We start from the raw sequence: 70,893 nt of genomic DNA, 5'->3' as shown, positions 1-70,893 counted from the left end.
GGGGGGTGTCGGGGGTCAGGGAGCTATTTCTGGACTCCACGCAGGTGACGGAGACAGACTCATCCATCTTGACCAGGCGAGGCATCCCACAGCTGCCGCACAAATCCTGACATCAGCGCAAACGCTGCAGCCTTGGCTATTACAAGGAACCCTTTGGGGACTCCCTACACCCAGGCTTAAAAGTAAGCCAGGAAAATACACCAGTGAAGGCTGGTGGCAAGTGGAGAGCCAGTGTGTTGTACTGGCTAGAGTGCTGGACTGGGAGTCAGGAGATCCGGGTTCGAGTCCCCACTCAGGCATAGAAGCTCACTGGGTGATTTTGGGCCAGTCACAGACTCTCAGCCCAACCTACCTCACAGGGTTGTTGTTGTGAGGATAAAATGGAGAGGAGGAGGGTTATGTACGCCACCTTGGGTTTCTTGGAGGAAAAAAGGCAGGATATAAATGTAATAATAAATAAATATGACAGTGGGCTGGTGAATCTGCTCCAGGTTTTAGTCAAAACCGGTCAGAATTCTAAGGGCGCTATCCAAGGTGTGAAGCAGTTAGTGGGGCGGTGAATCCGCTTCGGGTTTCAGTCAGAACGCTAAAGGAGCTATCCAAGGAATGTACAGGTTTCGCAAAATGCGTTCCGCCTGTATTTCCTGGATTGTCAGGTGCCTTTCGTTCCACCCTCCCTCCACTCATTGGTAGAACTGGACTTTTGCCAATTTCCCAAATTTGTGCAAATTCGCATTGCAACACACACACACACACCCCGATGTGCACATCCTCAGAAAATGCATGCTTTCATTGCCTTTGGGCCAATGTCCATTTTCAGGTGGTGTTTTCTTTTCTTTTTTAATATATTTTTCTATGGCTGAATTTGCATAAAATTCCAGAAAGTTAAAAAAAAACCCAAAATGGTCCACAAGTCCATGGCATCTGTGTGACTCCGTAAAGGCCAGCCTGCTGTGGGATTCCTGCATTGAGCAGGGGGTTGGACTCGATGGCCTTGTAGGTCCCTTCCAACTCTGCTATTCTATGATTCTATGATTCATCGAAATCCGAACTCATCTGATTCTGTTGCGGATTTGTCCACTATCCCTCGCCGTACCCCTGAGCTCCATCTCTTCCCAGTAGAAGTGGGAACTGCTGTGGTGGGTAGCAGGATACAAAATCAGGCTTGGGAGACTGCCATCGCCTGAGCAGCAGGGAAGTTACAAAGAGACCCCTGTGCTGTTCTCGGCGAGCATGGGCTGTTTCTCACGGGTTAAAATGACCACATCCTGAATGTGATCACAATGTGATCACAGAATGCGAGCAAGTACACCAGGGGTGGGGGACTCTGGGCCCAGGGGCCGAAACTGGCTCTCTTGGGCTCCTAAACTGGGTGCCCCAGATAGCCCCTCCCCTTCCCTTGACCCCGCCCCTTTCCTGAACCATTGATCATTTCTTGGTTTCTCAGCTTTTGCACTGGTTTTCCTCCCATTCTCAAACCTTGAAAGGCCTCTCCTAAGCTTCGTTGGTGTTGGTAAGAGCTTTTAAGCTACAAGGTAGTTTTTGTAGTTTTGTGTGTTTTGGCCACACCCCCGTTTGCCTTTGGCTCCACCTACCGCCGGAATGCAGCCATGGAGATCTTCTCCAAAACAGAATTTGGCCCCCAGGCTGGAAGAGGAACTTGCTGGCCTGCTCTGACGATTGCCAATCCGACTATGCAGGCACAAAAACAACGCATCAGCTCAGAATTTTTTTGTTTTTGTTTTTCATTACGAGTGGAAGAATAACGTTGCCTGACTCATAATAAAAAGGAGTATTATGAGCACTGCAGATTCATCTTGGGAGCCTGTTATGTGCAAACGTCCTCTGCGTTCCGGCAGTGTTTTCATTCCCATATTGCAGAGAATATGGCCAGCCTAAGGCCACCTAATTAGTCTGTGGCTAACAGGGAGATTTCAACCTGGGATTTCCCAGCTCACACTCTGGCGGACTCGGGAATGCTGGAAACAGGATGTCACCATCTTCCACCTGTCTTCCTGTAATGTGTCTGCCCCTTGACATTGTCACACCATCTATTTTCCTGCCCCTGCTAGCTACACATCACTGGCTGACACTTGGGGCATCCTTTTCCAACCTGGTGCCCTCTGGATAGACTACAACTCCCATCATTCCTAGGCAGCATGGCCATGCTTTAGTCCAACACATCTGGAGAACACCAGCTTGGGGAAGGATGACATAGAAGCAGGGGTGGTGAAATGGATAGCCGCCTGTCCCAACCTGGCGCTATCCAGGTGTGGCCATGGGGTGGGGATGATGGGGGTTGCAGTCCAACGTATCTGGAGGGGGCAGGTTTGGGCAGACTGGTGCAAAGTGTGGTCAGGGATAGGATGAAGCATCCTCAAACCTTCTCTCTACAGGTGTGTCGTTTTTGCTTTAGCCTGTGCACTACACCAGCCTCTGGGTGCACATTACGAAGATGGGAGGATGCTTCAGACGAAGTCAGTCCGTCGGTCCATCTAATGCAACGTCGTCGTGCCTGCCAGCTGACAGGTTTCAGGCAGGGCTCTTTCCCAGCCTTACATGGAGATCCCAGAGACTGAACCTGGGGTTTGTTGCACGCCAGCCAACCAGCCATGGGCTCTCTCCCTCTGAGTCGCTGGAGGCTGGTGGCACCAATGTCAGTGACACGTTGAATCCGCTCCGGGTTTCAGTCAGAACCAGTCAGGATCCGCACCTTGAATAGCTCTTTTAGAGTCCTGACTAGTTCTGACTGAAACCTGTAGCAGATTCACCACTCCACTGACATCAGAGCCACCAGCCACCACTGTTCTGAGTGTCTTCCCTTCCCTAAATGGATGCAGGCTCATCCCAGCCCACGTCACCCTCTCCCTTCTGCAAAACCGATTTTGACTCACCCTTTTCCCCTGGCATCAGTGCCAAAGGCGCTTGCACACCCACCTGCTCACATTCGCACACCAGCCTCCAACGGCACACCTGTCGGTATCCATCGTTGCCCTCACCTAGCCTGGCTGTTGGTCCTGCTTTACAGGGGACAGTCCTGTATTTGAAGGCCTGTCAGGGCACAGACCTCTACCTGAAGCTGCCCTCGGTTTGAAGAACCGCCCAGTCCAAGTCCCGTTTACAATAAAGAACCCTTACAAGGGGGAGCAGCATTAGCAACTAGGCCCAGAAGTTGCCCATTTACAGTTGGCTACAGAATAGCCCGCTTAGCCAGCATGTAGGTCAGCTGGTCACGGTCTTTCTCACTATGATGTGATGTACTGCATTTCTATTTCTCTTGTAGTCATGATTGCTAAATGTGCATAGCTATTATTAGACTATTCAAATCTCATGCAAATCCATGTCCTCTTTTGTCCTCCTTTTTACGATGTGTAAGTAGCCACCCTAGCCATGAAGCAGTCTCCGTGCCCACAACAAACACACATCTATTATCGGCACAAGCAAACCACAGCCCTCTTGCGCACGCCCCACTCATTTCAATTTAGCTTTGGCAACGGCGGCAGGGAGGGGGGGCGCCATTTGGATTTTCAGGCAGCAAAAAGTCCCGGGCTGCTGTCTTCTCCTTGAAGTATTGTATTATTATTTTATTTCGCACTAAGATAAATGTAGCTGCTTCCCCCTGGAGGAAGTGGTCACAAGAACTGTGCTATAAACCTGAAAGTATTGATGATAACTGCAGAACACATTTTGGTCTCTCACTATACTGGCCAAGACCACAAGCAGGAAACTCACACTAGTAATAAGCTAATAATACACGTCGCTATAAAGAGAGTGTGAGCGAAAGAGGAACTGCAAAGCCAGCTTCTGGCGTGTGTGTGTGTTGTGTGTGTGTGTGTTTAACCCTAGTTTCTATAAAGATAACCAAGGGGGGAGTTCTAAAACTTAGCACTAAGAGGGATATTTAGCAACAATCGAGCATTCAACTCTGAAATTTAGTGTCTCGGTTACACCTTTTCCTTCCTCCAAGGCAAACTGCATTATCCCCACAGATTTGGTCTTGGAAAGCTGGACAGAATTTATCTGACAGCGGCTTCGTATGTGGACCTTGCCTCCCTCTGGCGGCAAGGAACTCGAATAACCTGGTTGCAATGGAAGGCAACTTGGCAAAAAATAGGGTGAATATCAATATTGTGAATGTCAACAAAACACAACAGAAAATACATCATGAAAACAGAAGAAAAACAAACACCATACATTACGTATATAAGAAGGCCTCCCACACTAGAGGCCTCCCACACTAGAGGCCTTCAAGAGGCAGCTGGACAACCATCTGTCAGGGATGCTTTAGGGTGGATTCCTGCATTGAGCAGGGGGTTGGACTCGATGGCCTTGTGGGTCCCTTCCAACTCTGCTATTCTATGATTCTATGATTCTATGAAGATTATCGTCATGTTCCATCATATGTACCTTTAAAAAAAAAGACGGGGGAGAGTTATACAAAGGTTTCAAGAAAAGCAAACCAGATATCCGTATATTTATCCACTTGCAAGTTGTGTCTATATAACACCCGTTCAAATGTTGATAATATTATTAGGTCCTTGATCCACTGCATTATGGGAGGTGTGGATTTGTCCTTCCACAGACAACCTGAGCTTTCGAGTGTGAGCAATGAAAAAAACATTTCTCCATGTCAGGAAAGCCAGCCATTGTGGGTTGGTGAGTGCCATTACTGGTTATTGGTTAGTGCCATTACGGTTATTCTCTTTTCTACCTCCCTTCCCAGCAACCCTCCACCCCACCATTTCCAGACACGTTGGTTGTTGTTGTTGTTTTGAATATTTATGATTTTTTTTTTCATTTAGCAGGAGGTCAAGAGCCACTGGTGGGTGGTGACTCTGATGTCAGTGGGGCAATGAAACTGCTCCGGGTTTCGGTCAGAACCAGTCAGAACTCCGAAGGAGCTACCCATGGTAGCACAATTTGTGAACCGAAATGCACACATTTAACAAGCTTGTGATACAGTTCAATTTGTTTTTGGCAACTGAGAAGGGTCTCTCCTTCTGATCTTGAGGTGTGGGCATGGGTTTACCCCCTAGATCAGTTAAGTCGTTGATGGTTCATTTGAGGGCACAGTTCAACAGCCTGGTTGTGCAAATTAGCAAAACGCACGCTTTTTGCCAAAACTAATTTTACATTTAAAAATGCGCACCTGCCTGTTTCCATTAATGGGAGGGAGACGTGTACTTTTCAAAAATGTGCAGGAAAACCATGTAGATTTAGGAAAAAATATTCATGGAAATACAGACACATTTTGGTGCGAGGGAAAAAGAAAAGCTTTTGCCATCCGTTGCATACCACTGTTGAAATGAGCTTCGAGCTGAAATTCAGAACCTGCTTACATTTTGCTAATTTGCATAGTGTTAGTGTGACCATATTTTGGAACCCAAAAAGGAGGGCGACATGGCTCAAGGAGGCGAGTCCAGCCCAACCTGCTCAGCCCCCAAGGCGGGCCCATCTTGATATGACCGGCCCCAAGGGGGCGTGGCTTTCGTCACATGTCTGATTCTACAGCTCACAATTATTACCCAGCATTTCCGGGGAGGGGTGACCAACTGTCCGGATTCCCCCAGACAGGTGAGGAAAACGGGGTGGGGGCAAAACCGGGATCCGGGGGGAAGCCTATTCATTCATAAAATGTCCGGAAAATTTGCGGCCTCCAAGCCCTTCCTGCACGGCCATCCAGGCCTTCTCTTGGCCTGTGCAATGTTGCCGGCCAAGAAAAGGACCCATCCTCCAATCTGGCTGGCTCTTTTGAAATTTATTGCACCACCAGGCCCTTGAACTGTGCCCTCAAATGAACCATCAATGATTTAACTAATCTAGCAAGGGGGTAAACCCATGTAGTAAAAATTGTGGAACACAAACCAATTAAATCCAATAAAAAGGCATCCGGATGCAGTTTTCAAAGAAAGGTTTATATTCCACTTCAGGTACTAAGGAAATCCTTTGCGCAAAGGGTCCTCCCTCCAGACCAGATGATGAGAGAGAGGCCCCGAACGGATGTTAACTTAGAGTTTTATACAAGGCAAGAATATTACACAAATATAATTAGCTACTAGCCCAAATCGTCACAGTTGATGTCACTTCCAGAATTCTTGACATGCTCAGATGGGGAGAAACCCTGTTGACCTTGCATATACTCATTACCGCATGATTCCCTTAGCAATGCATCCTGGGATATACCTGCCACATATCCCATTGTCTGGAGAAGGTTTCCGCTTCAGCCCCCTCCAGCCAATCCCAAACCATTTTCCCTCTCCCATTTCCCACTGAACCATGAGGAGGAGGAGGAGGAGGAGGAGGAGGAGAAGGAGAAGGAGAAGGAGAAGGAGAAGGAGAAGGAGAAGGGGGAAGGTTCCAGGACAAATTTCCTGTCCCCAAAACATGGCGCCCAACCAGGTTTCATTACTGACTATGTGAGCGTTCCTCCTTTACATGAGAGTAGGTGGACTTACTCTACTAGGTAAATGGGGTTTTCATCTCTACCTGGGAGTAAAGGGTCTACTCTACTCATCTAAATCACTTAGAAATCACCCAAAAGATGGTGTTTCGGGGCGGAGAAGTGGAGGATCTTGGACAGAAGAAGAGGAGGGGACAATGGACGAAGGGAATCATAGGAAATTAGTTAAATTTCCATAACACCCATGCCCACACTTCAAGATCAGAAGGAAAGACCCTTCTCACTTGGCCACCCAGGAGAGCCATGAGGTAGGTGACCACACGTGAGAGGACTTTCTCTGCAATGGCCACACACCTTTAGCACAAGCTGCCATCAGAGGTCCACCATGCTGCATCACTGCAGGCTTTTAAGAAATCCTTGAACACATATTATGTGACCTTGGCCTTCTCTGGATTTGGTTGCTGTAGTTGCTGCTGCCGGTTTAATTGTTGGCTTTTATTGTCGTTTTTATTGTGGCTTTATTGTGTTCATGTTATTACTGTTTTAGATATTTTAACTGTTTCTATGTATTTTACAGCTTTAAGCTGCCTTGGGAGGGCTTCTGCCCCCCTGAAAGGTTGCCAAGAAGTATTTTAAATAAACTAAAAATAAATAAATAATAAGCACGATCCTTAAATTTTGTCCAGTGCAGAATTTTAGCAGCAGCAGCAGTTGAAGTTTCCCTACGTTCTTCAGGGGCCAACCCCACATAGACCCTGTCATAGTTATCCAACGTGGGACCCAATCCACCAGGGAAATTCTTCTGCAAGGGCCCCATTGAAATGAAGAGGAGCAGTGCAAACCCCTCTTTCTTTTGGGCTCCAGGAGAATGGTCTGAATCGACTCTCATCAGAGAAAGTAGAATTTTGTGAGCCTTGATGAGAAATCTTAACCAAAGGCTGTCACAGCTGTTGTAGTTGTGACCATCCGGCACTGGAGGGGAGCAAGGAGCCTGCCTGCCTTTCCTCAAAAGCCTTCTCCTTCCCTGCAGTCTGCTAAGGACCCCTACTGTTCATGTTGAGACTTTTCGGAGAGCTTTCACTTTCAAACTGAACAGATATTGTAAACAGTGCAAAAGAAACCACCTGCATTCCTGGAAATGCAGTCACCAGGACAGGGAATTCCACCCAGTGGTCAGAAATTCATGTCTGAAGCAAGAAATCCAAATGCCAAAACCTCGTGGGGAATAAAATAAAACAGTAACCTACAGTAATCGATGCTATGCAGCCCTTTTCTCCAAAATCTGGTGCTGCAGCTGTTCCCATTTCCCAGGAACGATTCATACGGTCTGGTTTCTGTTGTCATTATTGTTATTATTGCTATTGTCATTGTGATTGTTGTTGTTGTTGTGACCATCTGAGGGACCACCTTTTTGTGTTTTGAACTCTGTAACTCTGGGTTGTTAACCAATGGTTTGTCATTGGGTTAATTCTGGGCTGTTGAAACAGATTTAAAAGCAGCGGACAAGCCCATTGTTAACACAGTGCCATAAAAGCAAATGCTTTAGGGCTCTTATAAAAGCCAATGTCCATAAGTATCTCCCTGAAGAGGATATTCCACAGATAAGGGGGCCACCAACGAGAAGGCCCAATCCCTGGTACGCAGCAACCCAGCCACTTTCACCAATAGACCAAGAGAAAGTCCTTCAATGCCAATATTAAGGCTCAGGCAAGTAACGCCTTCCCCAAACTGGCGTTTTGGACTTCAATTCCTACCCTCCCCAGACAGTGTGGTTTATGAGCAGGAATGCTGGGAGTTGTAGTCCAAAACATCTGGCTGGCACCAGGTTGGAGAAGGCTGGTCCTTCAGATAGCCTAGTCCCAGGATCAGTGGAGGCTGATGGCGAATGGGGTGGTGAATGTGCTCTGGGTTTTAGTCAGTCCCAGTCAGAACCAATGAGCCTGCAGTCTAGGCTGGGGGCTAGTGCTGTAGTGGTACAGGTGCAGGTACAGGTGCTCATCATGACCATCCCCATAGCCATGATGTCAACGAGAGGTCCAAAGTGCAGGCCGGTGCTGATCCGTATCTAACAGTTATATTTCCACCAGGAGCAGGTCTTTGTCCCAGGCATTTAGCAATGTGTAATTAGCCTGGGTTTGTTTTTGTATGTTCTTGTGGTTTAAAATTGTATGTTTTGGTTATTTAAAAATGTTGCATATTGGTTTTTAAGTGTTTTTCTCCTATGTAAACCACCCAGGGAGCCTCGGCTATGGGACGGTATACAAATGTAAATAATAATAATAATAATAATAATAATAATAATAATAATAATGCTCAATTGTCCATTCCAGGCCAGGCCACTCCAAAATCCTTGGCCAGTGCAACAGGGATAGCTCACTATTCCATACTGTTACTGAGAAAATTCATTTTCTCCCCATACTCCACAGCCTGGATGGCTCCTTTAGAGCAGCGGCCCCCAACCTTTTTGGCACCAGGGACCGGTTTCGTGGAAGACAATTTTTCCACGGACCGGGGGTCCCCCCCCCATGCCCACCCCACTCCAGCGTCCTGTCTTCGCTTCAGCTGGGTGGGCGCCCAGCCGAAGTGAAGCCAGGACACTGGGGCAGGTGGGCGGCTTCAGAACGGCGCGCCCGGCAGTTGCTCTCCCATAGCAGCTTCCGGCTGGGCACGCCTTCCGAAGCCTCCCACCCCCACCCCAGCATCCTGGCTTCACTTCGGCTGGGCAGGCGAGATGGCGCCTAGCGCCCAGGTATGCTGGGGAGGGGGTGTAAAAGCAGCCCACCTGCGCGACCTGGTTCCTAACAGGCCACGGACCGGTACTGGTCCGTGGTCCGGGGGATGGGGACCCCTGCTTTAGAGTTCTGGCTGGTTCTGACTGAAACCCGGAGCTGACTTACCACCCCACTGACATCGGATCCACCAGCCTCCACTGCCTGAGCCTGAGTAGGCACTCGTATAAGAGGAGCAGAATAGGTGTCATGCGATCAGAACGCCTCGCCCCGACAAACGAACTCGCTGCGGCATTCTGCACCAGTTGAAGCTCCCAGACCATCTTTAAGGGCAGCCCCACGTAGAGCACATTGCAGTAATCCAGCCTGGATGTAACCAAGGCATGTGTCACCAGGGCGAGACCTACCTTCTTTCGATAAGACCACAGTTGGCAAGCCAGATGAAGCTGGTATAATGCACTCTGGGCCACAGATGGCACCTGTGCCTCCCAGTGGGGTATTGGGAAAGTGGACCCAGGACTTGCAGGGAAGCACGGCCGGCTTTTTCATTAGCAAGACGCTGAAATTATCTGCCAGCCCTTTCCAAACCCCCTGTTCTCTAGTGGAGACGGGTGGCTCCAATGTCAGTGGGGCGGTGAATCCACTCCGGGTTTCAGCCAGAGCCAGTCAGAACTCTAAAGGAGCTCCTTTATTGTTCTGGCCAGTTCTGGCTGAAACCCGGAGCGGATTCACCGCCCTACTGACATCGGAGCCACAGGCCTCCATTTCTGTTCCCTCTGAACCATCCCCACAGTAGCTTGGGGGAGAAAATGGATTTTCTCAGCAACCTCATTACCATCTGGAAAAACATGAGGCTAAATGGTAGGTCATACCTGAGAATATTTTTGAAAACCTATTTCCCTTTATCTGTGTTCTTATTTTCCAAATCTCGAGAGATTGGCCATGTTAGAACGGGACGGAGCCGGCATTCTTCTGAGTTGGTTGTTGCTCACTCAGGCCCTTCTCTAGGACACAGAGAGGGTGCCCCGTTTGCAGAGAAAGCAAGTCCTGCCATCCAAAATAAACATGGGAAGAGGGTGCTGGGGGGGGGGGGTCACACGCATGAGCCCTGCCTAGGGTGGCCCCTTGTGTATCACCAGAAAAGAGGACACACATCCCAAAAAAAGGGGGACAAAGGATGAGAACAATTTGCATGACACTTGTCTATACTAATTTATAGATGCAAACTTAGAAATATTTTTTGTAATTCATCCAGAAATACAGTTCATCTCACCCTAGGGTTGAAGACTGACCAGATAACCTGCCGGTTCCATCTACTGCCCAGGTGCTGTGGAAGGGGAGCTTCAAGGCCCTTTCACGCTTCCTTCTGGTGATTCTTTATCTGTTGGAAGGGGGATCATAGAATCATAGAACAGGAGGGTTGGAAGGGGCCTACAAGACCATCGAGTCCAACCCCCTGCTCAATGCAGGAATACACCCTAAAGCATCCCTGACAGATGGTTGTCCAACTGCCTCTTGAATGCCTCTAGTGTGGGAGAGCCCACAACCTCACCAGGCAACTGATTCCATTGTCATACTGCTCTAACAGTCAGGAAATTTTTCCTGATGTCCATCTGGAATCTGGCTTCCTTTAACTTGAGCCCGTTATTCCGTGTCCTGCACTCTGGGAGGGTCGAGAAGAGATCCTGGCCCTCCTCTGTGTGACAACCTTTCCAGTATTTGAAGAGTGCCATCATGTCTCACCTCAGTCTTCTGTTCTCCAGGCTAAACATGCCCAGTTCTTTCAGTTTCTCTTCATAGGGCTTTGTTTCTGATCATCCTGGTTGCCCTCCTCTGAACACACTCCAGCTTGTCTGCATCCTACCTGAAAAGTGGTGGGCAGCCCTTCATACAGAAGACCCCTTCCAATAGAGAAGGGTCCTCTAGCAAACCTCCAGATGGAGGACTGTTTGATGTAAGAGAGGACACCGGCCACCTTTCCCCCACCCCCAACATATCCATCATTACTGGAAGGAGCTTCAGACTTTGGCATGTACCGTGAACTGAACTGAATCAGGATGTGAATCCCAGATTTCCTGCCAACGTCTCAATCCAATACCCAAAACAGCACACAACGACACCCTATCCTTTTGCCATGCTCCTTCATTGCAGTGAGTCTTGCCCAGTGGATTGACCTACTTTTAAAAAACAAATATTATCGGGAAGAAGGAGTTGCCATTGAGTTGTGGATCCAAACAAATGCAGAGTGCCATTTCCTTTGCAACTGAGTAACCCCCGTCAGACTCCATGGCTGTGGGCCTGCGGGGAAATATGGTTTGCATCAGCCTTTCGCCGTGTGGCTGCCTGCAGATATCTGGGACTGCGATGCCCATCTGGAGGGCACCAGGCTGGAGAAGGCTGGCGGAAATGGTACGTGAGGTTACAGTTTGATCCTGAAAACCAGCAAATGTACATTGAAAGCAAATTGCAGCAATGGCAGGCGGGGAAAAAAGACAGGAGAGGTGAGGAGAAGCCTTGAAAGAATAGAATAGAATAGTCACAATTAGACTACTGCAATGGACTCTGTATGGGGCTGCCCTTGTGTGTGGTTCATGTTCACATAACATCTGTGTTAAAAGAACTGCACCAGCTGCCTATTAGCTACTGAGAACACGTACAAGGTTGTGTTATTATCCTATAAAGCCCTAAACAACTTGGGACCAGCTTGCCCAGCAGACAGCCTTCCCTTATATACACCCAGATGACATTTACAATCTCCAGACAAGGTCTAGTTGTCCATTCCATAAATGAATGGAATGTCACCATGAAGAACCTTGATGACGGGCCTTCTCTGTAGGGGCACCTACCGTCTGGAAAACCCTCCTGCATGCGGTTTGGGAGATGGAAAATGTAGTATCCTTTAAATGCCTCCCAAAAACATATCTTTCCACACAGCCTTTCCTTGGGCTGTAAGTGCTGCTGGGTTTTATTTCAGTTTTACGTGGTACTTTTCAACTTTTACAAGTTTTATATAGTGTCTTGTCAGGTTGTATCTCATGGTTTTAATTGGGAACTGCCCAGGGAGCCTCAGTTACTGGGTAGTATAAAAATAGAATAAATAAATAGAATAGTAATTGCAATAGCAATTGCCATTGTAATTGAAATTAACATGGAATAGACTAGAATTGCAATTTAATTGAGCTGAATTGAAATAGAACCGTATCAAAGGCAGGCAGGGTGGAAAGACCAGAGAGGCGAGGAGGAGGAGGAGGAGGAGGAGGAGGACTTGGCCGTGATGCGTTGTTAACTTAGGCAGGCAGCCAGGATCCAGCAATATTTCTGCAGGGGGTGCAGCCACTGGCTCATATTACACATAATATAAATATAACTAAACGTATTGGAAATCCCCGAACACACACACAAAAAGCTGTGTCTTGTGACAATTAAAAAAATCAAACAATGCGCGCGCACGCACACACACACACACACACACACACCGGGCCGGTGATTAATGTTTAACCAGGCAGCGGTATAAAAAGTGCTTCCTCTGCTTGGCCTGGCAACACAGGGGCTGCTCAGCTGCCCGAGAGAGAGAGAGAGACACGGAATTCTTTGGCCTGGTTTAAGGAAGGGCAGAGCAGGAGCCGACCAGCAGCCCCCTGGCAAGCGATGGGTGCCTGCCTTTGCCCCTCGGATGGTAAGAAGGCTGGGAGGTTTCAGGAAGATTTCTGGCTGAAAATGCCAATGCACGTGAGGGCGGTTGTGGGGGGGCGGGCGGAGGCAGCCGGCTTGACAGCCAAGGCCAGGTGCGGCAAGGTGCAGCCAGGCTTCGGGCTGGTATCATGGAAGGGGACTGAAGGGCTGCTTCTGTTTCCCAGGAGGGCTGCTGAGCCACAAAACCTCTGCTGAAAGGCCTTGTCTGAGGGCTCGGGTTGTGTGCCAGGAAAGAGCCCTGGAACGGGTCGCTTGGTTTCCAGGGAGCAGCGCTAAAGTGAAATGTGAACAAGTGTATCTCTGAGCATGCCCAGAGTGCCTTTCCCTCAGCACTGGTGAACTGCAGCAGTGCACAATTAACATTTGGAATTAACCGCCACACTCACAGAATGTAAGGCAAGACTGGGCAGATTTAAAGGAGGAGCGGGGAGAGAAGGTCTATCGAGGAATACTAGCCAATGATAGTTAAAGTGGAGCCTCTGTGTTTGAAGGTAGTCTACCACTGAATTCCAGATGTTGGCCGGGGGGGGCGCAACACCAGGGGGAGGTCGGTTGCCTTCATACCCTCCATGTTGAGCTCCCCAGAGGCGTTGGCATTGAATGCTGGGCTGCGTGGAACTTGGCTTGTCCCTACAAGGTGATTTCTGTGTTTGTACACACCAGGATTAGGCAATCGGTGGCCTGTTGTTGTTGGGACTCCAGCTCCCAGCATCCTTGGCTATTGCCCATGCTGGCTGGCGCAAAAGGGCATTGGAGCACAAGGGCAGCTTAAGCCCACCCACCGACCCCATGTACAGAGGATAAGATAGATTCACAGTCCATCCAAGGCTATGAAGCATGCTAGCTAAATAGAGCAGCCTTCCCCAGGCAGCATGACCAAGAGCTGGGGATGATGGGAAATGAAGTCCCAACACATCTGGAGGGCAACAGATTAGGGAAGGCTGAAACAGAGCCTCTCCAGACACCAGATGTTGGCAACAGCTGCCTGGCCACTGCTAGCCTCCGTTGATCTGGCGGGCGTCAGTGCTCTTTAGCCCAGAGGTGGGAACCGTGGTGTGGACCTCCAGCGGCTGGCAGGCTGCAGCCAGGGCCGGCCCTCTCATGACACAGGTGGAGGCACGCCACTCCCGGCTCCTCTCGCACCGTGGCATTTGCGGCAGCAAGAGAGCGACTGGCGGGGCTCTGTGGAGCAGCCCCCCACCCCGGCCCTCTGTTTCCCACACATCACGTCCCTCAGCCCCTTGACTTTGTGCTGCTGCCACAGCTGGAAGAAACAGTCATGGGGCAATGGCCGACTGAGCTCTCACAAGAGCCCCACAGATGGCAGGACGGAGGGGGGGTGTATTCTCACCTCAAGTGGCGCGAGACCTTGGCCAGGGCCTGACTCCAACTCCCATTAGCCCCAGCCCATACAGTGAAGGATAGTGGGAGATGCAGTCCAACAACAACTGGAGGGCCACGTGGTCCCCACCCACGACTTATCGTGCGTTGCAACGATGACGTGTGGGTGTGTTAAGAGGTTGCGGTGTATTGCCGGAACCCTTGCTGTGATTCAAAAATTTCCAGGCAGCCTTTTCTATTCAGTAAAGGACAGGGCCGCCCGGCACCCGTCCACTCCTCCACTGATCTCTTCTCTTTGAATGGCCGACAAAGCTTTGTTTATTTTCTACGTGAAACTCTTTGGGTCTGGCATAACACAGAAGGTAGGTCTGGCAGATCTCTGGCTGATGTGCACTAGATTGCAGCAAGGATTTCAGAATCTCAGCCATTTAACTATCAAGCTCCACTGTCTGCATCTCCACAGAGTAGAGCCCCATGGAAGCTTATCGCCTGAGCAAGGAACAGGAACACATGAAGTAGGCAGGGGAGGCTGGTGGCTCCAAGGTCAGTGGGGCAGTGAATCCGCTCCGGGTTTCAGTCAGGACCATTCAGAGCTGTAGAGGAGCCATCCAAGGTAACTTTAAAGGATGCCCGCTTTGTGTTTCAGTCAGAACCAGACAGAACTCTAATGGAGCTGTCCAAAGAGCCTCACTGCCCCACCGACATCGGAGCCAGCAGCCTCCACGGCATTTAACAACCACAGCAAAAAATGACTCCCTTCATTTGCCGTAAATTATACTTCTAAAAGGAAGAAAACTCGGGGTTACCAGTAGTGGATTTTTGTCCGAAAGGACTGTAAGATCCATTCTGCTCTGCTACTGAAAACAAATCCCTGGGCTCAGGATTCTTTAATTTGAAGAGTGTGCTTTTGGTACAAGGCTCTGGTTGCTGAATTTTGGGGTCCCAGAATGATAATGATTTTTAAAAAGCTCAAAGTCCATCCTACAAGCCTGAAGTCTGCCTCCCCCTGTGGTGAACATAAGTGTAGCATGGGGGGTCTGGAAACAAAGCCCTATGAGGAGAGATTGAAAGAACTGGGCAAGTTGAGCCTGGAGAAGAGAAGATTGAGGGGAGACATGAGAGCACTCTTCCAAGACTTAAAAGGTTGTCACACAGAGGAGGGCCAGGATCTCTCCTCGATCCTCCCAGAGTGCAGGACATGGAATAATGGGCTCAAGTTACGGGAAACTAGAATTCGGCTGGATGTCAGGAAAAACTTCCTGATTGTTAGAGCAGTACGGCAATGGAACCAGTTACCTAAGGAGGTGGTGGGCTCTCCCACACTAGAGGCATTCAAGATGAGCTAAACAGCCCTCTGTCAGGTATGCTTTAAGGTGGATTCCTACACTGAACAGGGGGTTGGGCTAGATGGCCTTATAAGCCCCTTCCAACTCTCCTGTTCTATCATTCTATGATTCTATAGTCCTACCCAACCTGATGCCTGAGAGATGTGTTTGACTGCAACCCCCACCTCTCCCAACAGCCATGATGGCATTTGCAGCCCAACGCATCTGTCAGTCACCTGGTCGGGGAAGGTTGGGAGCAGCTAAGAGCAGGCGGCTCTGTTTTAGCCCAGAAGTCTCTGGATGGGACCTTCCCTCCAGCATGAGGTGGTCTTCCGTCGCCACTTGACCTCCAAGCAATCCCACTGGCCTTCCTTGTCAGGCTGGATCCATGTGACGCACATGGAATGAACATGAAAAGGAAAGCCAGATCCATACTAGGCGCTGCTTCGCTGCGTCTTTCCCACGTCTTTCCTGAATGACTGAAAAGTGTGAGAGAGAGCAGATAAGGACCCTGGCAGAGGGAAGGCAACCCCCAGTGGAGGCTGGAGGCTCTGATATCTGTGGAGAAGTGAATCCGTTCCAGGTTTCAGTCAGAACTCTAAAGGATAGCTCCTGTGGCGTTCTGGCTGAAACCTGGAGCAGATTTACCACCCCACTGACATGAGAACCACCAACCTCCACTGAGGACCACTTGCGTTCCTTCATGGGCAAGAGAAAGACATGCATCAGACCCGGGCGGGGGCGGGGGGCGGGGTTGTCATGTTTCCCTACCATCGCTTTGCCTCCTGCTCCTGTCCCACAGCAAGCAACAATCACGTGGCCCATTCAGTGGGTGTTTTTATCACACTGTTTCTCCTGCACAGAGCAGGAAATGGTGGCAAGTTTCATCACAGCCAAAAGAATCGGATTTTCTGGGTCTTATTTTTGTGTGTGTGATGGAAAAACAAGCAGAAGGAGCTGGTTGGCATCGTGAAAAGGGCCCGTGAAAATCCATGAGGGGCCAGTAAGGAGGGTGCAATAAACCCCTTGCCTGATGATGCTCAAAGAACTGAGCTCAGTTTCAGAAGAAGAAGAAGAAGAAGAAGGGCTTCCGAGGCTCTTCCATTTCCCACCCCATCATTTCAGCTGGAAGAGGGAAGTTCCCTTCAGCTCTCTCCGACCCTTGCTGTCCCCCTTCCCCAGGGAAATTCCAGGGTGTCCTGTTTCCAGCTCTGTGCCGCTAAGGCCTCCATCTGCTCCAATTGTGCCTTCTTCACCGGGACAGTTCCTCTGCCTAGCAAATCGCTCTTCCTGCTTTGGCCTTCGGGGAATATGCATGTGTGTATTGCTGCTAGAGTAGGGTGACCAACTGTCAGGATTTCCCTGGATTTGTCCTGGTTTTTGTTCTTTCCATGGTGTCAGGGGGGATTTTCTATAATTTTCAATAATGTCCTGGAATGACACACCTTCCTCTTTAAGGCTGCCATTAGCATGGCAGGAGGGAGTGACATGCTTTCTTGAGGCACATCATTCCCCCACCCCGAGCTCCAATTGAGGTCTTAAAGGGGAAAGTGGGTCATTCGTGGACGTTATAGAAAAGGCCCCAATTGGAGTGGATGGTGGTGGTGCAGAATGAAATCCTTTCCCCTCCACTCCAATTGGGTTCTTTAAGGTGGCGGGGGAATAACGTACTTTCTGCAGGACTCAGAAAGCTGCTTCCCCACACACACACTAGGTGTCCTCTTTTTTGGTTTCCCAAATATGGTCACCCTATGCTAGAGGTTCTGGGATCAACTTTGTTTTTTGACCAAAACCCCCAAGATCCACCAACTAGAGCCTGATGCAAAAGACGCAACACTTGAAGCCCAGGAATTCTGAGCGCAGGAATTTGTTTGGGAGTAGCAGAAGAGAACACAGCTTGTAATTTTGCATTGCTGCTGTTTTTATCTGGTTGAACTTTTATATTGTATTTTATGGTATGGTTTTATACTGTTGTTTTATACTTTGAATGCTTTTAATTTCTGTGAACCACCCAGAGAGCTTCAGCTATTGGGCGGTATAGAAATGTAATAAATAAATAAATAAATAAATAAATAAATAATAAATGAATACAGGCCAGACCACGTGTGGCTTTTCCCCAAACTTTATTCATTTCAGCAACATAGTTTAGGGGAGTGGAGGGGAGTGGATATAATTTTGTTGCTGCCACTGTTCAGCAATTGGGAGTCAGGAATTCCTGTTGATTGAATGCAAAAACACCCAAATATCTACCAGTAAATCCAGATCTGCTTTCTGCCCACCCCAACTCTAGAATATAATTCTCTGCACTGTGGTGGATGGATGCAGCTCGTCCCTAGCAGGCACACAGCATTAAATTTGCTTTATGCTAGATTGGACTATTTAATTCTCCATCTAGCCTGGAATTGTCTCCAGAAACCTTCTGTAAGCTGTTGGTATGGAACCTCTATTCTTCCTAGCCAGTATGGCCAATGGTTAGGAATGATGGGCACTGCAGTCCAAGACATCTGGAGCCCCCCAGGTTTGGGGAAAACTGGTCTACGGTGACTGCAAGTGTAAAGCAGGTGCTCTGCCACTGGGCTGTGACCCCTCCTCCTCTAACCACAAAGGCACGTTGGAATTCATAGCCTGCCGTTGCAAACCCTGGCAGCAGCTGCTGAGTTATCTTTTGCAGCGTCGATAACATATTGGCCGCATTGATAAGCCAGACTTTTTTAGGACCTACTATAAGAATAAACAGCTACTGCAATAAAGTAACTGTCGACTCTTTAAATGACAATAAAATAACCGTCAACTCTTTAAATAACAATAAAATAACCGTCAACTCCTTAAATTACTTCCAGGGTGTGGGAGTGGGTTGGTGGAATGAAACAAAGACCCAAGTTTGCATGTAACAGCAGCAAGTTATGAACTGATTAATTAACCCACGTTTTGCAAGGGCCATGTGCCACCACCACCACTTTGAATACCCCAATTGAAGGTTATTTTGTGGCATGCGAACCCAGACTTTGGTTAATCGTGGGTTAAACAAACCATAGTTAGCCTGTCTTCAGGCCAATCAGAAGGTGCATATTCAAAATGACAGTGGTACATAACCCAGTAAATTGTGGGTTAATTAGCCCACAATTTGCCACTGTTACAAATGGACCCAAAGGCTGTCTTCTTTGGCCAAATAGTGCATAGCACATTGTGAAGCATTCTTTAGCTCTCTTTATTTCATCTTGACATCTCAGTCCCTGAAGGGGCTGTGGACAATTGGACTGGATCCTGCTTTCCCAGCCAGGAGATACCGGAGAGAGGAAAGCAAGAACCCCAAGCACAGGCACAGGAGGTTCTGAAGTCAGTGGAGCAGTGAATGTGCTCTAGATCTCAGCCAGAACTCTGAAGGAACTCTCCAAACTGCGATCTCCTTTAGAGTTCTGACTGGTTCTGGATGAAACCCAGAGCGGACATCGGAGCCACCAGCCTGTGCTGTCCACAGCTCTTTCTTCTTCAGTCTACACAAATAACGACTGGGAGAAAGATGTTCCTGAACTCTGCAGCAGCTTCAGATTACAAGGGGAAGCTGCCCGTGCTTCTCTGCACACGGAAAGCTAGATCCGGGGAGGAGGATTCCAGCCTCTTTCTGACATGCTAGTTTCCTCTGTGGGGCATTTCCCCTGCCCCGCCTCTCTAGTGTCGCCGGACTGAGTCTTAAAGAGGGGAATGCGAGAGATTGGAGGAGAGCAAGCATTTATTTGCTTTTGTTTTCCTTTTCTTCAATGGTTTTAATTGAAACGAAAGTGGAAGCCACGCCACGTGAGGGCCCTCCACATCCACGCCTGGCTCCAACTCAAATATTGATTGCAGCCAAGAGCAAACTTGGTTTTGCAACTCCTTGGAGCGAATCTCCTTCCAGAGTTAATTCAGTGTTTATTGGGTTGGTGTTCATTATTTACAATCCCACCCAAGGCTCTTTTCCCATGCATATTAACTCCCCCTTATCTATTTGGAATTATTAACTGAAATAAAGCTCCCAAGGAATCTTGCCAACCGGTGAGGAAATCTTTGCCACCGGCAGAGGCAACGCAACGCTTCTGGCTTGTGCAGGTGCAAGGCCTTTGGCTGGCCCCAGCAGCCGCGGCAGCCTGGTCGTGGGACGGTGCTAAATGCCCCAAGATCCCACACCAGGGCAGGATCTACACTACTGCTTATAACTGTTTATTATGGTTATGACAACTGTTCAGGCCCAGGACACATTCCATATACCATTTTCATAACGTTTTTAAAGTGTTATATCCTGCTTGGTGTAGATCGGGCCAAAGTCTTAGAGTGACTCTGGGATTGCGCCCAGTGAGGTCCACGGCATCTCCTGCAGTCCCAGAACACGTCCTCCTGGACCCGGAGGCTGCATGGTAGAGCCCCTGCTTTGGATGCAGAAAGTGCCGGGTCTGACACTCAGCATCTCCAGGTGAGGCAGGAAAAACTCCTGCCTGAAAACTGGAGAGCTGCTGCCAGTCAGTGTTGACAATACTGGGCTAGGTGGACCAAGGGTCTTCCTATGTTCCTGTGACCACAAATGGCTTCACGGGCATCCCTGAAACAATTGGCTCACCTCTAAATGGACCACTTGGGTGGCTTGTACAGCCCTCTGGACAGTCATGGGGGATTGGGGAAGCTGCCTTATGCTGAAAGGGGCCTACAAGGCCATCGAGTCCAACCCCCTGCTCAATGCAGGAATCCACTTTAAAGCATTCCTGACAGAGGGCTGTCCAGCTGCCTCTTGAAGGCCTCTAGTGTGGGAGAGCCCACCACCTCCCTACGGAACTGGTTCCATTGTTGTACTGCTCTAAGAGGAAGTTTTCTTGGTGTCCAGCTGGAATCTGGCTTCCTGTAACTTGAGCCCCTTATTCCGTGTCCTGCATTCTGGCATGATCAAAAGAGATCTTGGCCTTCCTCTGTGTGACAAACTTTCAAGCCTCCCCTCAGTCTTCTCAAGGATAAATATGCCCACAGTCTCTCCTCATAGGGCTTTGTTTCCAGACCCCTGATCATCCTGGTTGCCTTCCTCTGAACCCCCTCCAGCTTGTCTGCGTCCTTCTTGAAGTGTGGTGCCCAGAACTGGATGCAATACTCAAGATGAGGCCTAACCAGGGCCGAATCCACTGGCTTCCAGTCTGTTTCCGGGCACAATTCAAAGTGCTGGTTTTGACCTATAAAGCTCTATATGGTTCGGGTCCAGGTTATTTGAAAGAACGTATTCTCCCCTATGAGCCTGCCCGTACTTTGAGATCTTCTGGAGAGGCCCTTCTTTTAGTCCCACCTTCTTCACAGGCACGCTTGGTGGGAACATGGGAGAGGGCCTTCTCGTTGGCTGCTCCGGTGCTCTGGAACTCTCTTCCTGGGGAAGCTAGGCTGGCTCCCTCCTTGATGGGCTTTCGGAAGCAGGCTAAAACTTTCTTGTTCAAGCAGGCCTTTGGAGAGTAATCCAGCCCTCCATCTATGTTAATGTTTTATAATTTTGTTGTGTATTTTTTTTTAATTGTTTATGGTTTTGTTTCCCTCCCCCCCCCCCATGTATATTTTAAACTTTGTAAGGCCGCCTTGAGGCCCAGCATTGGGCAAAAGGCGGGATACAAATAAATATAATAATAATAATAATAATAACCAGTACCTCATGCAATTTGGAAGCTGCAACATTCGTCTATCTAGCCCAGCATTGCAGGCCCAGAGCCAGAAACTGTATGCAGAGGGAACTTAAGCCTGGGGTCTACAACATGAGCACCTGCATTTGCTGCTCCCCAGCCTCCCTGCACCTCCTGGTTTCAGTTTTATTTCATCATCATCATCATCATCATCATCATCATCATCATCATTAATTTTACATGGTCCACTGCCAGGCTGCAAAGGGAAGTCCTGCCCTCCAGCACAATCCTTATTTGAGTTCTTAGATGTTAGAAATTGAATGTAAATGTCACAAACCGTCTATAAGGAAACGGGAGCCAGATCTACAATGGGAGAACCCCCGAAGAAGTTTGGCCTCTTTTTTAAAAAAATGTTTTAAAAGGGATTCCCGTTCACAGTTGGTGAGTTGGGACACACTGGAAATTGCTACAGAGTAGCCATGAAAGGAAGCCCTGGACATCAAGGCCGGTGCTACCATAGAGACCACTCAGGCGGCCGCCTAGAGCGCCAAGCTAAGAGGGGTGCTGGGCGCAGTGCAGCACTCACGCGCTTTGGCTGTGAGCCGGCCCGAGGATTCAACTGGGCCTGGGCAGGTGAGATGGTGCCCAGCGCCCATCCAGCCGAAGCAAAGCCAGGGACGCTAGGGTGGGGGCGGCAGCTCCACGTTCGGACTTCGTGGAGCCGCCCCCCCACCCCAGCGTCCCTGGCTTCGCTTTGGCTGGACGGGCGTGAGGCACGGTCTCGCCCGCCGAAGCGAAGCCAGGGACGCTGGGGTGGGGGGTGGGCGGCTCCACGTTTGGACTTCCGGAACGTGAATGGGGTGCATGGGGTCCTTGAGTGAATGCATGTGTCCATGTGTGTGTTTGTTTGGAGCGAGTGATGCTGAGTGTGTGTGTGTGCACACGTGTGTGAGCTGGGGATGATTTGGAGGTGATATTCCTATTAAATAATGCATTTTAGACCCATAGACGTTCCTTTCCAATTTGTTTGCTATAATTGGCATGACGTATTTCTTGCACTTTAAAATAAATTTAACGGTTTCAAGTTTTGTGCTTCTTATTTTTTCCAGGAAACATCTGTTCTTAAAAATCAAAGTTGGCATTTTTTGGGTGGTGGTGGTGGGGAAAGTAGTTCACCTTGCCTAGGGCACAAAATAGTCTGGCACCGGCTCTGCTGGACATGAGCAGATATGTACAAATTGGATGAAAAAATGCTAATTTTGCTATAAACTAGTAATTTGGGGTGTGGAGTGGGAATGGTAGTTGAAGTTCTAGCAGAAATATTAAGCATACAATTACTGTGAGATCTATTGCTATGCTTACGTTGTACAATATGGAATCCCTGAAATATTGTATGAATTGGCACTAAATTGATTAGATGGCTTTACCTGGTAGTAAACCCCATTGAACTCAATGGCATTTACTTCTGAGGCGTAGGACTGGCGCTGCAAATTTCCATGAGAGTGAGCTTTGCTGGATCGTGGAATGTACTGTTACATCAAAACAAGAAGGGTTATAAAAATTATGGGAGGATTTGTTTTTTGGCTTGCTGACAGTTTCCTAAATATTTTAGGTTAAATGCAGAACATTAACCTGAGAGGTATGGAGTCCAATCGTAGCAGATATAACGACTCCGTTTTTTGCAACTGATATACTTTGGCACAGTTGAATTTAGTGTAACAAATCTGAAATATTTATGTTCTTATACCCTGTACATAAAACTGCAATACGTACAAGGAAGTTTTTCTTTCTGTCTTTTGTAAACGGTATGTCTAGTTGTTTTGACCACTCCATCGGAAAGTGCAAACACCCAGATAAAAATGGAAAAGATAAGCACCTCGTTTGGTGCGTATCACTGTCGATTCTCATGGTCCAGCTACTTTCATTTTTGTATTCAGGGGGAGTCGTCTAGGGCGTGATCCATGCAAAGTAAACCAAATCAATAGGGTGACCATATGAAAAGGAGGACTCTAGTAGAGTGACCAGATACAAAAAGGGGCAGGGCTCCTGCAGCTTTAACTGTTGTGATGAAGAGGGCCTTTCAGGAGGTGCTGCATGCATACAAGTGACACCTGCAGAAATTCCCTTTTCTCTACAACTGTAAAAGATACAGGAGCCCTGTCCTCCTTTCCTGCCCACCCTACATTAGTAGTCTCACAACGCTGAGTGCTGCTAACAGCTACATCTAGTGGTGGTGATCCCATATTTTGTGGGTTCCTGAGCAACAGGGGTTGGTTCCTCCCCAACAGAACAAGCAAGGACCGTGTACCATTAGATATAGACTTCAGCATCCTGAGAATCACAGCTTTCTATCTCCTTCTTTAAAAGGAAGTTTCCAGCCCTTTTAATTGTAGGCATGAACAACACTTTTCTGAATCGATATGAAGGAAGCGACTCGAGGGGCTTTTGTGAGGAGGGGGTTGCACGCTGAGCTCCACCTTCTTCTCCTTCACCATTTATATTATTCATGGTGGGTCTTGTTTCTCCCTCAGGCCCAGATGACGCTAGCGAACCACCCTACGGGCCCCTGTTCTTCCACCCTTACATCAAAGGGTCCCAGATCATTCTGGACGAGTCTCACTGCATCGCCAGCAGAGTGGCCACTTTCCATGATGGCATCGTCTTCTCCAACCGGCCCATTGAGCCCTATGAGAAGGTGACCATGAAAATCTTAAAGGAAGAAGGCAACTGGCACGGTGGCTTGCGGGTGGGCTTCACCTGGGAGGACCCTTCCCTCATTGACCCCAGCGAGCTGCCTCCGTATGCTTGCCCAAACCTGATCATACGAGGGAAGAGTCGTGCTGGGGTCTTACCGGACGAGTACGGAGCAGAAGGCACCGTCGTCAGCTTCTGGGTGGACAGCCAAGGCTGCGTTTTCTGCAGCATCAACCAGGAGTCGGAAGGTTCCTTGCTTTTAGATGGTGTCTCAGTCACATCGCCACTCTGGGCCATTGTGGACATCTATGGAAGGACCAAAGCAGTCCAGCTCCTGGGTAAGCAACTGACGCATCAAACTGGCCTATTTGCTGGTGCAACGTGAGGCTTTGGGGGGTGGGGGGATTCCTGGCCAGCTTTTTTCAGAATGTGGATAGGGAGACCTTTTTCTTCCTCTCTCATAATACTAGAATCCAATGGGGTCAACCCAGGAAGCTGATCGATGGGAGATTCAGGACAAATAAAAGGAAATACTTCTTCACACAGCACATACTTCAACTATGGAATTCACTTCCACAAATGTAGTGATGGCCACCAATTTGGATGGCTTTAAAAGGGTGTGGGTGGATAAATTCCTGGAGGAGAAGGCTATCAATGGCTACTAGTCCTGATGGCTCTGTGCTACCTCCAGTATCTGGGCAGTATGATTTGTGCACCAGCTGCTGGGGAACTTGGGCGGGAGGGTGCTGCTGCACCATGTCCTGCTTGTGGGTCCCTAGTTGACAGCTGGTTGGCCACTGTGTGAACAGAGTGCTGGACTAGATGGAGCCTCAGTCGCATCCAGCAGGGCTCTTCTTATGTTCTTCTGGTCAGGGGTCTGTCTGCCCTGGGAGACCAACCCAACTCAGAGAAGCTGTTCAGAGCTGGATCCTGCCTCTGTCATAGTAGGCTCAAGGGGCTGCCCCAGCTCCCTCCCTCAACACAGCTTCTGCTCAGCGCCAGGCCATCTAGATGGAGGGTCAAGTTCATACATTACATTTTTCAAGGGGTCATCTCAAAATCTGAAGCAGAGGTATGGAATCTTTGGGGGCCTGTAGGTACATTTGGCAATTTGAGAAACTGTCCTGGGCACCACCACAAAATGGCTGCCCTGGGAGGCGTGGCTAGTCACAAAGGACAAGGAGCCTGCCCAAAGACTGAGTGCAAGGCAGAGACCTCTGACAGCAGTTGCTTTTTTTCTTTCTCGCCACCTTTTTCTTGACGGTGGGGTGCATTGCAGAGGAAGGCATATTTTTTCTGCTGTCCACCATCATCATTTCCTAAGTATGTCTCTGAGACCCACGTGTGGCCCTGAGGCATTCATTTTCTCCCTCTTCCCTCCCCATACACTTTTCCTTGTGCGTCATGTCTTTTTTTAGAATGTAAGCCTGAGGGTAGGGACTGTCTTCTTTATTGATACATTGTAAGCCGCTCTGAGAGCCTTTTGGCTGAGGTGCGGGATAAAAATACTCTAAATAAATAAATAAATAAACTAGAGGCCCTCACTTTGCTTTGAAGCAATCCCAGCTGCTGATAAGAACATTTCTTAATTTTAAAAAGAAACTCTGGGAGAAGTAGGGCACCACGGTGGGCACCAAGAAAGGGGGGCACCATGGTGCCCATGGGCGCCATGTTGCCTACCCCTGACCTAAAGCATGGATGCAGCAAGTCCAGGCTTGCCAATGGGAGGGATCGCACAGTTCTGTTCATCAGGGAGCTAAATGGTCTACCGCTCCGTCGTGAGTGTACAACTACTGGCACATTGGGGGTTGCTGGTGTTCAACGGGCAAAATGGCCCTTTCAGGCTATTAAGATTGTTGAGATGTGGTATCCTGAACTCTCGCTTGTCCCCACTCCAGATCCCACGAGCCTCTCCACAAATGCTGACAAGCTCCACCTGCTGATGTGGACACTAGATTTGCGGAGCGGTAAGTACCTACAGTACAGTTGCCATTCACTTCTATAGGGAAGAGTAAAGCCCTAGAAGATGTTGCTGTACGGAGTGCAAACCAAAACTCCCCGCCACCCCTGACACTGGCGCGAGTGTGCGTGTGTGTGCATGCGAGTGTATCTGCAAAGCACAGGTGTGGGTGCATCTTCTATGTGCAGAGCACACCATTGCAACATCCTTGTATATCTTTGCAAAATACAAGGGGCTCATCTACACCAAGCAGATATTCCGTTATGAAAGCGGTATATAAAAGGCAGGAGCCACACGACGGCTTTATAGCGGTATAGAAGTGCACTGACACCTGTTAGGGCCCATTGACACCGACCATAGACTGCTTTCGTACCACTTTCATAGTGCTATGTCCTGCTTGGTGGAGATGTGTCAATGGGCCCCAACAGTTGTCAGTGCACTTCAGTGCCACTATAAAGCAGTTGTGTGGCTCCTGCCTTTTATATACCGCTTTCATACCCCTTTCACAGTGGAATATCCTGCTTGGTGTAGATGAGCCCAAGCTCTCCTTCCAGCTCCCTGCACCATCAATCGTCTTTCTTTCTTTCTTTCTTTCTTTCTTTCTTTCTTTCTTTCATTTTTATACTGCCCCATAGCCAAAGCTCTCTGGGCAGTTCGCAACATTTAAAAATTATGACTGCCATTTTGCTAGTCCTTAAGCAATAGTATATATTGTGGCTGCTTTACAAACATCGGAATATGCCTTATAGTGAATCAGACCCTGGGTCCATCTAGTATTGTCAACACGGACTGGCAGCAGCCCCCCAGGGCATCAGGCAGGACTTTTTCCCAGCCCCACCTGGAGTTGCCGGAGATTGAACACTCTGGAACGCTCTTCCAGAACATTTGAGAACTACAAGTTCAACCGCAGCTTTTAAAGCTCAGCTAAAAACTTTTCTTTTTCCTAAAGCTTTTAAAACTTGATTTTGTTCTGACTTTATACTGTTAGTTTTACTCTACCCAGTGCCTGTTTACCCTACCCCGTGCCTCTTTGCATTCTCTTTATTATGGTTTTATTAGAATGTAAGCCTATGCGGCAGGGTCCTGCTATTTACTGTTTTACTCTGTACAGCACCATGTACATTGATGGTGCTATATAAATAAATAAATAAATAAATAAATAATAATAATAATAATTGAACCTGGGACCTCTACCGCTGAGCTCCAGCTTGTCTCGTGCTCCACCAGTAGCACTGAGCATGTGCTCTAGCACTGAGCTACGAACCCCGAGCACTGTGCATGGGCTTGTCCCCACGATGTTACAGAACCTGGCAGCTGATGAGAGACGGGAAGAGGCTTAATAGTCCTTCACGGCTGGGAATAGTGGAAGGAGCAAAGGTAGCGTAGAAGTTGTGTTGATTTCGGAGGTGGCTTGCGGTTTTTCTAAATAGACAGCCATCACCAAGGCTCCATGATTGTCTCCCGCTATTATTATTATTATTATTATTATTATTATTATTATTATTATTATTTATTGCATTTTTATACCGCCCAACAGCCAAAGCTCCTTGGGCGGTTCACAAAAAACATTACAAAAGAGCAGCGTTAGCTGCGAGGGATTGGAGTTGCAATCCAAAACATCTGGAGAGCACTGGATTGGGGAAGGTTGCTCTAAAGCAATGGTTCCCAAACTTTTTCAGGTAACCACCCCCTTGGTCCCACAAACTCATGCCCAGTGCCCCCTGCGTACGGCCCCTTTAAATGGGAAGCACCTGCCTCAGGCTTGCCGAGGGAGGGAGGGAAAAGAGAGCGAACGCCTCTGTTTTGCAGCCGGCGTGGCAGGGCACACCAAGCAGGGTATGGCTCTTCATTAGCGTTTTGGTGCTTTTGAAACGTCTCAATTCACCGTTAAAAGGACTCTTCTTAAACAGTATTAATACATGTGGGGATTCTTCCCCTATATGGCTTGGGACCAAACTACCTTCTCCCATAAAAATGTCCCTGGGTTTTAAGACCTTCTGGAGAGGCGCTTCTCGGAAAATACCACCTCGAGTGCCCTCCTGCCACCTCTTTGCCTCTTAGCGCCACCCTGCTGCCCCTTTGCCTCTTAACGCCCCCTTATGCAATCTCACCGCCCCCAAGGGGGCAGTACCGCCCACTTTGGGAACCACTGCTTTAAAGTCTACCCTTAGAACTTCCAGTCAGATGGAGAATTGGGGTTGAGCTCACCCACAATGGAGGCTGATGGCTCTGATGTCAGTGGGGTGGTGAATCCGCTCCGGGTTTCAGCCAGAACCAATCAGAGTCTAAAGGAGCTATCCAGAACCTTGGATAGCTCCTCTAGACTCTGGTTCTGGCTGAAACCCGGAGCGGATTCACTGCCCCACTGACATCGAAGCCCCCAGGCTCCACTCCCCACCTATCCTCTCTTTTGTATCACTATTCCTGAGCCCTGGCCTACGAAGGAGTCATGAGATGGTGATGGAGAAGTCTTTGGTCTGATGTCGCTTATTTCTGCACCTTTCATGCGTAATATTTCTGCCCCTCCAGAGTCCCCCTGCCAGCATTTGCAGAACCTGCCTGAGGAACGCACCGGTGACGACTGTGCTATATGCTTTGGCTACAAGGCCAACACGATGATGCTTCCGTGCTCTCATGCCAGCTTCTGCTCCTGCTGCTCCTTGAAGATACTCAAGACCAGCGGCAGATGCCCGTTGTGTCGGCAGAAGGTGAAGAGACTCCTTCACATCTCGGTTTTGGCTGAGAGAGAGAGCCCGGACGTCTGGTTGGAAGATGGAAAACATATCCAGCTCCCTCGGTGACAAAGCGCAGCCCCTCCTGATGCTCTGGAAAGGAGCTGATCTTGACAGGAACACGCAGCAACCAGAAAGCTGGAGGAAGCAGAGCGGACTTCAAGGCGATGCAAGCTACAAAGGGCTCTGCGTGTACTGAGAGTGAACGAAACGGGCTGGTTGCGAGAGATCTCCTAGGGCCAGCCTCCCAGGAAATCAGCCTCCAGGAAATGAGAGCGGGGAGAAGCATGTAAAACTCTCCACTTCATAAAAAGAGACTTTTTCAAAGCAGAGCATCAGGGTGGTGGAGCTAGAAGGGCAACTTCTAGAAGAGCCACTTGAGAGCCAGTGTGGTGCAGTGGTTAGGGTGTTGCACTGGGACTCGGGAGATCTGGGTTCTAGTCCCACTCGGCCATGAAGCTCACTGGGTGACTTCAGGCCAGTGACTGATTCTTAACCTAATCCACCTCACAGGGTTGCTGTTGTGAGGATAAAATGGAGGAGGATCAGGTAGACTGCCTTGGGCTCCAGGGAAGGCAGGAGGGATATAAACGTGACAAATAAAAAAAACATCAATATTCAATATTAGGACTGAAACAAGGTAGGGGAAGCAAGGCTTGGCTTATTTGTGAAGTTGTCCTTCGAGAGAGTCACCGTCCAAATAGGCAGGGCAGAACAGAGGTAGCCTTTCCTTTGGGGTGGGGTGGGGTGGGGTGGGTGGGAGAACAGCCCTGTAAATAAATACATTTATTAAGGGAAAGAACAATTGAAACCCAGGAGGGGGGAAATCAGGAGGGGAGGGGGCAATAGGAATAAGCATAAGAAATGACTTTAGCAGGAGAACAACAAAACCTCGGAATTCTCCTAAGCCTCGGACCCAAAGGCACAAGAAACCTGCGGTCCTTCCTGCTATTCTGTGGAACGGGAAATCCCCTTGCAGGAAGAGTCCCGAAACCCAGCCGTCCAAGTCAGGAGACAGGCAGATGATTTCCTGTCATTTGCTGGGATGAGATCATAGAATCATAGAATAGCAGAGTTGGAAGGGGCCTACAAGGCCATCGAGTCCAACCCCCTGCTCAATGCAGGAATCCACCCTAAAGCATCCCTGACAGATGGTTGTCCAGCTGCCTCTTGAAGGCCTCTAGTGTGGGAGGGCCCACAACTTCCCTAGGTCACTGATTCCATTGTCGTACTGCTCTAACAGTCAGGAAGATCAGTCAAACGAGTTCAATCTCAGCAGGGGTTGAGGTTTAACGCACCATGTTGAGAATAAAGAGTCTTATGTCACCTTAAGATAGATAGATAGATAGATAGATAGATAGATAGATAGATAGATAGATAGATAGATATTGTATATAGTGGTGTAAGGCTTATTACTCAAGATCTACCAGACCGATTTTGCTCGTTTTTGTTTTAAGCTGAAGCTTAAGCAGTGTAGAAATGCGGAAAATTTCAAAGGAGTTCAAAGCTTGAGCTTTAATAGCAATTAATTTTCTCCGCATCAAATGGGCAGGGCATCCCCTCTGCCAGTGGACAACCCTGCTGAGCCAATCAATGTGGCACAAAGGCGGTCCCTGGCCGTAGCTGCATGGTTAGTCTGCCACCATCAGCGGAGAGGGGGAAGGAGACAGAGAGGGGGCAATTGGGGGGTGTGAGGGAGAGGAGGGGCCGGGCCACATGCACATTTTAGAGGGGAGGATTCACTATGCATGAGACACATTTGCATTTTTGCATTATTCAAGAGCCCCTTCTGTGGTGAAGGGATTGAGGGGCAGAAAAGTGTGGAAGGAGCAGTGCCACTCAGTGCCCGTGGCGACATTGGCTTTATGTTAGTATGTGGATAGAAAGATAGGTAGACAGATGGAGATAGAGTTATGTGGCACAAACTTTTGTGGCCTGCAGTCTAGTTTATCAGCTGTGAAACGTTATCTTGTTGAGTGGGATGGAATTCAACAAAGAGGTCAGGAGGAAACGAAATGCAGGAGTGATCACTTTATTACCGTAACGGTGCCCGTTCACAAAACCCTGACTGGGTAATAACTCAGCCATCCTTGCATCCGTGGGCTGTTTAACTGATTGGCCTTGTTTGAGAGCGGAAAATCCTGGATGAACTGTAGTTCAGCTATTTTGTGCTGAAATCGGTTTTTGTTCCATCATGGCCGGCGACAGCGTGTCCGCGGAGGCTGAAATATTTCCCCACTGGGCTTTTGAATATTGCCAGTGGCACAAGACTATTCCTTGCTTTTGCTGCAACAGGCTACCTCAGCGAAAATGACCACAGCAACAATGGCTGTGCCTATAGGCTGCCAACTCTTTTTTCTGGGCCTGCTTTTGTGCTTTTAACAGCAGTATGACTGCAGGTGAAGTTTCATTTACTAACTTGAAAAGAAATAATGGGTGAGACTTTAACTGCTGAATTTCTGCGTCAGTGTGCTCTTAAATGTGGAAGCCCAGGACCAGCAAAAACACTGACAATCCTACATTCCCTGTAATGTTCTTAATCTTATTTTAATTGCTTTTTTTGTATCATATTGATGAAACTTGCCTTTAGTAAACAGGAAATCAATGTATTCAGTTACAATGAATCATTTATTTTTTTAATTCTTAATTTTAGCTGTTACTATTTAGCTGATTCTGGTGGTCTCTGTTGTTTTGTTGTAGTGTACATTAAAATAAAATATTTAAAAACCACAAAATCTCCTACCCAAGTTTATTGTGTGATCCAGACTTTTAGTATAATGGGGAAACTGTTGGGGACAGGGAGAACAGTCCTCTATCCTCTCTCTGCAAAATTCATTTTAAGCACTTCTATTATCCCATGCACACACAACCTTTTTTTTTCTGAAGTAGAAAGCCTCCAATGTTTCATCTATCCCTTCTGGGAAAGGGCCATAGACTCATACAATTGTAGAGTTGGAAGGGGCCTATAAGGCCATCGAGTCCAACCCCCTGCTGATTGCAGGAAGCCACCTTAAAGCATCCCTGACAGATGGTTGTCCAGCTACCTCTTGAATGTCTCTAGCATGGGAGAGCACACAACCTCCCTAGGTTATTGATTCCATTGTCATACTGCTCTAACAGTCAGGAAGTTTTTCCTGATGTCCAGCCGGAATCTGGCTTCCTGTCACTTGAGCCCATTATTCTGTGTCCTGCACTCTGGGAGGATCGAGAAGAGATCCTGGCCCTCCTCTGTGTGACAACCTTTCAAGTATTTGAAGAGTGCCATCATGTCTCCCCTCAATCTTCTCTTCTCCAGGCTAAACATGCCCACATTGCCCAGTTCTTTCAGTCTCTCTTCATAGGGCTTTGTTTCCACACCCTGATCATCCTTGATGCCCTCCTCTGAACGCCCTCCAGCTTGTCTGCATCCTTCTTGAAGTGTGGTACCCAGAACTGGATGCAATACTCAAGATAAGGCCTAACCAATGCCAAATAGAGGGGAACTAGTATCTTGCACGATTTAGAAGCTATGCCACTATTAATGCAGCCCATTCGCTTTTTTTTAAAGCCACATCACACTGTCCATGACTGGAAAAGGACTGGCGTGATGTGGTCTCGTTGGCCAGCCCCTGTTAGTAAACATACTGCCCTGTTTTGTACCAGTTGAAGTTTCCGGACCGTTTTCAAAGGCAGCCCCACGTATAACGCATTGCAGTAATCCAAACGAGAGGTTATCAGAGCATGGATCACTGTAGCTAGGCTATCTCTGTCCAGATAAGGGCGCAGTTGGTATATCAGCCTAAGCTGATAAAAGGTTCTCTTTGCCACTGAGTTCACCTGTGCCTCAAGTGACAGTTCTGGATCCAAGAGCACCCCCAAACTACGGACCCAATCCTTTAGGGAGAGTGCAACCCCGTCCAGGAGAGGGCAAACATCACCTTGCTGGACAGATGAACCACCCGCTAACAGTACCTCCGGCTTGTCTGGAGTTTCAGTTTATTAGCCCTCATCCAGTCCATTACCGTGCCCAGGCACTGGTTCAGAACAGCCACTGCCTCACCTGGGTTTGATGAAAAGGAAAGGTAGAGAAATATGCTTTCCCTAACTGACCAGTTTTATTATTTATTTATAATATTTATATACCGCTCCATAACTAAAATATTAATTTTATTGGTATAATTTGAATTGAAAGATTTCAGTTCTGTATTTTGATTTTGTCCTTTTTTATTGTTCAACACTCAGGAATTTTATTAAATATTGAGTGGCATCTAAATCTTGCAAACAAAATAAAATAAAAAAGAGGAAGCTAATATTGTTAAAATACTTATATAAAACTAAGCAGAGTAAAAGATGAAAAAACAAGGCCCAAACGAAAGCAATCAGGCCTCATTACTAATGGTAGCCCGTTCATCACAATGGTGGCAGCAGCACGTCTGAAAATCTTTCAGTAGAGCCTTCCCGGACCTGGAGCTACAGGTCCCTCTGGGGATGATGGAAGTTGTAGTATAATACAGCTGTCTGACCTCTTCCTGAATGCACCTTTGAGGGCCAGGCAGCAGGGCGAAGGCAAGGTGAAGCTGCAGGTGGGAGAATTCGTCTGATGCACCCAAGGCCCAAAAACTTTTCCTGAAACGAATAGGAGCTATGCAAAAGAGTTTACTGTGCTGTTGTTTACATCCTGCTCATTTCAATAAGGCTCACAAAAACTTGCCAAAGAACTTGCTTTTTATTTATTTATTTATTTATTTATTTATTTATTACATTTTTATACCACCCAATAGCTGAAGCTCTCTGAGCGATTTACAATAACTAATAAACCATAATGACTATTAAACCATATATAAATCTGGAAAAAGTTAGATTTGGCTTGAGCAAACCGGACATGGGCAATTGTGTTGATCATTCGTGATCTCACATTCCCCAGGTAATAGTTACGCTTTTATTTTGACATTGTCTTTATTTCGTGCCATCACTTAAAATTTCCTTCCTGCTTGCAGTAGCCATGATAATCAGTCCTGGAAATCACTGGGATTTGCCAAATAGGCCTCCGGCTCTAAAGGAAAACCATGAACCACCCAAGGTCTTGTAAAGCTTACGAGATGCAGTACCAAGATAAGCAGAAAGCATGATGAGCAAACCATTTAAAATGAGATCACAAAGACTGATGGAATTTTTTTTCCCTAGGACAGTAGGATGATCACATTGAACCTTACTCATGACAATTGCATTCGAATGCAGCCAAGTACCAAAATGAATGGAAAATTTCCACTCCCCTCTCCTCCCTCCCCACCATCACCCTGGCTTTGGCCCATTTTTTCCCCTGCTTCCACATAGCTCAAAGTTAACACAATCTGCTTTTGCAGTAATGATTCTACAGAGTCAGAAATACAAAGAACAAGCAGTAATGACACATTAAAGCACATCCTCCCGTGAAGAATTATTATAGCCTTAATTACAGTCACAAGAGTTGAACATTGTTCAGTCCCGAGTCCAAGAGGCATAACAGGAAGCATCGATTTTAACTACAGCAGATGAGATAAAGGTGGGGAAAACCCCTTTGCGGGTAGAATTATTAGGCAAAAGGGCTGTGAACAGGCACAATGCGATCAGATTATCATAGCTGTGACACAGAAATCAGCTCTTTGTAAGACTCCGAGAACGCTAATCAGAGCAAAAGTGAGTCACTACGGAGAAAAACAAGACCCAAATGTAGATAAACCCATACACCGAGGTCGTCTTCCCCAACATGGCGCCCTGCAGATGTGTGATCTGCAATTCCCAGCGCCCTTCAGCCAGCATGTCTAGTTCAGCAGGTTGAATACTGTGCTAAGGTCACCAGAGTTGCACAACTTATTTTTCTTATACTTCCGGGGTGGGAAACTATTTGGGAGTGAGCAACGGCCACGGGTGTGTCCCATGCCCCCCCGGATGCTCTTCTGCCTCTGGCCAAAGGGTTCCTCCAGCTGGGAACCTGGCTTTGCTCCTTTCAGCCTCACCTGGATCCAGGTAGCTTTCTTGGGGTGGAGAACTGGTTTTTTAAAAAAATGTTTTTAGATATATGTTGTCCATATGTCAGCTGTCCGTTTATGTTCTTAGGGAAATGGTTGTTGAGTTTGTATAATGTATTTTTAATGCTTTTTAATCTTTGTGAACCACCTAGAGAACTTTGGGTATGGGCCAGTGTATAGTATTATACCTAGCTGATATACTATTTCTTCGATTGTAAGACACACTCTAATTTCAGTACCACCAACAGAAAAAAAAACCCTAAGACACACCCGCGATTCTAAGACGCACCCCGTTTTTAGAGATGTTTATATGGGGGGGGAAGTGTGTCTTAGTATTGAAGAAATACAGTATTCGGCATTGCTCAGGCCCCCTAAGATATATGTCTGTGAGGTAATTATCTTAAAGTAGTAGGCCACTGCTAGGCCTGTGAGCTAACTTAAACGAATTAAATTTTTATTTTCCGCCCCTCTCACCCCCACAACAACCCCACAAGGTAGGCCAGCGTTAGGCCTGAGGTAACTTTAAAACAAATTAAATTTCTTTCTCTCTCTCTCACCCCCGACACAGCTCTCCATGGCCTGCTTGACCACCTTCTGTTCGGTGCTCTTGGCGGGTGCCAGGAAGCCTCCGAGGGTGGCCAGGTGGGAGACAGCTGGAGCGCGGGCCTTCTTAGTTGTGGCACCCTGCTGATGGATTTCTTTTTCCCAGGCAGGCTTGCCTAGTAATTGCATTAATGGCTTTCCAGTGCCAAGTGAATATTTCTTTTCCCAAGGTCTTTTGACTTGAGATTTTTTATGCTGCTTACCCCCACCCACCCCCCCAGCCCCGTCATAGCTAAACCACAACATTCCAAGAGAGATGCAGGAATTACTGAATAAAGTTTATGATTTTTATGTAAAAGCCTGACTTTACCATTGAAAGAGAAGAGTGGGCGGACAAATGACTGATAGCTGAGGCTAGAATGGAATGGTGGGCGATGTGAGGGGCAGCTGGGGAAAGGAGGACAGACAGTGAGAGGTCAGGAAAGTGGGAACGGAGTTAGGATTGAGGGCGAGGGGCCTGGTTTGCTAACCCAGACTTTATTTAAAATCAGGCCTCTACGGGCCAACGCTACACCTCCCAGCATGCCTTTAGTGGCCCACAAGTGCCTGCACCTGCTGATAGGCGGTTCCCTCTTCTTGTTGCTGATGCCGCTCCTCGATAAAAGTGTCAAGGAGGGGAGGTCAGCGCCTGGTAGTGGTCATGCCCAGCGCCAGCCAATCCTGCTGGGCCTGCCTGGGCCTGCGCGTCTCACCCACCAAGTGCTCCATCAGGAGCCTGTACTGCTGGGCACTCCCCCACCCCTTCGTCAGGTCTGTTTCTGGGCATGCACAGAGTGCCTCCCCTCCCTCCCTCCCTCGAGCAAAGGCTGTGCGCTTGCTTCCTCCAGATTCTGAGAAGACAGCGATATCAAGACGGAGAGCCTTTGAGCATGTTTGGCCCCTCAAAGTCACGCTATTGTTATCTAGTTCCGATTTTAAAACCACAGAGGGCAGGAGGAGGCACTGCGAATGGATGCAGCCCATTGTTTCCGTTTACGAGGAATTGGGTTGACGGCTCAAGATCAACCTTAGGAGTTGGGGTTGTGAAAGACACACAGCAGCAGCCCACCCATGCACTCACAACGGCTGCCAAGGGCCAGTAAGTCTGGCCTCCCACCCAAGGCATGCTGGGAGTTGTAGGTATAAGCCTTGGTTTTTATTAAATAATGTAAAAACACTTAAAACCCAAAATTCTGTTTTTTTATTATTATTTTGGTACATTGTACAGCCAGACCGATCAGCATGCCAAATTACAAGTTTCCAACTTAACTGGAAGTGGGTAAACATTTCCGGACATACATTGCACACACATACTACCTGCTTTATAGGTAAAGATTTTTACCTATAAAAATGGAGAGAAGCTAGACCCTGATCAAGGTGTTGGCTGGAAGAACCCACCAGGCAGCAACTTGGTTGAGGGAGCTTCGCCTGCCCTGAGCGTTATTCCATTGGGGAGGACGCAGAACAGGCAAAACTAGATGGGAGAGGAAACTCCATGATCAGGAATAACAAGGCAGGCTCCCCTCCCAGCTAGCCGACAAGGGGTTGGGGCTTAAGGGAGGGGGCTCAAGGTACCGTATTTCTTCGATTGTAAGACGCCATCAATTGTAAGATGCACACTAATTTCAGTACCACCAACAGAAAAAAAGCTTTGATTCGAAGAAGAATCGCACCTGCGATTCTAAGACGCACCCCGTTTTTAGAGATGTTTATATGGGGGGGAAGTGCATCTTAGAATCGAAGAAATACGGTACTTGATAAATACTGCGGCATAAATCACAAAGTAGCACACTCACGTCGATGGGGGTTGAACTGGAAAGACTTGGGAAGTGCCATCTCCAACTCCCAATAGCTAGAAAACCCACGCCTGGAAATCATATCTTACTCAGCAAAACATCGCACTCACCTCAAAATCCCACCCGTGTAATGTGTAGCAGTTATTAAATAAAACAAAGCAAAACCTTTTGACTTATCCAAGACACAGGCTGCTCCATGAGAGGTTTTAAAGAAGTTCAACTTACAAGGAAAACAAAACCTAAAAAGGGCAGGGTTCCGTATTGTAGTAGTTTATTGCTTTAATAAAAAAGTGAGAGAGGTTTTGTACAAATATATAGGATTATACAAGGTAACATGGGAGGAGATTGTAAAAAGATTTTTTTCTGTACCAAAAAATCCAGACACGTTTAAAAAAGCAAACTGAATATACCCAACAGTCTTTTGCTACCAGGGATCACGGCAAGAACATAAGTGAATTTCAGTTGTCTCACAGGCTGCACCTCTAAACAGTCACGGCAGCTCTGGGAAGCTGTGTAAATCGGGAGAGAGTTAAAGGCAACATGACACTCTAAACTAGGCAAGCGCTTCCCAACTGCCCACAATAAAAGAGTCATTAGTGAGTCATGAACTCTTTCCTCAACCACGGGAGCTGATGGAACTGGGCTGCTGACGCTGGCGCCATCAAGAGAAGAGGCAGGTGTGGACAGGGAGAGGTCCCACTGTCTATTGTATATCCTTAGTAGGATAAATCCCCTTCCACGCAGTCCACGAGTTTCTGAGGCTGTCCAAGCGTCACTCATTAATCTCCTTGCAGCACCAAGACTTCAGATAAGTCCTCTACTCCTTCTAGTTTCAGATTCTAGAGGCAAACATACCAAGCATTAAAACTGTTCATGTACAACTTTGTTCTGAGTCTTGCAGAGCACGGGAAGAAAAGACATCATTGTGCAGAAAAGGGCCACTAAAATGATTGAGGGGCTGAAGCATCGCCCCTATGAGGGAAGGTTAGCTGGAACTGCTTAGCTTGGAAAAAAGCAGGCTAAGGGGAGGCCTGATACGAGGTGGACAAAATGATGCCTGGTGTGGAGAATGTGGATAAGGAGACATTTCTCTCCCCCTTTCATAATACTAGACCCAATGGGGTCCTCCCATGAAGCTGGTTGTTGGGAGATTCAGGACAAATGAAAGGAAGGACTTCTTCACACAGCGCAGAGTGACACTATGGAATCCGCTACCACAAGGTGTGGTGATGGCCAATGTGGCGTTACCCACATTTCTATTCCCTTAGGTATGTCTGCGTGAGTATGTCTAGAGAGAACGGAATGTTGGACTGAGTGGGTGTGGCTGGCGATGCTGTGGAAAGGGGGAGGAGTCTATATATGGGGGAGCTGAGTGGTCTGAGGGGTTCGGTTGGTGATTGGGGTTTGGAGGGGAGATGTGTTTAACTGTGTGGTTTCTTGTCAGGAGTTGTGTGAGGAATGGGTGAAAATAAGATCACAGGGACTAAGGATTGTTATTATTAGATTTGTTACTACCAGTATTTATTTATTTATTACATTTCTATACCGCCCAATAGCCGGAGCTCTCTGGGCAGTACTTATTCTTAAGTATAAGCAGGACTTGAATAGAATTTGAAGGAACTAAGAACTGTAAACAACAATAAACATTTTCTTTATTTTGCTACCATAAGGCAGCCTTCAGTTTGGCTGTGTGTCCTGCTCTATTAGTTCCGAAATAAACACATTACATTAGACCTTCAGCCTGCTATATTCACAGAAAAGCCTTTTCCAAATCTCCTTACCTTTTCCCTCTGCTATAAGCGAAAGGTTATACTTTTGTTTTTTACCCCTTCCTCAGGTATTTAAGTGGTGGAGCTTACCCTGAGGGAGGTGTGCACGTCAAAGCCTATTTGCTACTGGGCCAGGTTTAAGGTTCTTGTACTTGTGTACAAAGCCCTAAACAACTTGGGACCAGGATACCTGAGAGAGCGCCTTCTCCCCTACCAACCTGCCCGGTCACTGAGGTCATCCGAGGGCATGCTCCTGGTGGTTCCACGTGGACCCATCCTCTGATTGGAGTCCACCAGGAGAAGAGCCTTCAGCGTGGAATTCCCTGCCTCTGGAGGTCAGCCAGGCTCCAACCTTGTACTTCTTTCGGCGCCTCCTGAAAACATCTTTATTCCAGGAAGCCTTTCCTTAATATGCAGCCTTGAGTCTCTGTATTTGCTTCTTTTAAAATTTGTTTTAAGTGTTTTATTCTGTTTTTTATTTTCATTTTATCTTGCACACTGCTCCGAAATTTTTCAATGGGAAACGGTATATAAATATTCTAAATAAATACATAAATAAAGCCTTGTGTGTGAGGTGGTGGTGTTGCAGCCACCAATTTGGGTGGCATTAAAAGGGGTTGGATAAATTCCTGGAGGAGAAGGCTAACAATGGCTACTAGCTCTGATGCCTATGTGCTGCCTCTGATACAGGAGGCAGCACGTCCATATACACCAGTTGCTAGGATAGGCAGGAGAGGGCTGTGGCACTGTGCCCTGCTTGTAGGTTGCCAGTCAGCATCTGGTCGGCCACTGTGCAGACCGAGGGCTGGGCTAGATGGACCCTTGGTCTGATCCGGCAACAGGGCTCTCCTTATGTTCTTATGTCAAGATGTTTATCACAGTAATATATGCATAGGCTCCCATTGCCCCCTGCTTGCCCTCCGTTTTAGTAAAATACTTGGGTAAGTGGTGACGTACCTTTTCGTTAGCCAAGTGCAAGAGGCACGCAAATGCCAATGGGACAGACAGGTTCTTTGCCATCACAGAAGGCAGCCTGCAAGAGACAGAAAAGGGGGCAGGTTGTCAGTTTGAAAGAGTTCACGGCCTGCATCACATAAGCTCACTTTCACCTCTGCCAAATGGATTGGGCAGGTTTTTGTATTTCCCCCCCCACCAAAAAAAACCCCAACCCTATCAAACCCATTTGACCAGACCTGTGGCTCCTTTTCTGCTGTCCTTCTGCCAGCAGGCAAAGACGTTTTTATTCAAGCAGGCCTTTGCTATGTAAGCGGGTCTGCTGCGCTGGGTGCATTTTTATCCTGTTCTTGTTGTGTTTTCAATTGCATTTTAATATATTTCTTTCATTATTGTTTTAATCAAGTTTTTATGTAAAAAAAAAAAGGTTAGTGCTTATGATGGTAAGCAGCCTTGAGTGCCATTTTCTTGGTAGAAAGACACAGTAAAAATGAAATAATTAAAGCCTCACTGATCCTAATGGGACATACTTCTGAATTAGCATGCATAGGATTGAACTACTAAGAGAATACTGAACACTGGGATGCTGATGGAAGACTAAAGCAGGGATAATTATGGGCCCAGGTACCTCAGTCAGGTATGAACAGGAGAGCTACTCACAGCTGGCTTATTTGCGGAGGGGATCGACTAGGAAGAGCAGCTGCATCAGAGCCCAGACTGCACCTTGTTTGAATTTATCATCTGATCTACCCCAAAAAGTGGCACAGCAACGTTCTAAAGGGATTTCAAATTCTACAACCAGCATTTCACTTTTACCACCGGAGTTCCTAGCTTCGTTTTCCTGCCCTGCGCATGCTGCTTGTGTGACCACCGTTTCCAGAATTACCCGCTACGTGGTGAGGGTTAGCATGTCATCCAAGCCCAGCAAGGTGCATGGCAGGGGCGACTTCGAAACCACCCCACAAAAAGACATGCTCTGTGGGGTGGTTTAGAAACCCCCACACCTCCTCTGGTTCGGACGACACACTAACCTGCGCCATGTTGCAGGTAATTAGGGAAATGGTGGTTGTGCGAGGGCATGTGCAGAGCGGAAAACTCAAGGTGGGTTCCCCCGCCAGCCCTCTGATCATCCAAACCAGGTCAAAGTCTTTCACCATGTGCAGGAGACAGAAGAGCCTTGCAGAGTGCTCAGGCCAATTTTTCAGTGATTTGATGTAGTTTTTGTCTACACGCAGGCTGGGCTGAAAGTTAAAGAAGCAGTCGCCAATCTCAGGGCCAATGTTCAGAAATAGCGAACACACAGAGCGTGCTTTAAATGGCTCCCTGTGGGGGCTCACGCCACTTCGTGGACTATTTACGTGCAGTGCTTAACCTCCAGGATTGGGGTGCAGCATAAGAGTAAATCGGTCTCCATCCCTGGCCTCTTAATCAGAATCTTGATGCCCTGAAGTTACCTGTGAAGCAGATCCTTGGTGATGCCACTGAAGACCTTCTGGCCTGAAACCACGGAAGCATTGGAGCTTTTCTCCACAACTTCATTCTGTGTAAGCAAGATAAAAGTTACCTAGTATTCAGATTCTAAGTCTGTGGAGCAGGACCTGTTGTGTTCCAACATCTGTACGGCGTCCAGTGATTTTAGGTGTAATATCACCTGGCTACGGTAAGGATGTCAAGATGATACATATAAGTGTTTTAAACACTTGAAATGGCTATAGAAATACTAAATATTATATTACGGCTACATTTGATCCTGGGTGCGTGCCAGCTACTGCAGGAAAAACAAAGGCAGAAAAGGGCACTAAATGAAGTACAGCCATGGCTAGGTGTACTCCAGTTCCACGCAAGCACAAAATTCAGCTTACTGAAAATCTTAACGTTTTCCAGAGTTCTAGTCCTTGGGCAGTAACAGTGCTCGCCCGCGCACAGGTAGGAACCACTTCTAATGCAATGGAAAGCAAGCAGATGCAGGAGCGTTCGGAAATGAGCGAAGTGGGGTGGATGAGCAGAGCCGGCAGAAGGTTGCTCCACCGGTCGGCCCCATTCCAGAAACGAGCATTTCCACTCATTCCCAGGGTTCTCCTCAGAAGTGCTAGCTCTTGTTGCACTCATGGTGGGTTCTGCTCCCATCACAGAAACGGCGGTGGAGGGTGGGTGGGAGTGCACGGGCAGGATTGGATACCACCATTTATGATTCCAAAGAAAGGCTTAAAAGAAGCCCTCTAGTGCTCTGTATAGCAGGAACCAATTAGGCAACTCCTTTGAAAGAAAAAATGAAGAACTGTATAAAAATTAAGGCGACTGTGTCTTTGAATTTTTATATAGATTATAGCAGGGACCTCCAATCTTTTTGGATTGGTGGAATGTTGAAGGAGTGTCATGGGTGCTCTCTCAAAAGGGCTGCCATGGGGAGGGGGGGTGTCTTTCCCATTCACACAAGGCAGCCAAAGTAGACACGGCTAGTCATAAAACACTCATTTCCCAGAGGCAAACTAGTGAGAATAAAATAAAACTTACCAAGAACCTAAGTACAAGGCAAAGGTGGGGACTGAGCTTCAAAACACAGAAGGACTATTTGTAAAGAGGGCCGTGGAGGACAGCAAGCCAACCTACCAGTTTTTTTAAAAATAGTTTTTTTAACACAAAATCTTAAACAGTAAAATAAAGATCCAGGGCAGGAGCCTGGCAGACACCAAGAGAGGTGCTTGGGAACACATTACTGCCACAGGCACCATGTTGGAGACCTCAAGGCTATTGAATTCAGGTCTCCTTTATGCAGAAATGGACATTTGGTAAGCACAGAATCCCCACTACTAGAGATGTGGAGGCCTGGAAAAAAACTCCAGAAAAATTGGGGAACAATTTTTTGTTGGTTTTGCCCACCTCCCACGACAGTCTTGTGCGGGGGGGGGGGGGTCCCAAAATACTGGAAAAATTGAACAGCTTTGGATTATGTAATATTTTCTTTTAAAATTTAAGACAATTTATATTGCTACCCAGCCTTTACTCCCCCCACCCCCAAAAAAAGATTTCTAAAAACTATATAATAAGAACACTTTTGCAGAAAACTTGAGATGAAAAATGTCTGGAAAAATGAAGCCATGGGAAAGAGGGGTGTTTTTTTTAATCCTCCCTGTAAGATTCCCAGGATACGTAGTTCTTTCATTTCTTATTAAAATTATTGGCCTAGTATTTTTAACGATACGCATTTATGGTCAGTTTACCAGCATGTGAGTAGAGTCACCATTGCGTATTCTTGACTGTTTGTGTTTTGTTCTATAGTGTCCCGTGCTTCTGTTGCTACAGCAGTCACTTAATGCAGTTCTAATCTATTCAGAATTAGAATAGGGATTCAGACAATAATTACAAATTTACTGAGTCTACTTTTAATTTTTTTAAAGTGTAATGATAATTTTATGAGCAACCTAAGTTACACATAAAACAATTTTAGGATCAGAAAAGCTGACAAAGCAGCCCTCCTGAACCTGATGCCGTCCAGATGTTTTCGACCACAGTGCCCAGCATTCTTGACTTTTGGCCATTCTGCCTGAGGTTGATGGGAGCTGAAGGCCAACATATCTAGAGGGCACCCGGTTGGGGAAGGCTGTCTTAAAGCAATAGTGACTTTTGATTTCTAAAGAGCACTAAAAAAAGTAATGCTTATTTTCCAATTTCTCCCAAAAATAAAAATATTTTTTTTAAGAAACCCAGAAAAATACCAGTGTTTTCTCATGGCTTCAAAAGTTCTGGAAATTTTAAATCTCTACACACAACGATGAATATAGCATCACTGAACCAAGGAAGCAGATGGCCCCAGAAAATGAAGCCAGCCCAGAACCAGGGTGTTCTGAAACAGAGGGCAGCCTGAGGAGGCAAACAGAGAGCTAAGAGCCGGCATTCTCCCGGTGCATACCTCTTCCTCAGGGCGACTCTTTTCGGCATCAGTCAGAAGGCACCACATGGCTTGTTTCAGCCTTCTCATGTCCATCTTTTTGGCAGTCTTTGCATACTGAACATCTATCTTGTTCACCTGGAAGCGTGGAGGCGTACAGAAATTGCCCAGGCAGGAAGTGTCAGGAAGGGAAGGAAAGGAAGAATAAATCAAGGCCAATTTTCAACCCCTCCCCTTCATGGCATCCAGCCACATGCCACTCTTTGTACAACCTACTGCTGTCACTTGCTTGCCCTGACGCTCTTTATTTAAAACAAATAAAACAATAAGAACAAGCAGGCAAAGTGAGGAAGCAGATATAAAACTAGGGCATTGCAATTTTGAGCAGGCGTTTAGATTTCCGTGGGATCAAAACACAAGTACCTCTTGCACTGTCCTAAAAGGGGCCCCCACTCTGCAGCCACGGGACGACATACCTTCTGAGGCTCAGCCACCAGGTTCGATTCACCGTAGGTGGTGATGTTGGGTCCATTGACGCCTCCGTTGAGCTCTGCGTCTTGATCTGCTCCTCCTGCAGGATTGGCCGTCATTTCAAACATCCCACCCTGGCCCACGAAGCCCACAGGGTCGTCGTTGTCATCGCTGTCAGCATCCTGAAGACAGAAGACAGGGAGGGAAGCCAACACGCTTTAGTTTTTCCCAAAAGTTTTTCCCAAAGGGAGTGCATTGCAGCAATCTAACCTAGAGGTTACCACAGCATAGACTACTGAGACCAGGTTACCTCTGTCCGGACAGGAGCATAGCTGGGCCACCAGCCAAAGTTGGTAGAAGGCACTCCATGCCACTGAGGCTACTTGACCCCCAAACTACAAGCCTGCTCCTTTGGGGGGGGGCGTGAAACCCACCCAAAACAGCTTGAGCACCCTCCATCTGGTCAGAACCACCCACTAACAGCATCTCAGTCTTGTCTGGACTGAGTTTCAGTTTATTAGCCCTCATCCACTTCATTGTCACAGCCAGGCGCTGGTTCAGCACATCCACATATGTGCAGCTGCCATTGGAGGCAGCCCCAGAACTCCAATTAGTTCATAATGCAGCTGCTGCTAGACTGCTCAGGAGGTGGGGTCACATCACACCTGTTTCAGAAACAACTTTATTGGTTCCCTGCTCGTTTCCAGGCTTAATTCAAAGTGCCAGCACTTATGTTTAAAGCCAGGTATGGCTGAGGGTACAGGTATCTGCTGGATACCCTCTTCTGCCATTTTAATCTGCCTGTGTGCTGAGATCTGCACCTGAGTCTCTTCTCTGGGTGTCCCCACCATTAGAAGCAAGGAAACCAGAGAGAGAGTGGGGGGGGAGGCCTTTTTGATGGTGGCACCACACCAGGAAAGCCTGTGTGCCTGGCAAAGACCTTTTCATTGGTGCATGTGTTTAAGCTCTAGATGTTTAAGCTCTTAAGCTACTGTATGGTTTCTATTGGCATTTTATCTTGCACTATGTTGTTACAGATGTTCTTGAAATATTTGGATACTTCTACTCTTTTGAAAACCACCCTGAGAACACTGATTGGCCACGGAAAAGTGGGGTACTAATTCCCAAAAATAAATCATTCCCCACCCCCTACTGAACTTGAGCCTAACTACATATAACAGTAATAATCACATTTTCTCCCACTGTTTTACCTGGGCCTCCATTTCCAGCTTCTTCCTCTATTGTCTCCATCGTGCCATTTTCTAGATTCTAAACTCCCTGGGGGCAAGGACCTGTCCTCTCATTCTTTGAAAAGGGCCAAGTATTAATTCTTTTCAGATGTCTATATCTCTAGGAATTCTTCAATTCCATAGATGGAGAAATGCAGCTTTACTTCACTTCCTCTTCTGAGATCCAGACACGGTGGGATTTATTATTTTGTTCTAGTTCGGCAGGCTTGCGTCCCTTGGTAGTGAGGGTCACTACCAAGGGATGCAAATAGAACATCCGCCTAAGAGAACTCTCCAAGGTTCTATTAACCAATCTGAGGACTACTAAAACTTTGCTAGTATTGACAGCCAACATCTATAGTTCTCAACAAGACAAAAAAAAAAAAAAAAGAGAGAGCTGCAATTCACAGTAGAGAGCGACTTCTGGTCTCTGTAACTCACCTGCAGTGCAGGACAGAAATTAGAGGTATCATTGGGGTTATTGTAATCATACTCTCCAACCTCCTCATCACAAGCGGACGAATTGCCCTGCAGCGGCATCTTCCACAGCTGCAGAAACAGAAACAAAAAAGCAAAACAAAAAAAGATACGTGGAGGATTTACGGCATCTGTTATTGGCGGGAAAGTATGCTGGTTCACAAGAGAAAATCCTGTAGCGAGGCCCTTCTGCCCAGAGCAGCTAACTGATGACCAGACTAAGGAAACTCTCGGAGTGACACATGGAACCAAGGTGAAGGTCCGGCTGAACAGCAAAGCTTACCCTATTGGCTGGCTTGAGGAAGAGGCGGGCGAGGTTGTCTGGGTCATAATGGAAGTCGGCAGGGAGCGTATTGCTTTTCTTGTTTTGGCTTTCCAGGGTTGACTTGGCCAGCGTGGTAGCCGCCTGTTTGAGAAAACCAGAAGCCAACAGGGAAATCAGTTGCTTCCATCCGCCCCAGCTACAACCCCTCTTCAACATGACTGTTCAGTTTTTTTAAGGCACACTTCAACTCTTCTCATTGTACACTAGTATGCTCCAGTGGGAATCACTGGTACAGGAAACCAGTAGTTTTAAAGAGGTAAAAAAGATTTATACAGGATAAAAACTGAACTGACACACACTTAATTGTTCCCAAGTCATGCAAGTATGGAAAAGCTGAACATCTGAAAGAAACAGACAAGCTCAAGTGAGGCAATGGCCTGGTTTGCACATCACAAGAAGGCAGGGTTCTGGAGGATGGACAAGATGTGGCTTTTGCTGCCCTCTTGCACTGCTACCCCTTCCCCCAAATTAGAAAAAAATGGCATCCATAGAGGCTATAGAGCCCCTAAGCGGTCAAATTTAGCTGGTTTGCAAGCAAAATTTGCCCCCTTTGGCCACTCTCTAGCTGCTATGGAGTGGCAAAAGGATTCAATGTAGCTTGGAAATAAGCTGAATTTCACCATTTGTAGCATTAAATGGTGTTTGCCGCCCACGCTGGGGGTGTCAATGGCTTCCAGGCCTCCAGAACTGGCCCTCGTCTGGTTTACGTGGTTGTGCAAATTGCTCCCACCACAAGCAAGAGCAGCTAAACAAACCATGGACTTTCCGTGGCTCATTTGTGCCATACGGCTCTGGCTTCAAGGGAGAGGCAAGCCAGAGTTCCCCGTTTGCACGTAAAGCTAAACAAACCATGGAGGGAAGGCCTGTGGTTTATTTAGCTGCTTCCACTTACAACGTGTAAACTGCCTCTGAGCGCAGACCTTCCGTTTAGCTATCATGGGCAACAGTAGCTGACAAGAGCCACTATACTCCATGCGCTGCTCTAATTAATTTCCCACCCACCCCCCAAAGTTTTTTAAACCAGCAGCCACCTCCATATCTTGTGGGAATGATGCTCTCAAATACACAACCCTCTCCAGAGTTAAATACCTACCCTTTTTTGGCGGAAATGATGCTCAAACTCAATCTTATCATCAAAATTGATCTCAAACGCTTTTTTCGCAGCCTTTCTCTTGCTTACTTTCTCAGAGTTGACATCACCTGTGGAGAGTGAGTAGAAGGGGTACAATGTGGAGCAGCCAAGTGGAAGACGTTGCTGGATCTGTTACGTCAGGTTTACTGATTTCATTATTAGGTGCTGCTGCTGCTGCTTTTTACTAGGCATGCATGGCCACTGTTTGTTTAACTGTCCTCTGATGCAAGGCATGAGGGGACAATCTTGCTGGCTTGCAAAAAAAACTGGAACAAACTGCTCGGTTTGTCAGAAGACAGTCTTCTTCCTTTACAACAAGATCATAGTATAGTAGAGTTGGAAGGGGACTATAAGGGCATCGAGTTCTGCACTCTGGGAGGATCGAGAAGAGATCCTGGCCCTCCTCTGTGTGACAACTTTTCTAGTCCTTGAAGAGTGCTCTCATGTCTCCCCTCAGCCTTCTCTTCTACAGGCTAACCATGCCCAGTTCTTTCAGTCTCTCCTCATAGGGCTTTGTTTCCAGACCCCTGACCATCCTGGTTGCCCTCCTCTGAACATGCTTCAGCTTGTCTGCATCCTTCTTGAATTGTGGTGCCCAGATCTTGAGAAGAGTCACCACTTTCCTAGTAGCATTAGCTAAAGTCCACGCTAGACTTAAACCAGGCAGATGAAATAAGTTGTAGTGAAGAAAACTGATTGCTTATTTTTAAACCTGCATATTTTAGATTGGTTGGATTAACAGACACTTTCATAAACTTGGAAATCAGTATTAGGGAATTTAGCAGTAGTTTTAGTTTGTCAGCTCTGAATTATCAGACATTTTCTCTTAGTTATGTTTAATTTTACCTCTAATGTTCCAAATATTTTCTTCCTGCTATATTGTGATATTGTAGGGTTATAAACAATAGGACTGAACTAAAACAAAAATCCTACGAAGCATGGACTTCATTGTTTTATAAAAGTGTACTTCTTGAAGTTTGCATATTGCCTTCGGTGTCTTCAGGCAGAGACCACAATTTATAAATCAGTACTACATATAGCCCAGGCTTTGATCTACCTAGCCTGGAGAAGAGAAGATTGAGGGGAGACATGATAGCGCTCTTTGAATACTTGAAAGGTTGTCACACAGAGGAGGGCCAGGATCTCTTCTCAATCCTCCCAGAGTGCAGGACACGGAATAATGGGCTCAAGTTACAGGGAGACAACAGGAAAAACTTCCTGACTGTTAGAGCTGTATGACAGTGGAACCAATGACCTATTTATTTATTTATTACATTTTTATACTGCCCAATAGCCAAAGCATTCTGTGGCTCTCCCACACTAGAGGCATTCAAGAGGCAGCTGGACAGCCATCCGTCAGGGATGCTTTGAGCAGGGGGTTGGATTTAATGGCCTTATAGGCCTCTTCCAACTCTACTATTCTATGATTCTGTTTCTAGGATCAGAGTAAAGCTTTGGCAACTCATACTTGTGGGAAGGCTTGCTGTGATAGCAATTGGAAGTGCAACTATAAAGCCCACTGAGTGAGCAGAAAACTACATTAACAGACCGCGTTCAAATCCATACCTTTATGGTGGGGCTTGAAACGCCAGTGCTCTGGGCCTGCCCACATAGACATGGTACGGGGGCTGAAGTAAGAGTACTCGCTGGGATTCATGGACAAATGAAGACACATGGACCCGACATCTCCTTCCCCCAGAGGAACCACCGCTTTTCTGGAAGAAGCACAAACACCCACACCTGGTTGTACATCTCACAAGTTTGATCATCCCCTCCCCTAGGTTTTATTCCATTTGTAAACAATGCTTCCTCCAAGGGTGACATACAGGTTCTTTCCCCTGCACCCATTTTATCCCTCCTAATTTTATAGTGCAGAAAATGGACAACTCTAGTTAACGATTAAGCTACCTAACGGTCAACCGAAACAGTCCAAGCCTGGACGTACCGTGAGCTCCCTGGTGTCATTCTGCATGCCTCCAACTTTTCTGAGAACTCCCCAAGATCCTTTGCAACCGTCCTGTCCAGGGTATCAGCATCCAACTCATCCTCCGCATAGTCCCCAGGGTCACTATCAGCTTCAGCATTGATATCAAACACCTGGTCGCTCTTCTTAAATTTATCCAGCAGAGCTGACACTGACTGAAAACGGAAGAAAAATTAAAAGGAAAATCTTTTTGGTGGTGACGAGGACAACTACAACAATGGCCACTCAATGATATGCCCCCATAAATGGCCTGCCAAGAAGAGAAACATCTAGAAGACAGTAGGACTGATTTAAATCTGAAACGGCAGAATGTGTGTAGAGTATTCATACACAACTGGAAGGCTGCAACTGCTGCTGCTCCCAAGGTGAAGGGCTGAGCAACGGAGTTCCAGAAAACCTCTAGCAACAACAAAATGTGATCCACTAGAAATCCCACGGCAGGACAGTCCCTCTAGGATGAAAACTAAAATACGACTGAGCCCCATTGGGGGATACAGTTCACTAATCCCACTTAACACAGAGTGACAGCAAGTTTGACCTACCTCATTATGGGTTCCACTGTCCCACTGAGTAAACAGGAAGCCAGTCAATGAGGGGCAAATGGGGCGCTTCTCAACACACTGCAGCAGGATGGCTAGAAAGGATGAGAGGAGGGGGAGGCTGAGATCAAAATTCTTATCCACTAAGCTCTTATCCACTTATGCTTTCATGCTCCCCAATGGACAAGAACTCTGGGTGAAGAGAATTAGAGAGGGGCCCTGATCCTTGCAAGAGGAGTCACTTACCCCTGAATTACAGGCATCTGGAGGTAATATTTGGTTAAGGCCCTGGTTTATTTTTGTTTATTTATTATTGCATTTATATCCCGCCTTTTTTCCTCCAAGGAACCCAAGGTGGTGTACATAATCCTCCTCCTCTCCATTTTATCCTCACAACAACAACCCTGTGAGGTAGATTGCGCTGAGTCTGTGACTGGCCCAAAGTCACCCAGTGGGTTTCCGTGGCCGAGTGGAGACTAGAACTCGGAACTTCTGATTCCCAGTCTGACACTTTAGCCACTACACCACACTGGTTTAGGCATGCTGGCATGAGGGGATGCGATACCATGCCTCAACACCCCTTGCTACAGCTTCTGCTCCCTGCTGTCCACCCAGGCTCTGGCACCCACTTATGAAGGGGCCCTTCCTTTGACTATACATTCCTTTTTGAAGCTTGGCACAATGGTGTCTCCTCCCTCAGGACCTTAAGTGAGGGACTATTTCCTGACCAGCACTTCCCAGTTCCTCCGCTCCCAAATCAGGGTAGAAAGAACAGAAAGCATCACGCGCCCACGCCCCCTGTTATCTCTTCTCTCTTTAAGGTTTGGCTCCTATGAACATGAGAGATGCAGAAGGGATAGATAAATGAACGTTTTTACAGACACTTTCTAGAGCCATGGACAAACCCTACTCACTGGGAGGCAGCAGCTCCATCCCTGGCAAAGGATTTATATGTTTCCAGTAAGACTGGCTCTTCCCACAATAAGTAGAGCAAGATAAATCAGACTGTTACACTACCCCAAAACAAAAGCTTAAGCATTGGGGCGTAGTGACTAGAGTGTCTGGGAGTCAGGAGACCCGGGTTCTAGTCCCCACTTGGCCATGGAAACCCACTGGGTGACTTTGGGCCAATCACAGACTCTCAGCCCAACACACCTCACAGGGCTGTTGTTGTGAGGATAAAGTGGAGAGGTGGAGGAGGAATATGCACGCCGCCTTGGGTTCCTTGGAGGAAAAAAGGCGGGATATAAATGCAATAATAAATAATGACTTGGTGGGTAGGTGAGGAGATGGACAGAGAATGGGGAGGATAAGGACATAAGAAGGGCCCTGAGGCTGGATCAGACCAAGGGTCCATCTAGGCCAGCACTCTGCTCACACAGTGGCCAACCAGCTGTTGACCAGGGACCAACAAAGCAGGACATGGTGCAGCAGCACCCTCCCATCCATGTTCCCCAGCCACTGGTGCCCCCAGGCTTCTGCCTCGGATACTGGAGAGATAGCACACAACCATCAGGGCTAGTAGCCATGGATAGCCTTCCCCTCCAGGAATTTATCCACTCCCCTTTTAAAGCCATCCAAATGGGTGGCTATCACTCCATCTTGTGGTAGTGAATTCCATAATTTAACTATGCGCTGTGTGAAGAAGTGCTTCCTTTTATTTGTCCTGATGTCAATGTATAGGTGATCCACCTTAACCGAGGATAAGACCAGGAAAGGTGGAGGGCACTTGCAAAACTAGATGGCTTTTGGCTTTCTTCCAGCTAAACAAACAACCTAAATCAAATATTATTCCAATTGGATGAAGATGCTAGCAATGATTAACACCTACGTTTCAAGCCTGTGATGTTTACATGTGAAGAACTTGGTAATTCAGAAGTTGTAGAAGGCAGAGGTGTGACCATGGAGTCAAATAGGACTTCACTGAGATAGCCGTGCGTATGAAGTGTGGTGAGGAAGACACCAGTGGTACTGCACTCATCGAAAGAGGTCGCTTGTCTCTGGAACATAGGATCAATCTAAACATAAAACCAGAGGGAGAAGCCCAAGTTGAAAGAAACTTCAGAATTGTCCAAGGTTTGGATCAACTACAAAGGTGACAGACTGTGTACTCAGGGGAAGGTCATGTACCTCTGTCAGATCACACCGCAATGAGAGGACAGTGAACATTTTCTGTCGCCAGTGAAGATTTTCCTCTCTCTTCCAATCCTTAGCCCAGCAACATAGCATATGGTTTTGCTCCCAACAGATTTTGCATCATCAAGGCTCTCCAGTGACTAAATGTTTGTTAACTAATGTAATGAGCCAATCAAGTACATATAAAATAGATCTGCATGTTGTCAATATACATGGTATACTAATGGAAGTGCAAGAGCTTACAGTTACATGCACAAAATGTACGTACACAGGCATTGGGAATGTGTATGCGCATACACAAAAGGTATGTGCGTATAGAGCAGGGGAGGGCAAAGTGACCCTACAACTCCCATCAGCCCTAGCCAGCGTAGCCGATGGTGAGGGATTATGGGAGTTGTAGGCCAAAACATCTGGAAGGCCACAAGTTGCCTATCTCTGATATAGAGGTCTATGTACATGCGTTTCCCCCCTGAAGACATCCCCCCCTAGTGCGTCGACATCTATGGGCATCAGGTCATGCAGCCCTGCAGCCCCTCTCTACATGCGATGCCTCTTCATGATGAAGGGGACGTCAGCCATTGCTCTTTGAGACTAACCCAACTCCATTGTCCAGACTGCAAAGCTTACTCTGACCGGCTCTCCTTGTCAGATACTGCCCACAATCTGTACTTTGCCAAACTGAGAGCAGCGGAACAGTATTTATTTCATTAAAGGCAGGCATATGGTTGGATCCTGACAGGCGCCAAGCAGGTCGAACAGACTGACCAATGAGCGCAAGACACAAGCTGCCCCTCCACCACCCGAAATTTAATCTCCAATTTCTCAAATGAATCTTTTAAGATGATGCAGTTGCAGCAAACAGACAGTCAAACAACTGTTTTAGGAAGTGGGGTGGGAGGAATTACCTGCAGGACAGGTTATCTCACCTCACTCCTACGATTTGTTTCAGAAACATTAATGTTGTTCAGATTCTGTTCAATGGTTTTGTACAGATGCTTCCTTTTATTCAGGTTCTTCTTAGATCTTTCAGAATCTGCATCTCCACCACCTATAAGAAAGGTCACAACTCTGAGTTGGGATTACCAAACTTTCAGCAAGGCTTAATCTGAAGCCAGACACAAGAACTTTCCAATACGCCCAGTTTCATTCGTTGGTCTAAAAGAACTTTTTGAGCAAATGAATCTCTCCACCCTCCCAATTATGTTTTGGCCATCACAACAATACGCTGCAAAATCAATGTCATTGGACAGAAAGGGTTCATACTTGCGCCTAATGACAAATTGAGGGGAGGGGGGATGTGCCTATGAATGCTGGTCTATCTGATCTGCAAGTACAGATGACTATCATCTTGCTCTTGCCCCTTTGAGACCTTTGAGACACAGATGCAAGAGAGGATAATTAGCACACCAAGGCAAGCCTTCTCCTATAGGGACATAGGAAGGTGCTATATAGCGATTCAGACCATGGGTCTAAGTAGCCAGCACTATGCGCTCTGACTGGCAACAGCTCTCCAAAGTTCCTAGTAGAGAGAGGTCTCTTCCCACTCCTGCTGTCTGAAACTGTTTTTAGAGAAGCTGGGGACTGAATCTACGTGCAGAGCATGTGCTTCACAACTGAGCTGTGGGCTGTCCTCATATGTGACACTCCAAACCTTCTGCTCTGCTGACAGCATCAAGAGGCACACCTGGATCCTGGCCATCCACAGGCCCTGCTGGTGCAGAATCTTTGCCCAGCCCTCCAAGAACCCTGTAAACATCAGCGTGGACGGCATCCACCCGCACTGCATAGATCTTTGCACTGGCATCCAGGGTACCAGCTGCTACCTGGTAAAGGAAGGTAAAGAAAGGAGTTAATGGTATACAATCCATCTTGGGGCAGGGGCTACAAGGGGCCTTTTGATTCCAGGCGTGCGCTTATCCCCAAGGTCACTTGTCATTGATGAGAAAAGGCTCCCATTTCTTCGTCTAGCCTTCGAAACCCTGGCAAATGCAACCAGAAGAGATCCTCTGATGGGCACAGGTTGCATAGCAAAGTGGCATGTGGCAGAGGGGAAAAGCACCACTGGATAGGTGATAGACGAACTCTTCATCACAACGCAGTTCGTTCACAGAACGCCTTGGAGAAAGAAAAGCTTGCGATTTTCTAATATACTGTACAAGAATAGGTTGTTTCACAGCAGCCTGTGTCTAGCGTCAGCTCCTGAAGGATTTTTTAAAATCCGAAATGTCGAGCCTTTGATACAAAAAGAACTATTAAAGATTTTATACTTTTCAATAGCACCAGAGCCTGTCTCTTGTTTATCACCTGCACAGCAAAGAGGCCAATTTTCATTTTCTGGCATAGTTCAGTCAGCAACCTCCTTCAAAGGGAATGTACTTAAACGTATAGCTTGGACTGGGCCAGGCAGAGAAGTAGTATTTCAACACATGCATACATTCACCCTCTAAAAAGTGTAGGGAAAGAGATCCAAGAATCTATACAAGTTATCAAAAGATAGGAAAAGCAGAGGTAGCTCAACATTTTTTGTTCACATTCTATGTGTCACAGAAAACACAGTCAGGAAGGATTCTAACCTTAAAGTTGGTGAGTTCAGAGTCCTTTTGCTTAAGTATTTCTGTCATATAGTCTATGAGGTGCAAACCAAATGCATTCTTTGTGGTGATTTTCTGGAAGAGAGGACAGCAGTTTGCATTTATGGACAATTACTTTCTTCAGTCTGGAATTACGACTATAGTCAGTTAAAAATAATTTTGGATTCTGCACCAACATCACCTACAGTCTGTGCCATGAAAAGACAAATTCTACAACCTGTATGAATTGCATAAACTAAATAAATTTTGTGTAATTTATTCTGCTTCCAGAGAGGGTCAACGATCTACACAGGACACCAGAAATCCAACTGAAACCCTCTAAGTCTTCAAGATTTCGTTAAATATTGCTCACACTTTCAAGACTACCATCTCAGTCTTAAGAGTTAGAAACCTATTTTTTTATTTAAACAAGATTAGAGATAGTCAGGATTCTGGAGACAAGACCAGATTGCAAAGCTTGTCCTTAGTAGGGATTAAAGATGTGAAGGCCTGGGGCGGGGAATGGAAAAATTAGGAAAAAACAGCTCTTTTCTGTTTCCCCCCCGCCCCCGCAAGGAACGTTTGTTTTTTCTGAAAAATTGAACAGCTTTAGATTATGATTTTCTCTCCAGAATTTAAAACAAAGTGTTTATATATTGTTACAAAGCCTTTACTCTCCCCCAAATGATTTCTAAAAACTATGAAAGAAGGCTTCTACAAAAAGACTAGAGATGTGAAATGTCTGGAAACAATAAAGCCTGTGGGAGGAGAGGAGTTTTTTAATCCTCTCTGCAAGATTCTCAGCATAGGTATTTCTTCCATTTCTTATTAAAATTATTGAGCCAATGTATCTTTTACTGATAGATATTTTGGGATGCTCCAGGCCATGCTTAGTTTCCAACATGTGAGTAGCGTCACCATATCATACTATGGAAGAAAATGTACATTCTTGCCAGTTTGGGTCTTGTTCTTGGTTTGTGCATAAAATTAATCATGGTTTGGTATATTACATTTTAAAGTATAGTTTATTCAGTCAATAATTACAAATTTACTGCATTCACTTTTTAAAGTTCTCAGATATAATGATAATTTTATGAGAAAACCATGTTATAACTTTAGGAACATAAAGGCTTTATGCTCTGAAAATACCCTTCCTCAACTTGGTGGCCTACGGATGTTTTGGACTACAGTGCCCAGCATTCCTGACCATTGGCCATCCTACCTGAGGCTGACAGGAGCTGAAGTCCAAGATATCTGGGGGGGCACCAGGTTGGGGAAGGCTGCCCTAAAGCAACAACATAACTTTACAGATCAAAAGAGTGCTTAAAAAACAAGTATTGCTTATTTTTCAGTTTTCCTCCAAAATTCTATTCTTTTCTGGAATAAAAAAAATACACAGGCAAAAAGAAAAGAGTTTTTCCATGGCTTTAAAATTTCCAAAATTTTTACATCTCTAGTGGGGATGTGATTTCATTGCCATTGATGAACAGAAAAAAAGCTAGACTTACGTTTTCTGTTGAAAGTTTGATGCATGTGGAATAATGATCTGCAATCTGAGCATTTGACAATTGTGGGATTGCTGGCAATGATATTTCTGCTTGCCTAAAAATAATAATCACAGACACACACACACCCCTGAATTAGAAAGCAAAACTTGACCTTTCAACAGAAGCACAAGAGGGCAAGTTTGTAAACTGATCATGCCGTAAATGAGAGCCCCACTTACAAGTCTCAAAGCATATCTGGGAATGTTACACATTGCTGTAGTACAGAAAACAATTACACACACACACACACACAAATCAATTTCTGTGCAAGCTGCTCTTACTTGTTGGTGGGCGACTGTATGGACAGAGGCGAATCAGAGCTAAACTGTAGATCAACAACTCTGGAGCGTCGACGCTGCTTCCTTTCCCGCTCATCATCATTCCCAGGGCAGGTCTCCAGCACCGGTGTACCAGAGGCACTAAGAGGTTGCCGTCTAGTGCCAGGGGACACAAATACACTGTCGGAAGAGACATTTCCTTTGCAGCCAGCAGACTGTGGTGTGGAGGAGCTCATTGTTGCTACGAAGGAAAACACAGCTAATGAGAGCTATGCCCCAGCTGTTAGGGCAGCAGTTTATGTTGTCCCAGACATCACCTCGAGAAAGTCCTTCTCTCCCTAGAGAACACTTTGGGTAGTGGGAAGGAACAACCACTACATGCACTCTAAGGTTCCCTTGTCAACCTACCAACACTGCACTAACTGGGCTTCCTAGCCCAAAGCACACCAGTGTAAGACAGGGAAAATCACTCCAGCAGGGGCATTGACAGGAGGAAAGCTTGAAGCAAGGGCAGGCAGAATGTCAACGCTAGGCAGTTTCCAGCAGATCAGCAGAAACGCTCACAAAGGGGAAGGGATTCACAGTACCATCGAGCACATGACCCACATATCTATTTCATATGTATGTGCCCCCTATCTTGAGGCTATAGCTGATATAGTTTGGGTGAGTGGGTGGCTCTGGGTATGGGATCTAAACCCAGGAGACCAGGGTTCAAACCTGCCACAAACCTACTAGGGAGCCTTGAGAAAGCCAATCTCTCAGCATTCATTACCAGTTGGGGGAAAATTGGGAGGCATTAATATCCAGTTAGTGCAAAGACAAATATAAAGATTGTAAAGCACTATTCCCATTAGAAAGAGTAGGCTAATTGCATGGACTACAGCAAAGGAATAATAACTACTACTACTACTTATATAGCGCATTATTACCAAGTGTGGTACATCAAATAAAGTAGATAAACAGTTTACAAAAAATAGATTAATCCTAATAGAATACCTTACCTGAATCAAAGAATATAATAATAACAATATTCAACAATATACTAGATACAAGTGACAGCAGAGCAGATAAGAAAATAGAACTTGGTGAGAGTAGCATCTCTCCCCGTGAAGCAGCGCCTCCCAAAATGCAGCTCTAGCCTTGCTTTTAAAGTCTCCAAGTTGGAGGGGAGGGAGCAGGTGGAATAACTCACCCTTGATGACAGCAGGAAAATGACAGCAGTAGACCACAAGGTTCTAGGTAAGAAGGAGAAGGGGGAGAGCAGAGGCCTTGAAGCTGCACACCAACAGTTAGCACCTTGATGGCAAATTGACCAGGTACAAAGGTCAACTGGGGTGGCCTTAGGGGAGGGCGAGCTGGGCGGTTGCCCAGGGTGCAGAGATGAGCTGAATGGGGGTGCCAAAGCTGTCCACGGGGTGAGTGGGGGTGCCAAAGGCACCCCCTCGCCCAAAGTGCAATTTATCTTTGGGTTGGCCCTGTGGGCCCAGTCTTCCCCACCATGGTGACATCTGTACTACATTTCTATTTAAGTTATAGTAAATATTTTAGCGCTTCACAATAAAAATGGTGTCTTTGAAATTTGCTCTATATAATAAGTATGTTTGCTTGTTTAGTTGCCCCTGCAGAAGAGTTAGCAGACCTCCTCTGAGGAAGGTATCTCCTTCTGAGTACAAAATGCAGCAGCCAACCAGCTCCTTCATTACAACAATTGCATTGGCTTCCAGTTAGTTTCTGAGCCCAATTCAAAGTGTTGGTTATTTTTTTTATTTTTTTTATTTATTTAAGGATTTTTATGCCGCCATTCAGCCAAAAAAGGCTCTCACAGCGGCTTACAAAAGTATTTCTTGACAGTCCCTGCCCACAGGCTTACAATCTAAAAGACATGACACAAAAGGAAAGGGGATTGGGAGGGAGGAGGAGGGGGAAAAGGAAAGCAAACTCAGGCACTACAATCTTAGTTGCAAAGTTCAGCAGTTACAGTTGACAGCAGGAGGGAGGGGGCTCTCAGCTGGAGCTGGACCCAGGCACGGTGGAGAGGTGCCTGGCTGCTGCTTCCTCCCTCACTGGTGGCCTCTGCAGAGACAGTTGGTAGCAGGAGGGAGGGGGCTCTCAGCTGGAGCTGGACCCAGGCACGGTGGAGAGGTGCCTGGCTGCTGCTTCCTCCCTCACTGGTGGCCTCTGCAGAGACAGTTGGTAGCAGGAGGGAGGGGGCTCTCAGCTGGAGCTGGACCCAGGCACGGTGGAGAGGTGCCTGGCTGCTGCTTCCTCCCTCACTGGTGGCCTGTTATGGTACCTGCTCGACCATCTTCTCCAATATGAACCTGCCCATATATTAAGATACACTGGAGAGGTCCGCCTCTGTCTCGCCATCAACACAAGAGATATGAATGGTGAAAACACAGAAAAGGGCCTCTTCAGTTACTGCACCCAGGCTTTGGAACTCCTTGCCTAGTGAAGCCTGCTGAGCCCCTGCCTCCACTGGATAGCAAAACCTTTCTCATTCCAGTAAGCTTTTTGCCCACCAGTACCCAGCTGCACTGTATGGTGTGTTGTTTTTATGGCTTTTAGTTTTTACTAACTGCTGTTTTTATCATTTTTTCCCTGTAATTTCAGAAATCGGATTCAGTTATGTTTGTGATTCGTTGTTGTTGGGCCTGATTAGGAAAAGGCAGAATAAATATCTGCAGCAGGAGTTACTAGGGGATGCCAGTCACTCCTGCCACAGAATTATAATGAAAAGAAGCATGAAAGCCCTGAATGGCTGGGAAAGGACGAGGCTTTGCATGCTGAAGGTGCCATTTTCAGTCACGGCATCTCCTCACAAGGCAGGAAAAAACCCTGGAAAGCTGCTGCCAGTCAGTTTTGACAATATTGGGCTATATGGACCCATGACCTGGCTCAGTATAAAGTAGCTTCCTATGAGATGCACCAGGCAGTCTCTTCTGTGGATGGGTCCATTGGAGCTCATGGGAGCCTTTCAATTTAAACTGCAGCACACTTTTCAAATTACTGCCTGTCAGAATCAGAGCATCAGCATCTTCCAAATACATGGTTTAGGGTGCAATCCTACGCATGGCTGCCTGGAGCATGCTGAGAGTGGTAGGACTTTTTTTCTGTCTAAGCATGCATGTTATGCCCTTAAAAGCTTTACTTGTTCATCTAGCATGCAACAGCTGGTGTGCTTGCAAGTGTAATCTTAATATTGACCCTGTTCAGACGACACACTAAGCCATAGTGGCTAAGCGGCTGGATCTAAACATTATGGCTGAGTGTGTTGTATGAACCATTCCTAACCATGCTGGCTACATAACCAGTTTTAAACACATTCTCTAACCATTTGCTGCAAAAGGCTTAGGGGCTTAACCATGGCTTGGCGTGTTGTCTGAACAGGCCCCTTGTGTTTCTCTAAGACTAAGGGCACAATCCTATGCATGTTTAGACAGGGGGGAAAGTCCTACAACTCCCAGCATGCCATGCTGGCTGGGGCATGCTGGGAGATGTAGGATTCTCCCCCCCCCCCCGCCCCGGTCTAAACATGCATAGGATTTGCCCCCTGTTCTTGCCCGCCTTCAGACCTTGGAAAGGGTGGGACAGACAAAGAAAGACAGACGAGCAAGGTAGCTCCTGCTCTTGGCCAATCAGCAATCAGTTTCTTTCAATCGCGCTCACCACTTCCAATCAATAAGCCCCTTCTCAAAACCTCCGGGTCCGCATCCTTTAACGCTCCCTATTGGCCAAGCCTTCCCACTCCCGACCAATCAGCGATCAGCATCCTAGACAGCCGTTCTCCCTCCGCGCGCCTGTCACAGTCAACAGCCTGAGGCGGCAGCGGCTTACTTTCTCCATAGGCCCCTGGACTGTTCTCAGCCCGTCACACGCCTCGCTCACCAGGAGTTGGGACGACTCGTCGCGGCCGCCCGCAGGCCTCAGGCGACAAATGTCTCCCCGGCGTCGGCCACAACTTCTCTTCACTCCAGCAGCGTCTCCGATTTGAACTGACCCGCGCTGGCACTGCGCAGGCGCGCCGGACGCGTGACATCAGCGCGCCGTGGGAGGAGCTAACTTGAAAGAGAGCGGCTGGGAGCACAGAGTTATGAAAAGGGTAGAGGATACCATACGTTCGATTTCCGAGTACGAATAGCTCTCTACTTACTTATTGATGAATTATATTATTTGAGGAATTTATAGCCTCGGGGCGGGCATAAGAATTCCCATAGAAATCAATGGAGAATTTAGTGTCACTCTCACTGGGCAGCTGGTGTTCTGCACTCTCACAATGTATGTGTGTGTGTGTGTGTGTGTGTTTTAGAGAAATAGTGAAAGGTGGCGGAAAATAGAGAATATCCTTGGTAATGATGAACAATTTTGTTTTATTCATTATTTGTTAAATTTATGTCCTGTTGTCTTTCCGTGTAAAATGCACAGGGTGACTAAATAAATGAAATAGTAAACCATTAACAATAAACAAAAACGTAACAATTAAACAAGAGTAGATAATCAAACAACAGCAGCAGTTAAAGTCAGACTGAAGTTGCAGATTAAAATATAGAGCAGGAGAAGATGTGGAAGTAGCCTGCTGAGTGGCGACCATCTTGCTCCCAGTCCTAAGATGATCCCCAGCTTATTATATACTTTTTATTGTTTAAGTCTCTGCTCTTCATCTGGCTGCTCTGCTTGGCCAAGGTGCAACCCCCACGCAATGGCGGCCGTGGAAGCCTTGCCTCTGCTGCTCCTCCCACTCTGCTGGCTTCAGCCCAGAAGGACATTGGAGACTCGTGCCCTTTCTACACCTAAGGATTATCCTAGGAAAATGGAGGGATCATCCCTGCCTGCTCCTGGGATCCCAAGTGTGTCATTTGGATGCACAGGAATGATCCCGGGACGATCCTGGGATAAATGGCTGGTGTAGACATGCCCACAGAAGCCCCAGAGTCAGAGACTTCAGTCTCATGAGGGCACAGCCCATAAGATTTGTGAATAATCCATCGCAGACAACCACCACACCTAAGAAAAGATGATAGAGCTGGGGAAAAAGGGCAGGAAAGGGCAACTAAAATGATGAAGGGGCTGGAGCATCTCCCCTAGGAGGGAAGGTAACATCAATTTATTTATTTATTTAAAGCATTGTTATAGTGCCGCCTCACCGTTTCTGGCATCGAGGCGCTTTACAATAACATATAAAACAATTCCATTAAAACCCTCAACCCACATTACAACAATTCCATTAAAACCCTCACCCTCAAACCATTAAAAGCCCTCAACCCCAATTTAAACCACCCCCTCCCCAGACTCTTGTGAAAATAAAAACGCCTTACAAAGGCGTTTGAAGCAATTGAGAGTGGGAGCCTGTCTACTCTCCAGTGGCACATTGGTCCATAACCAGGGGCCAGCCACTGAAAAAGCCCCGGCACATTCCAATTTGTAGCGGGGGGACCATCAGGGCACCCTGCTCCTGAGAGCGAGTCTGCCAATGGTGAGACACAGGAGAAAGGCGAGTGCTCAGGTATCCAGGACCCAAGCAATGCAGGGCTTTATACATGGTCAACAAGACCTTGTAGCGCACCCTAGCAGCCACTGGCAGCCAATGGAGCTCTTGAAGCACCAAAGTGATAGAAGACCACTTTGGGAGCCCCTTGACCAACCTGGCTGCTGCATTTTGTACAGCCTGTAGGCGTTGGATTTGCTTCAAGGGAAGCCCTGTATACAACAGGTTGCAATAGTCCAGTCTGGAAAGAACCAGGGCCTGGACTGCAGTGGTAAGATCAGCCTCTGACAGAAAGGGCCGAACTTGGCGGAGCACATGGAGTTGATAAAAGCAACTCCGAACCACAGCCCCCACCTGTGATGACATAGTTAGGGACTGGTCAAGAATAACACCCAGGTCCCGCGCCTCAGTCATAATCCTTGGTCAGATTCCCGAAATAGGCAGATCTACGAGCTCCTGCCTCAAATCTGCCAGCCACTGACCTCGGCCAATCACCATCAGCTCAGTATTCTCCGGGTTAAGCTTTAGTTTACTCCTAGACATCCAGTTACAGATCTCCGCCAGGCACCAAGACAGAGTAGCAACTGCCTCGCCGAGGTCAGACCCCACCGAGATGTAAAGCTGGGTATCATCAGCATACATATGGTACCTCAGCCCATCAACTGGGCTCAAGCCCATCAACTGGGATTGTTTATCTTGGAAAAAAGGAGGCTAAGGGGAGTCATGATAGAGGTGTACAAAATTATGCATGGTGTGGAGAAGGTGGGGAGGGAGGCATTTTTCTCCCTCTCTCAAAATACTAGAACCCAATGGGGTCATCCCATGAAGCTGATTGGTGGGAGATCCAGGACAAATAAAAGGAAGTATTTCTTCACACAGCGCAGTTAAATTATGGAACTCACTACCACAAGATGTAGTAACAGCCACCAATTTGGATGGCTTTCAAAGGGGGCTGGATAAATTCCTGGAGAAGGCTGTCAATGGCTACTAGCCCTGAAGGTTGTGTGCTACCTCCAGTATTCGAGGCAGTAAGCCTATGTGCACCAGTTGCTGGGGAACATGGATGGGAGGGGGCTGCTGCACCGTGTCCTGCTTGTTGGTCCCTGGTCGACAGCTGGTTGGTCACTGTGAATGGAGTGCTGGACTAGATGGACCCTCAGTCTGATCCAGCAGGGCTCTTCTTGTATTCTTAGTCACCCATCCTGCTGCAGAACAAAGCCTTTCTAGCTGAGCAAACATGACTTGCCATGCTGCCATGGATTATTCACAGATTGCACCCTTGATTTTGCCATTTTACTTGCTTTTTTATATTATTGGGACTGGGAAACCCATGACAACCCATAGAGTCCAATCTACCTTTTGCCCTCCCCAAACTGAACATTGCCGCTGAACTTGTATCATTGTGACCTAAGGTTTATCCTGGGATCATCCAGGGCTCGCCCCTGCCTGAGCACTGGATCCCCTGTGTATCACCTAGATGAACAGGTTTGACCCCTGGACGATCCAGGGATAAACCTTAGGTCTAGCTATGGCCTGTGTCAGTGCCTGGAACAAGGAGGTGGGCAATGCATCAGTATTGATGTTGCTTGCTGAAGAAGAGGCCTGCAGCCTCAGTTACAAACATTTGCAGCCACAAATCACAACTCCCAGCCGCCCTAAGGTGAGGAATTAAGGGAGTTGTAGGCCAAAACATCTGGAGGGCCACAAGTTGCCCATTCCTGGCCAAGTCCCTATTTGAAGAAGAAAGAAGTGGGAGCCATGGCTGCCACCTCCCATCCGTTTAAACTAGGCTTGCGTAGGAGAACTTCCCAATGGGTTGTGCCCCATGTTAACGGGTGGGAGGGTGGAAATATGTCTCGGATTTCCTGACTCAGCCACAAGTGTCTTTGGCACTGGCAGTGGTGTGGCCGTGCTGCTATGACTCGGTGTTTGCCCAGTCACACTCTTCCTGCTTTCCATGGCCCCTCCAGCCACGTCTGGCCTCATTGAAATGGCAGCCATGGAAGTTGCAGGCACAACTGTAGCCATTCGGTGCCTGTAATTAGCGGATATGGATTCTAGCGCTAGACCTAGGGATTGGGTGGGAGACTCTGGCTTCATTGGAAGCCTGGAAGAGAAACTACCGTGGCAGGAGTTTTAGAACACAGCTTGCTGGAACCTTTATTTGGCATCTAATCGAGCAAATTCCTTTAGAACTAGAGCATATAAAAATACAGAAGAGTAGCTGGCCCTAGGAATGTAACCTGACTTGGCTTGAAGGCTGTTTTGCAACCCCCACATCATTCAGACGGCTGGGAACCATTCCAGGATCAGTGATGCCACTGGTCCCATATGTCAAATCCAGCTTTGTTTTAATGCTGGAAACAGTCCCACCACCTTTACAGTCCTTTTAGAATATATGGTTCTTTGACAAGCCAAAGAAGGCAGCCTTTCTAATGGAGCTAACCGTTTCTACTCTTCATGCTCTGACAACAGAGCCCTCACTTGTTCTACAACCTCCACAAACTCCTTCATTGCTTCGGGGTGAAGTCTGGAGTCCTGTGTCAAGTGCTCAAAAAGGTTCAAGGGGGCAGCGCTGCGGAGGGCCTTGGGTATAGGGATCTGGATAGGCAAGGAGATGTTCCCAATCAGGAAGTGTTCAAGGTATTTCTCCCGCAGGGCAGTATGCATGAACAAGAGGATGTCCTGAAGTCTTGACCCAACGTTCTCGGGCTCCCAATCCGACAGGGGCTGAAGGAGCAAGAGGTGCATCAGGCATGTCTTGTAGTGATAGTTGGTGAGCACTGCATTCTTATCAAGTGGGCGGGACTCTCTGAAATAGATGAGGATCTGGAGACATTTCAGGTGGCAGCTCTCCTCGGGGGCCCGCTGGCTCACCCATTTGAAAAAGAGCAGCTCCTGAATGACAAAGGTCCGCTGCCACACCGTGCCGGTTAAACGATCTCTCTCGGCATCTCGGGTGGCCAGGAAGACCAAGGAGTCTCCTTGCTGCACCCCAAGTATGATGTCGATCGAGATCGACCTGCCAGACCGAAATGCCAATTTCAGACGGCATGTTGTGTTGGAAGGCTGGGGCAGGAGATCAAGGTTGTACTTCTGATAGATACTATCCCAGGCTTTGTCCACCAGACTCTGGAACCATTGGATGGTTTTTTCCACATCCAAGTGGGAGCTGGTGCACAAAACATGCATCAGGAAGGCTCCTTGCTTGTCTTTGCTGACTTCTTGTTCTGGGTGGTGAAGGAAGCAGACCACGTCCCCCAGTAGCCTCTCTCTCTTGCACATGCACTCCATCTCCACCAAAATGTGCCCATGTTTGCTCGGCGCACCCTCAGAGTCGCTTGTTTCAATATGGAAGGAGTGTCCCTTGGGTGGCAGTATAGGCACCAGTACACTGAATGGTTTGGAGACCTTCGTGTGCCATCCTTCAAAGGCGCTGTCCACTCCGATGCAGTTCTCCAGCAGAGGAAAGGTATTCTGGTAGGGAAGGGCAGACCGGCACACCTCCAGCAAGTCATTCACAAAGGACTCGACAAAATCGCACATGCTGCTCAGATCGCTAGTTTCCACCTCAAGGTAGTGGTCGTAAAAAGCCGCCAGCAGTTTTTGCTTGGGTTCATAAGATTCGGGTTCCATGTCAGTATCGTCGTAGTCTTCGTTGGTGGTCGTGCTGGAGCTGTCTGTGCTGGAGTCGTAATTGGGCTCCTTTTCCATGCTGTGTCTACAGCACCCAAAGAGGATGAGAATGATCAGTCCCACGTAGTGCCACCCATCCCAGGTTCCATCTTCTGCTGCCAGGTCAGTTGTAACCCAATCCTCCCGGCTCTGTTTGGGATTCCAGCTCCAGCCCATCTGGTCAAGTTCTACCTGCAAGCGCCCCATTTCATTTTTCAGCAGCTTCTCGTGCTCCTGGAGGCGGTTCAGCGTGGCCGAGTCTGTGTGGTCACTGACCATCAGGGGGTGATGGACAAGAGCTAGCGCAGCCAGGAAGATAAGAGGACCCAAAAACATGTCTAAAGCAGCTGTCCCTAGAGAAGCACACGAGACAGAAAGCTATTAAAGCAGGAGCCACGGAAGACTATGCTGTCGGTGGACAATAAGGCTGGATGAATTCTGCACAATTTTAAGGAACATTTTCCTTAACTGTAACTACTTCTGCGTTTCCATCTTATTTAAAAGTGTGTTTCTAAGGGGCAGAGTTCAGCTTGCACTTTGGGGGTGGTATATTATAGTGTTAACATTGACCCTGTGTGCTTCAGATGTGGAAAAAAAGGCAAATTCCATGTTGGAGAACATTAGAAAAGGAATCAAAATAAAACAGCCAATATCGTAAAACTTTTACACAAATCTGTGGTGCGACCATAACATGGAATATTGCGTATAGTTCTGGTCACTGCATTTAAAAAAAAGATAATGGTAAAGCCGGGGAGGGTAAAGAAAAAGGCAAGAAAAATGTTCTGGGGATGAGCATCGCCCCTATGAGGAACAGTTACAACATTTGCGCCTTTCTGGTTTAGACAAAGAGTTCCATCCGACAAGCGTTTCCTTGCACGCTCATTACTGGGCACTCAGGGAGTTTGCTCAGGTCCCTCACATGATGTCGTCTGCCTCCTGCACGTCTTCCACCCCTTCTGGCCTTCCTTGCGCCACAAAAAAACTCTCCACAATGTCTGATGTATTTTTAAACACAGAATTACTGCTCTCTCCTACTGTGTGCAGGAGAAGCAGCACCCTTAGAACAGCGGACTCAATGGGCCTCGTGCTCCTTGGGTACTTCCTCTTTTGAAAGAGGAAATAACTGAGGAACGAAAACATGGGCAGAGAAGTGACAGTAGGGAGCGTGTGCGCCCCCCCCCCAGGTGTGATGGAGCTCAAAAGCAAGTAGGGGTGTGGGGGAACTAGTTACAGATTTATAAAATTATGCTTGATGTGGAGAGATAGTTTTTCTATCTAGGGATAGTTTTTCTCCTTCTCTCATAATACCAGAATCATTCAATGAAGCTGAATGGTGGGAGATCAAAGACAGATGAAAGGAAATACTTTTTCACACAGCGCATAATTAAACTGTGGAACTCACTATCACAAGATATAATATTGATCACCAACTTGGAGGGTTTTAAAATGGGATTAGGAAATTTCTCCCAACCCCTTACAAATACAACAGTAAAGCAGAACAACTGGGTTGGGTACACTGGTGACAATATATATATATATATATATATATATATATATATATATTATTTAATTTGTCAGTCTAGTTTTTATATATTGTGTATTTGTTTCCATTGTAATATGGAAACAAATACACAATATATATTAGGCCAATAATAACACAATACTGTAACATTTTAAAACTAATACCAAATGCATTTTGACCTATGGTCTTCTTCAGTGGTAAAAGTATTGTTGATATAGAATCATAGAAAAGTAGAGTTGGAAGGGGCCTATAAGGCCATCGAGTTCAACCCTTATCAGTGCAGGAATCCACTCTAAAGCACACCTAAAGGAATCCACCCTAAAGCATACAGAATTTAATTGTGAATGTTCATTTTATTTATTTATTCATTTATTTATTTATTATATTTATTTGTATCCCGCCTTTTGCCCAATACTGGGCCTAATTTTAGACAAATTAATTGAGGACGAGGCTATCGATGGCTACTAATCATGACGGCAATGAGTTACCTCCATGGTCAGAGGCAGTAAGCCTACGTACGCCAGTTGCTGGGGAACATGGGCGGGAGGCTGCTGTTACACTTGTGTCCTGCTTGTGAGCTTCCGCTCAGCATCTGGTTGGCCAGTGTGGGAACAGAGCACCGGACAAGATAGACCTTAGGTCTGATCCAGCAGGGCTCTTATGCTTTTAGTTTCTAAAGTGAGAAGTGTGTGGTCACAAGCCTGGGTCCTCCTGAAAGACACCCTAATCCCAGGCATGTGGAGACAGGTTGCAATTGCTCAGTAGTCAGACTTACATAGCTAGAGGTTATTACTTCACAGTTCCCGGACCCAGCCATGCCGCTGAAAACAGTCCCAATGCTAAACTGCGGTGTACGCTGGTTCAGATTAAACCCTTGCCTTTGTCTGTGTTCCTGAAATAATAGGGGCCTTCACATGAACCACCTCTGTAAATCCCCACCAGGAGTCAGGGGCTGGTGTCAGGGAAATCCTAACAAACGACGTAGAAAGTGGTAGAGCACCTGCCCTCACATCTCCAGTTAAAAAGATCAGGTAGCAAGGGGTGGCAAAGACCTCCGCCCGAGACTCTGAACAGCCGTAACCAGCAGGAGATGATACCAGGTTAGATGGATGAACGTTTTGAGCTTCCTCGGTTGCACTCTTGAATCAGGAGCTAGTTATGCCCTGGGGCAGCAGGTATGAACTCAAAGAGTAAAAAATAAGCCAAAGGCAAGAGCGGAACCAAGGAATCTTCTACAATAATATTATTAGTAAAAGGTTTATTAAAGTGCCAGGTGCCTACGCGTTTCGAACGCGGCTGCATTCTTCCTCAGGGCTGCTAGGCCTAGCAGCTTCTGCAGACAACTGCACTAACGTTATAAAGCCCTGAGGAAGAACGCAACCGCGTTCGAAACGCGTAGGCACCTGGCACTTTAATAAACCTTTTACTAATAATATTATTGTAGAAGATTCCTTGGTTCCGCCCTTGCCTTTGGCTTATTGTTTACTCCTCTATGAGGTTTTTCTCCTTTTCGCACTTGAACTCAAAGAGTGGCATAACTTTACATTTCGTTTTCCGCACAAGGGAAACTGAGCAAACCTAGAACTGCACTTGGATTAAAATTTGGTAGGATAGCTGGGGCCTCATCAAATGAATTCCAGGGTTACACCTGGCCTGTAGGCCATTAGAGTGCCACCCTACCCACACCGGTCAAAGCATTCTGTTGGTTTGTATATCATTGTATTTTCTTTAGTGCTGAACTTCTAACTTGCCCTCCACCCATTTCTCAATTTGGGGAGTATAGGAGCAGGCTAATTCCCCACCACCACCACCACCAAAAGTACTTTTTTGTGTGTGCAAGAAGCAAATTATTTCCGGCTTTCCAATGTACCACATATTGGGCTTTCTGCATTGACCGAGTTGCCTACTTCGAGGCAATCTAGAATGGATGGGCACAGCTCACCAAGATGGTCTCCTGCTCAAGCCCCACTGAAATGAATGGGAACTGCACAAGAGCAAAGGAGTTTGGTGGAGGTTGTGCAGGAGACCGTCCCAGTACATGGTGCCCTTAGTGCATAATCCCCACATATCTTTTACCTGAAAGGGCAAAGGATAGGAAAATAAGGGTACAGAAAAGCTCTTCCACGTACAGTTTTTATGGCAGCCTGCCCCTGCCTGGTGCTTGCCATTGCTGATCAGGGAGCAGCAGATGGAAGGCTAGTTTTATGGCAAAGGTCTCCCAAAATATGTTAGCGGGATCTAGAAGTCTTGCATTGCTTCAGGCCTAAGCTGGATGCAAGGATGGCGATCCACAGTCAGATCTCACAGTGTTCCAACTACACAAGATCCAGATTGGATCGGGGTCATGGTGCTGGTGGCAAAGGATGGTCAACCCTTCCCCACGTGCATCATTTTCTGGATCTGAATTCCCCTCCCATGGAACTGTTGTTTGTCATGCTCAGGAGGATATACACCCATGCTGTTGGCAACTGCAAAATCTGTTGATGATCCAAGTCTCCTTTACAAAATGTTTCTAGCTAGGGTGAGATTTCCGATCAATACATTTTTTAAATAAGAATTTACCACAACTTGCAAATGGTTTCATAGATGAGACAGAAATAACGGGAGATTAAAAACATTCAGATGTGGGAGAAACCAAAACGGATGAGTTCATCCATTCAGGCCCAGGATTTTGAGTGCTCAGCTCTTAAAAGTCTAGGTTTGGATCTCTTGTTTGTAGTGGCGAATTAGCGTTGCCACTAGGCCCTTGATCTGAGCTGAGTTTCACTCCTACTACTTTAGATTTATTTGCCTCCGATTTTGCGGGTTTTATGCTTTCTCTCGCATGGTTAAATGGTTGTTTTAATGCTGATTTTTTTTTTATTTTAATTGCCCCCCTGAGCCACCATTGGAGCCTTTTGGGACGAAATGCGGGGCACAACTGCTTTAAATACATTTTAAAAATTAATAGTAAGCAGCTGAAGATTTCCCCCATCTATGCCAGCAAGAACATGTCAGGTGGGGTGACCATATGAAAAGGAGGACAGGGCTCCTGTATCTTTAACAGTTGCATAGAAAAGGGAATTTCAGCAGGTGTCATTTGTATATATCGAGAACCTGATGAAATTTCCTATTCATCACAGCAGTTAAACCTGCAGGTGCCCTGCCCTCTTTTAAATCTGGTCACTCTAGTATAGCTCCTGCAGCTTTAACTGTGGTGATGAAGAGGGAATTTCACCAGGTTCCCCATATATACAAATGACACCTGCTGAAATTCCCTTTTCTATGCAACTGTTAAAGATACAGGAACCCTGTCCTCCTTTTCATAGGGTCACTCTAATGTCAGGGGCTTCATTTCTGTGTGTGTCAAGCTGCTGCTAAAACCACGGGAGCCAGGGCCCCCAAAGGGACCTGACAGCCCTAGTTTGGACATGCCAGAACTGCCAGCCAGGATGGACCCCTCCCCGCTCCCCAACACCCCCATACCTACCTTTGGAGGCACACGGCTCTTAAAGGGGCAGTACATCTTAAACCAGGGGTGGTCCATGCCTCACCTCCTCCCTACACAGCATAACATCCTAAGTCGCTCCTTGTTTGTAAGGCTGGGCTTTCTCCAGCTCTTCTGCCTTCACGCAGCCCTGTTGGCTGCTACTTGCTGCTCTGCCAACTGCTTCCCATTATTACTTGACTGACTGTGAAGTCACATCTGCCCTGCAGTGACAGCTGCCCTTAAAAGGAGAGGGCAGCAGAACAAGCTCCTCTTGGGCCGCTTCAAGATCAGAACTCTGCGCTCTGCACAGAAGTGCTCAAATACCCCACGGAAGGGGAAGAGGCACTCAGCAATACTACTAACGAGAAGGATCTTGGAATTGTTGTAGATCACAAGCTGAATATGAGCCAACAGTGCGATATGGCTGCAAGAAAGGCAAATGCTATTTTGGGCTGCATTAATAGATGTATAGCTTCCAAATCACGTGAGGTCCTGGTTCCTCTCTATCTGGCTTTCATCTGGAGTATTGCGTCCAGTTCTGGGCTCCACAATTCAAGAAGGACGCAGACAAGCTGGAGCATG

The 70,893-nt window shown here is 47.1% G+C and overlaps 3 protein-coding genes across 3 annotated transcripts; 1 reads left to right on the top strand and 2 right to left on the bottom strand.

Moving 5' to 3' along the window:
* Positions 1-12,688: 12,688 nt before the first annotated feature.
* On the top strand, positions 12,689-29,174 carry NEURL3 (neuralized E3 ubiquitin protein ligase 3). The gene is made up of 4 exons (XM_063139164.1): positions 12,689-12,805; positions 23,641-24,141; positions 25,702-25,770; positions 28,293-29,174. The coding sequence occupies exons 1-4, from the start codon at positions 12,778-12,780 to the stop codon at positions 28,562-28,564; spliced, it is 870 nt and encodes a 289-aa protein (XP_062995234.1). The 5' UTR covers positions 12,689-12,777; the 3' UTR covers positions 28,565-29,174.
* Positions 29,175-37,205: 8,031 nt separating this feature from the next.
* NCAPH (non-SMC condensin I complex subunit H) lies at positions 37,206-60,089 on the bottom strand. Its single transcript, XM_063139249.1, has 18 exons — positions 60,049-60,089; positions 56,164-56,401; positions 55,844-55,937; positions 54,339-54,431; positions 53,450-53,588; positions 52,692-52,813; positions 51,461-51,647; positions 49,633-49,724; positions 49,052-49,245; positions 48,673-48,821; positions 47,068-47,174; positions 45,933-46,055; positions 45,614-45,721; positions 43,949-44,125; positions 43,494-43,610; positions 41,038-41,123; positions 39,587-39,662; positions 37,206-37,699 (listed from the first exon to the last, which is right to left on the bottom strand). The coding sequence occupies exons 2-18, from the start codon at positions 56,394-56,396 to the stop codon at positions 37,640-37,642; spliced, it is 2,157 nt and encodes a 718-aa protein (XP_062995319.1). The 5' UTR covers positions 56,397-56,401; positions 60,049-60,089; the 3' UTR covers positions 37,206-37,639.
* Positions 60,090-64,096: 4,007 nt separating this feature from the next.
* Positions 64,097-65,656, bottom strand: ITPRIPL1 (ITPRIP like 1). The gene has a single exon (XM_063139458.1). It carries the CDS (start codon positions 65,654-65,656, stop codon positions 64,097-64,099), a length of 1,560 nt encoding a protein of 519 aa, XP_062995528.1.
* Positions 65,657-70,893: the final 5,237 nt, after the last annotated feature.

The sequence above is a fragment of the Elgaria multicarinata genome, chromosome 12 (genome assembly GCF_023053635.1).
Source record: "Elgaria multicarinata webbii isolate HBS135686 ecotype San Diego chromosome 12, rElgMul1.1.pri, whole genome shotgun sequence".
In the NCBI taxonomy this organism is placed as follows: Eukaryota; Metazoa; Chordata; class Lepidosauria; order Squamata; family Anguidae; genus Elgaria; species Elgaria multicarinata.
This window is presented reverse-complemented; position numbering and strand designations above follow the sequence as displayed.

Bases quoted from the DNA above. Each gene is read 5' to 3' on its own strand.
- NEURL3 (XM_063139164.1), top strand. From the start codon at position 12,778: ATGGGTGCCTGCCTTTGCCCCTCGGATG. The intron at 24,142-25,701 runs GTAAGCAACTGA...TCCCCACTCCAG, and splicing joins CAAAGCAGTCCAGCTCCTGG to ATCCCACGAGCCTCTCCACA. The intron at 25,771-28,292 runs GTAAGTACCTAC...CTGCCCCTCCAG, and splicing joins GACACTAGATTTGCGGAGCG to AGTCCCCCTGCCAGCATTTG.
- NCAPH (XM_063139249.1), bottom strand. From the start codon at position 56,396: ATGAGCTCCTCCACACCACAGTCTGCTGGCTGCAAAGGAAATGTCTCT. The intron at 43,611-43,948 runs GTATGTCGTCCC...CCACGCTTCCAG, and splicing joins TGGTGGCTGAGCCTCAGAAG to GTGAACAAGATAGATGTTCA. The intron at 37,700-39,586 runs GTACGTCACCAC...GTTTGCCTCTAG, and splicing joins TGCACTTGGCTAACGAAAAG to AATCTGAAACTAGAAGGAGT.
- ITPRIPL1 (XM_063139458.1), bottom strand. From the start codon at position 65,656: ATGTTTTTGGGTCCTCTTATCTTCCTGGCTGCGCTAGCTCTTGTCCAT.